General features: G+C 36.7%; 4 protein-coding genes across 4 annotated transcripts; 1 reads left to right on the top strand and 3 right to left on the bottom strand.

Moving 5' to 3' along the window:
* The first annotated feature begins 13,526 nt into the window (after nt 1–13,526).
* On the top strand, nt 13,527–17,469 carry LOC124138609 (keratin-associated protein 17-1-like). Its single transcript, XM_046505344.2, has 5 exons — nt 13,527–13,553; nt 14,024–14,116; nt 14,611–14,757; nt 16,649–16,795; nt 17,286–17,469. Exons 2-5 carry the CDS (start codon nt 14,042–14,044, stop codon nt 17,391–17,393), a joined length of 477 nt encoding a protein of 158 aa, XP_046361300.2. The 5' UTR covers nt 13,527–13,553; nt 14,024–14,041; the 3' UTR covers nt 17,394–17,469.
* A 3,194-nt stretch (nt 17,470–20,663) lies between these two features.
* LOC124128857 (glycine-rich cell wall structural protein-like) lies at nt 20,664–35,630 on the bottom strand. The gene is made up of 5 exons (XM_048397826.1): nt 35,580–35,630; nt 34,973–35,068; nt 34,299–34,445; nt 21,282–21,440; nt 20,664–20,847 (listed from the first exon to the last, which is right to left on the bottom strand). The coding sequence occupies exons 1-5, from the start codon at nt 35,622–35,624 to the stop codon at nt 20,740–20,742; spliced, it is 555 nt and encodes a 184-aa protein (XP_048253783.1). The 5' UTR covers nt 35,625–35,630; the 3' UTR covers nt 20,664–20,739.
* Nucleotides 35,631–43,868: 8,238 nt separating this feature from the next.
* On the bottom strand, nt 43,869–45,896 carry LOC124138610. Its single transcript, XM_048397827.1, has 4 exons — nt 45,822–45,896; nt 45,246–45,341; nt 44,561–44,707; nt 43,869–44,059 (listed from the first exon to the last, which is right to left on the bottom strand). Exons 1-4 carry the CDS (start codon nt 45,864–45,866, stop codon nt 43,952–43,954), a joined length of 396 nt encoding a protein of 131 aa, XP_048253784.1. The 5' UTR covers nt 45,867–45,896; the 3' UTR covers nt 43,869–43,951.
* An 8,416-nt stretch (nt 45,897–54,312) lies between these two features.
* Nucleotides 54,313–58,158, bottom strand: LOC124138611 (egg protein CP422-like). Its single transcript, XM_046505346.1, has 5 exons — nt 58,107–58,158; nt 56,419–56,511; nt 55,552–55,674; nt 55,037–55,162; nt 54,313–54,469 (listed from the first exon to the last, which is right to left on the bottom strand). The coding sequence occupies exons 2-5, from the start codon at nt 56,494–56,496 to the stop codon at nt 54,362–54,364; spliced, it is 435 nt and encodes a 144-aa protein (XP_046361302.1). The 5' UTR covers nt 56,497–56,511; nt 58,107–58,158; the 3' UTR covers nt 54,313–54,361.
* Nucleotides 58,159–60,948: the final 2,790 nt, after the last annotated feature.

Below are 60,948 nucleotides of genomic sequence, written 5' to 3'. Positions count from 1 at the left end.
TGTTTGGTTTGACTTCTTGGCGCGTGTCTGAATTCCATTAACATGTAACATATCCTAAAACTAGCTTATCAGCAAATCTCGCTGCACTGCGCGCGACAGATACTAGAGCAAGGCATGCCAGAAATACGAAACCTAAAGCTTCCGAAAGGAAGCCTTGGACATCACGTGCGTCGGTGGACCAGCGCCATCTGATTGGCCGTTAACAGTTGTACAAGGCGGAGCAAAAAGCATCGTTTTTCCGTCCATTTTACGCTTGAAAAACTCGACCCTTTTCTGGACACTTTCTAGACGCTGACCAATTAATCAATTTTAATGAATTTTTAGTCGTTTTTCCGTCCAATGACCATATACGGAAAAAAAACGACGTTTTCGTGTTTGCAGTGTGTCCGGGATTCGAACCCACACTGTCAGAGTGAGGCACCTAATCGCCAGCACACAAAGTCAGCGATCTCACCAACTCAGCCATCGAGGCTTCACCAAAATGAAAGTCCGGCAACTGGTAATCTGGATCACGTACTTTGTACACCCCTCTGACAAATGTAAATTGGCACTGCTCCCATGGCCGAATGCTATGAACACACAATGCCAGTTAGAAAGTGGTCAAATGTAACAAATGTTATATTCGGGATAACACTTTCTGAGTAAAGTACAGATTATCGAATTTTTTTGGGGTTAACTTCTTTGATAGTCATTTAGAAGTTGGAGTACTAAGTAAGGATAAGAATTTATGGATGAACAACTTCTTTATTACAATTTAAGAGCGACGTTTCGGTGTATGTTCTAACTTGCTTGATAACGGTGTTAGAACCTACACCGAAACGTCGCTCTTAAATTGTAATAAAGAAGTTGTTCATCCATAAATTCTTATCCTTACTTTTTTGGGGTTGAGTCCCGTCCGGGGTACACAAAGTACGTGATCTAGAGTACAAGATGTCGGACTTTCATTTTGTGGAAGCCTCGGTGGCTGAGTGGATTAGATCGCTGACATTGTGTGCTGGCGATCAGGTGCTTCACTCTGGCAGTGAGGATTCGAATCCCGGACGGGACCCAACCAAAAACATTTCCTGAATCTGTACTTTACTCAGAAAGTGTTATCCAAAATATGACATTTGTTACATTTGACCACTTTCTAAATGACATTGTGTGTTCATAAATGGACAGTCGTCTGTAATTACAGGCTGTCCGCACTCGCGTGCACATGAACGTCAATATCTTCGGCCACAACACCGATGGATTCGTACATCTCCAGTATGAATTATTGATCCTCGATTTACCAAATCACATCGACTCATTACAATTCTAAAAAAAGTGCACGAACTCAAAGATCCCCAGTTACAGCAAGCATGGACTCCAAGCAATATATGGTGAGGTGAGGTGAAATGGGGTTTAACGTCGCGTCCAAGTTTATTGCACTTATATAGCGACGTGCATGTACGTGTGTGTGTTTGTGTGGCTGCTTGTACTGGTCCGGACTGATGCCGATTTATAGTGCTAGCTCACTGAGATACCATGCCGCAGTTTAACATGAATACCCCACTCAGACACAGTATACTGACTCCGAGCCGACCAGTCCTTGTTTTAGCCCCTTAATGCCGAGCGCCAGACAGGGTAACAACAAGTACCATCTTTTAACGTCTTTTGGTATGACGCGGTCGGGGGGCGGACGCTCTACCACTAGACCACGGATGCGGTCAGCAATATATTGACTATATATAACTGTATATGGACTACCAACATATCCTGTTACCAGACGCATGTAACAATAAGCTTGAAATCCTCAATAATGATTTCGGCCAAACATAAAGTCCACGATCCCAAGTATGCCATAAATCATCAGCTCCGGCACCTACATTTTACTTGTGCTGACCAGGTGCTTTAAAATACATAGAGAGCACGTAGATTGTATTCAAATGTCTTAGGAAGACATATTTTCCTTACACCTAAGTTTTTCAATCAAGGTGTCACCATCACTGGTCAGGTTTTCCAGAAATGTTATGGTTGACACTCAGAGCAATTGACGAAGTATGTCTCGGTGTTTGAAAATATTATGCTCGATGCCGTTCCATACCAAAGCTTTTACATGGAGCTTTCATAATTCCCTGTCCCTTACTGCCAGTGCTACCAGCTGAGCAGGACATGTTTACCCTTACCACCAGGTGTCATAACTGATTTTTGAGGGATTCATTCATATTATTTTGATAACTGTTTTGATATTGTTGTCAGCCAGCGGAGACTCTTACGGTAAATATTCGGAACTAACTATTCTCAAGAGTTGTCGTTTTGAATTAACAATATATATTATGTATGTATGTTGACTACCAAGATACCCTGATTCCATATTCCTCTTAATTGAAATATCAAACCATCTTGAATAAGTCCCTATTCCTCCGATTTCTTCGAGATACAAAAATGTCAGTTTATATTTCATAAAGTATTTTAGGAAGAAATAATTTCGGCTTAGTTGATACCCATTTGTACTTGTAAAAGATTTGCTTTGAACATCTGTTTTCTGTCCAGTAGTTTTTCAGGATTCCTTTAACAAATCGTGCAATCGTGATGCCGAATGTGATAGTGACGGAAGCGATGCAGTGTGCGACAAAGGCAAGTGCCTCTGCCCGTCAAGCCAACATTATTCTCCATCAGCTGGAGGATGCAGAAAGTGTAAGTTGCCATTTAGTTAACTTGTCTGGGAGGGTCTCATCAGCTTGTGTAGAATGTATCTCGAGTGAGTGAGTATGGTTTGACGCTGATTTGAATAAAATTCACGCTTTATCGTGGTGCCTCAAATTTGAAATTCGAAACAGCAATTGGCGGATCCTTGCAGGGGTAGTTGACGCAACTCTGCACAGACATTTGCGGCACCTGAGATCATTGTTATACCCGAGCGCCTAATATGACACAGGTTCACAAATTCCTCTTCCGTGTGGTGGGTGTGCGTATCATATGTTATGTAAATGCGAATGTGGTTCTGTACGCGAATGTGTGTCTTTGTGTGTGTGTGTGTGTGTGTGTGTGTGTGTGTGTGTGTGTGTGTGTGTGTGTGTGTATGTGTGCGTGTGCGCGCGCGTGTGTGTGTTTGTACTAGAACGGACTAATGTCTTGTTTTTCTTCATTTCTTATGGTTATTATTACTAAAATATAAACATTACCTTAATGCCGACCGTCAAGAACAACCATATTTTAACGTTCACTTGGCATGACGCGGCTGGGGATCGAACTACCAAACTTCCACCCTCCGGACAGAGGCTCATTCACTTGACCAAGGAGACGGCTTACTCTTTCGTAGATAATATAAGGAGACGTTGCCATATTAATCATTTCTTTTTCTGAATCCAGGTAACCCCAATGGACGTACATTCAGCCCTTATCCTAGGTTTGGAATCAATGGATACAACACCAGATGGGTATTAATGATCTTTAGCATTGATGCCTGTATAGAACAGTGTCTTGAAGAAACCACATTCGTGTGTCATTCTGTAGAATACGAACACTATGGACTATCATTTACTGCGCACAAGTGTGCTTTATCCAATGTGACATATAGCGAAGTCGCAAACGATTCATTGTCACGAAACTGCTCTAGGTGGACTTTCTTGTCACGAAACTGTGAATAGAAATGGGACATAATTTCTTACCACTTTGTAACTACAAAGCAATTTTCTTTTGAATTCTGTTTTTACCCTAAACCCCACAGCCGTGAGACAGACGGGGCGTTATTCCGGAATAATATGACGTCATGATACTAAGTATTACGTCATATGCTTCCGTCAGAACTTTTCCGCGGGACCGAATTTGTTGTGGCAATTCTGATGAAACTATGCTTTTAATGGATGCGATATCCTCCTCGGTCGAATTGTCCTTGGTAATAAATAGAGGAAGCTGTTGATAGCTCTATCAGGTTTGCTGATGCTGCTTGCAGCGCGAAAGATATATGTGTCCAAGTGGAGTGAAATATTCCGCTGTTTTCAGCATACATGTGAATGTGCTCTATGTGTATGATATTAAACATATAATTATACCGTCTTGTTTGCTAATTTTATTTCCAAAATTGATCATTCTTTGCAAACACTTCCAAATCAAAACGAAACATGACATATATCATTACACCAGTTCCATATGAGAACCGAACGTCTGTGCGTGTTACAGCCAGAAGCCATGCTACCATTTCTCAGAGTGAGTATGCGTTTGAAATGCATGTAGTCGGAATCGTACAATGGACTCTAATTTCAGCAGAGATTTCTTCTGATTGTGATTGTCTTTTTTTTTTTTTTAAATCTTCCTCCACAACCATTTATGCGTAACGCATTTTATTACATACATATGCCTACGTACACATTATACATGTATATGGTAATAAATCTAAAGTGAAAAAGTCATCGATATCTAGGCCTGTACCTCCAATACACCGTACAGCGGTCTAAGTGTAATAGAGGCCTGTATGAATTCTGATCCACTGCGGCGACAGCTATAATTTGCTGTGACAAGGAAATCTAAGCCCCATTGATGGCTGTTCATATGAACAGCGAAGAGTAAAGAAAACACGTATCAGGGTTTTAAACCAGGAATACAGGAATGTGTCTACGCTTGTTTGTTTATGTACTAATATGGAGTTAACAAAACATTCCGTTCAATACGGATGTTACACAAGCGATAAAAGGACCATATACACTAAGATCGTCCCTGACTGCCCGTTCTTTCAAAACATGTTTATAAAGAATCTCTGCTGAAGGTATCTGGTTTAAGAGATGTATGCAATAAGACCTCATTAATCCGGAATGGTTCGGAATAACAACTGTTCGTATTAACGATTCATAGGTACGTATTGATTAACATCAAGTCTGTGAAATGAAAATATTTTACAGAAAAAAAACCTTGTTAAATTATCTTAATAAACAATAAAAACAGGAGCCCAGACACTCTCGTCATTTCCTGTAACTGCCGTAATCGAGACTTGCTAATTAGTATAGACTTGCATGGTCTATGTTTGATATATTTGTTTCACTGACTGCATGACTGACTAAGATGTGTTGCAGTGTCCTGTCCGATGTAAGGTTTTCGGAGGCCCATATTTGATTTGTTCGGAACGTGAGGTTTCCGGACTACCGGGGTCCGGATGTGTCCCGTTTTACAATATGTTCTCTTCTCATGTATGAGTAGTATCATATATGAATTCTTAGTAGAACATCCGTGTTAGAACGGTTCTTGATCAACCCTTACTTGTTACAATGGGATTGGGTTGTCATTCAGACTTCGTTGATGCATCTTATCTCATCCAAAATGAGTAGATCGATTCGCGTAATGCAAATCATTATTATAATTATAATCAGACTGCCGTCATATAGCTTGATTATTGCCGAGAGCAGCGTTAAAAGTATATCAAAGAAACGTTGTAGAAGATCACTGCAACAAGAGATGAGCAATTGTATCAGATAATTGGCACATCCTTTGAACAATGACAGCTGTCACATTGATTTGACGATAAACATTATCACGATGAGCTGTTACATTATTTCAACGACAGGAAAATTACGTAATTTTATTCGTCCATTCATCCACACAATTAATCTGCTCAATGTATTTTATCATGTTCTAGTGGTGTCAGACCGATGGACAGTCATTTATGAAACTTCCTAAATGGTAATAGTGTAGATAGTAAAACACGAAACAGTGTCAAATAACGAATTTCGGTACCAGTATTGCCATGTGAAATATGTTGGAAAATCCAAGATGGTGGTTTCTAACGGTATACGGTCTCATATTATGTCAGTATCCACCAACTTGGATTTTTACTGACGGTATACGGGCTCATGCGGGGTCAGTAGTTCTGCTCTCTGATTGGTCAATCTCACTTTGAGGCATAATAATGATCTGTATCACACAGTTTAGGTTTGGTGAATATCACCGTGGACTTTGGACGGCATGAATCAAACTTGTTGGGACCACAACGTATTTCGACAATTATTTATTTCAGGTGTGTGTACATAAACATGTATGTACACTTTAATTACGTGTCATAGTTGTTATGGAATAAAAGGGAGTTTGCATTCAAAATCCTTACTTTGAATAATGGCTTGTATTATGTTTTGTGACTCACTAAAAGCAGATGCATTCTGTGGACTGAAGAAAGAAACCACATTTATAGCACTGAGAATCAGGAACTCACGAAACACATTTGGTTTCGCTTCCCAGATCTAGCTGGTCGTGTAGCGGCATTTTCCGTAATCAAGTTAGAAGTCCTTAGAGGTTACAATCCATTTACACTGTAGAATGTGTGTAGACTGACAAACCGACAATTTTGGGATGGATGACTTTGAAGAAGTAATTCTGCTTCCACACATATTTTCCATGTCTAATACTCTCAAACACTCACACATACGCGGCACATATTTCATTCGACCGTTTAAGTTAATAATAATAACCTAAAGGTATCGGTTTCCTTGCCGGATTCTCGTTTGACATACGTCTCTACACAAGGTTATATATGTTCTAGGTTTTACCAAACGCATAACGAAGTTCTACTTAAAACAATACATATTTCATTAGAAATTTTCTTTTGAGACACATGAAATAAATCATGATCACTCAGAGACTTAATGAATTCAAAAGAACTGCTAAAACTTCTAACAATACAATTGATAGCTAACATTTTCATTTTCGAACACCATTTCATGGCAGTTGGAACTGTAGCATCGCGTTGCAGAATGTTTGGATTGTCTGGTCCAGACAAGATCTGACCACCCTCTGCGTCCGGCGTACAGCTGAAAGCAAACAAAATCTATATTAAACAACCTGCTACCAATTTGGATCTAATCTTTAAAGTCATTAGCATATGCAAAATGATGAACCTGATGAATGTCTTTCAGAGTGGGTTAAGCTTGTGCGTGATGTAGCCACTGGTGGAATGCACAAGCTAAAAAGGAGGAAACAATTTTTTTAAACAAACCCATTTTGTACCAGCCAGCGGTCATCAAAAGTGTGGCTGCCCCCCATCAAAAGTTTGTAGTTGTTCCAACTTGTCCTCAAATAACGTAAGCATCACTACAATAATTGTTTGAACAAAGAAATTGGTGTCGGTTACATGTCAAAAATAAGGCCAGTATGTTACTGAAGAAGAAAAATGCTAAAGGTACTGGTACTTGTAACTGGACTATTAAATCTGGAGACATGACTGTACATTCCTCTTTTCAGATGGATATCGAAGCTCGATATCAACATATGAATCCGTACATAAAGAGATATATACTATTTGGTCAAGCAGGTCAAATGCCCTGTCTCAAAGATTAACCATTATTCGTAATGCAATCAAGTGAGCGCTTTCTTTAAGATCACAGAAAGTATTGATACGAGAGGAATTAATGTTATGTGATTTCTCAAAACTCAAAGGATTTGCTTGACTGTTTGCTGAAGAAGAAAAAGTTCAAAACAACTTTCAACTTTGTACACGAGTCTTCAACACGACAAATTTAAGTAACTACTCCAAAGAGTTTGATCCATGGGACATTAATTTGCCACTAAATGTGGATACCATAGATATTGTTACATCTCTATCTTCAGGACTACTTGTCAAAAATGAAAGCTGTGATCTGAAGTTTACCGAGAAAACAATATGTGAAATACTGGACTTCCTCGTATATAACGTACATGTGAAAGTTGGGATTAAGACAGAGCTATTGAGATTCAGAGTGACAATAAACTATCGGCAATACTGTATGGCTAGAGGGGTGGCTTCAACTTTCCAATGGTCAATATTCCCTTAAAGTTATGCAATGTTCCCGCAGCTCCGGTCTTTGGTGTCTACATTTCATAACATTTCAGGAACAATTTTCTACGAAGATTTAAATGATCGTCAACTATTCTTGCTCAAAAGTTGTTTCATCAAGGTTTTATTAACAGTCAGTGTCGAAGGAAAGCTTTCAAAACGTTTTTGCTAGACATGTGGAGGACATTAACAAATTTGACACATCAGTGAGATACATGATGTTCAAAGCAATTTCCTTATTTTGACCATATTGTTTTTGCATGTGTTTGAAACGGGTGATTATGAATATTTTGTAGCTGGTATTTATAGATAGCCTTTTCTACATGTTCTATAAAACTCCCGAACAAACAGTATCAAACACACATTAATATGACATGTGTCCAAACGTGTGTACGTATAAGTGATAAAGGCATTTGACACACTACCAGCTTACCGTTAACAGATGTGAATTAAAGGTGCAACGTCTTACGCCAAGCCAAACATTTTATTTAGTGGTGAAAATTTCACATGCACATGTTGTATGACATTGCCTATTCTTACACTAACTTTACGTCACGTTCACGAGTAGATCCCTAATGTAGCAACGTGCATGCACATTTGTGTGGCTGCCTTTACAATACCCGTTTTAAAGGGCTAACTGGCTGACTGAGATGCATTTATCATGCCGCAGTTTTCACATGTATACCCCATATAAACAAATTATACTGACTCCGAGATGGCCAGGTTTTGTCTTATGCCCATTATAGCGAGCGCCAGACACGGTGACAGCAATTATTCTTTGATATATTTTGGTTTGACGCCTCCAGGGGATCAAACTATCATCATGAAGTACCCAGTGTAGACGCTCTATCCATTACACCCCTGTACGGTTTGAAAGAACATATTTGCAGCATTGACAGTTGCTTCTGGAATGCAGTGCGTTCTGGGCCTTTTAGCCTTTTTTTCAACATACGTGAATTATACATTATTTGAGTTTGAGCTACTTCCTGGAATGTTATGTAGGCCCACCAAAACGGTGCCATGACAATCCTGAAAGATGGGTAAAACATGTCGACCCTTGGTGAACGCCAGATGTTATCACTGGAACTTCATGAAAGTTAAAGATTGTAAGATTTTCAAAAGATTTGAGGATGCATAATATTTCTTTCAATGAGACTGACATTCCAACATAATATACCTTCATCTACCTGTAAGTGAGTGAGTGTGGTTTTACGCCGCTTTTAGCAATATCCCAGCAATTTCACGGCAGAATTCAGAATCCTCCACTTGTAACATATCTGTATACACCAATGCCAATGGTTAAAGTTTGTATGTCCTTAGCATAGTACGTATTTCAGCAACTACATCTGCACCTTGGGCAACAAAAACAAATATGAAATGTTTGAAACCATTTTTATTCTCAGGAAGTTCATACACGCACAAATCATGCTGTCGAGGTACAGGGATGTCAAAATATCAGTTTGCAATTACTGACAAGTCATCCTGTTCATAACGATGCTTCAAAGAGAACTATGATTCACAATTTTGCGAAGATTGATTAAGTCGTAAAATATATATAATAATTATGAAAAAAATTCAGCTATCAATAAAGTTGCATGATCACACTTGTGCATTTTTATAGTTCATATATAGTGTTATCATTATTACACAATACTGAAACATTGTCTCTATCGAAACTGTTGTTATTTATTATACACACTTTAAACCAGTAGTGTTTCTTTATTTTTTTTAAATCAGTATTTTTCAAAGCAAACAGCAAAACTTCAAATATTGCACATATGTTGGAAACAAAGTCGCGCTCAAGTAGCCGCACATAAGAGCTTTTACAGAATGACATTTAATGAGCAATAAAGCTACTCTCTGTGCTGAAAAACGAAAGTTCTCTGTGATACGTGTTATACTGAGTATTCTTTTCTGTTTATTACATTTCGCTCGAGATGATGAAGTTAATAACAACAGTTAATTGTACGGGCATACAGACGACTGTAACTGTTGCCCCCTTGCCGGGTCACACTAAAATACGGAAAGGATGGAAGTTGTTGTGACCCTGCCTGGCGCTCGACATTAAGGTGACAAAACAGTGACTGGTAAATGCATGGTATGTACATACTGAAGCTTCATCACAGGTATAGCCGAGATCTCCAATGAACATGTATTTTGCTAAAGTGGTTGTTAATCATGAGGAACTATGGTAGGAGTTCTAGTTACGAACATCGAGTTGATATTGAATATTAAGCTTAAGGCAGCAAGTGAAAAAAAAACACTTGTGTTTTCAGATAAATATAGTATTATACAACTTATTATGTAACAAAGGCATGTATCATCATAACCAGAAACCTATGATTGTGGCTTCGAATCCCGGTTCGCTCCGATTATGTTTCAAGGTTTTTCAGTACCATACCCGTGCTCGTGAGTTTCACCGAAGTGATAAACGTCAGAGACCTGTATCAGTTCGGGATTTCTTCTCACATTAAGCTGACACGCCGCGATATATAGCTGGAATACAGTTGAAAGCAGCGTTAAACACAACTCACTCACTCACTCAACAAGTGGGCAATTGTTTTTATTATGTACATATACAGGGTGAGGTGCCTTCAGGAACAGTTCATCAGTTACACAGTGAGACAGGACCTTCACACTATTTGCAGGAACATGTATCCATGTTGAGAATCACCCACGTACCCGTGTCCGTTGACGAAGACTTACCTACTAGCATGTCTATAACCCATTGCCAAGTATGTACACCCAGTGAGGAGAACTCATAATTAAAGTGGACATTTTAATTTCCATTCTACATTTGTTTTAGATAAATCAAATGAAAAAAGAGAACACGTAAGATATTCAATGTGATATTTGATAGATTTATTCGGAATACAATCAAATGACAAATCAAGTGACCGAGTTACTTAATATACAGGAACCTGGGTGCATGATCAAGCATCAGATGGCATCTACTGACACATCATCTTGTTCATGTATCCAGGCATACAGCGGAGTGAACCACAGCATTTCATGGCGTCGATGCCATTAATTTTACATTCTTCATTTCGGAGACGACACTGTGAACAAAAAATAATGAGTATGTTGTAAACTTATCATATCAATTATATTAATACTCAGCATAGGGGTAGGGATGCCGCAGGTTTGATTATAAGGAATAAGTGCAACATGAGAACAAGGACAATCATACTTGTATGGAACATATAATAAAATACAGGAAACTACACACGTTAGCTTATTTGTCCGAATTTGTATTCTTACGATTCATATTTACTGTTTTGCTCAATGTTAGCATGTCACGAACTCTCGAACACTAACGTTCCAATATATTCATATACTTATCATATACACGTAGAATATACATGTAACTGTAATACTCGTCAAGTGATAAAATTCAAGTTACTGTTTGGGGGAATATATCATACAGGAAAGGAATCCAACCGATTCCAGTTATTTTACACTTTTCCTTAAAGACAAAACCTGGTTATTTACTTACCCCAGCACCACTGCCGGCGCTTCTCTTGCATATTCTTGTGTTTCCTATGCCAGACTCACACATCAGGCCATTACAGCATGTTTTACCATTCATCACATTGCAGGTTTGTCCCTCTGTCTGGCACTGTAAAATAGAATACCTCTTACATTATGGCTCAGAACCGCAGGTCATATCAGTATGTACTAGCCTTTACCATAAACGGCAAAGTGATGATAATATTGAAGTCATGCATATCTCACCGGCAGTGAAATCAGGAACACGTGTGTGGAAGGCTCCAACAAAAGAAAAGTTTGCTTTGGATATTAGTGAAAAGTTGGGGAATCGTATTGCTGAAACCTATGATCGTGGCTCGAATTCCAAATACGTCCCGATTATGACTCTTTATTTACCAGCACCATATGCGTACGTTCTCATGACATTGTTAATCATCTATGACAAGCATCACTACAGTGATGTAGACAATAATTAATGTAACTACAATTAATACAAGCAGCTATTCAAACAACTTACTTGTTCGCCAACTAAATGAATAGCGTATGATCATCATACTATGCGTTTACATAGGCAATACGTTTACATTGAAAGAACATATTTATTCTTATTATGACATTCATGTACATACAGGTTTGTATATTGTAAGAATAAATGTTAAAATTGGTCCTGGACATCAACAGTCAGTATATGTACATACAGGTTTGTATACTGTAAGAATAAATTTTAAAATTGGTCCTGGACATCAACAGTCAGTATAAGATAATTTAGGACTTACAAAGCAATACGAATCTTGAATCAGAGCTGATGCTACGAGGGTTAGAGCAACACACACTTTGAACATCATTGTGATAGAGTAAAACTGAAAAGAAATCAATTGAAGTCACATATGTGATACAATTTAAGCCATCGAACCTTTTCATATAAACAACAGCCATACAGGTATAACTGAGCTTAACTTTCAAACATAGTAAATAAACTATTCATCTTAATAAACTTCATACTGTTTACTGTTGTGGTAATATTGATTATGCTGTTGAATTTTAAAAACATACACATGTTAATTCAGGTCTTTGGAAATGTATAACGATGCCTTAACCCATGAAACAAAACATCCAATGTTGCAGAGCACTGTAAACTGTTATGTAAACGAGTTGTGGTTCACATAACTAACTGTAGGGTTACCTGTTTAGCCGAACCAACAGGAATGGGGATACTTATTTGACTTAGCTACCATATTTATACCACTGAGACTCGACACTTACACAAAGCAAGATAAGGATGACAAATTAGTACAGCAGGTGTTTCAATTGTTATCTTGCATCCAACCGAGCCTGTCAGTCACAACCTCCGATTGGATCTGATTCCAACGTACAAAGATAAGTCATCTTCATCAGAAAGGGTTATCTTTACATATGATTATTTACTCATGTCATGTTCTCAACGTGGAAGAACGCCAGGATAATTAAATGTAACGGGGCGAATAAATAACAACGATTTTGAAAAAGACATGATACAATGTACCTCCTGGAAATATTACAGATTTTACAAGCCTAATAGTTGGTTTGAAAACTGCAGTGTGCGTTGTTCTGTTGATATTGAGCTTATAAAGGAACATTCAAGCCCCCAAACAAACATAATCTAAAGTATGTTTAGCAGTTTTAGATGGTAAAGTTAATATATACATGTACGAATATATCGAAAAGTATTCTATAGTCCACTAGAAGAGTGAGAGAGTTTAAAAAGCAGATATTATGAGGAGGAAATATCAATTCAAAGCATGTTGCGTTAGGTAGTGAAAAATATCTCTGACAGCTGTAATGTAATGATAAATTTCCAAAATGTAAACCCCGCCACCTTTAAATTTTAAAGCAACATTAGTATACATTTTGAGCATGCTTCAAAGAAAAGAGGATGCATCTTTTGAGAGCCTTTTTGTAAGGTTTTAAATTTACATATTCGTATGAATATGGAAAGGCTTTTATCGCATTTATTTTGATCAGATTCGACCAAAAAGCAAAATACACCCTCAGCTGTTTGCGATTCCTTTACCACTTTTAAAGTTCAGTGAAGTGTCAACGACACATGTGACATGTGAATCTTGATAACGTAATAACATCTACAGCTGGGCAGAGTAATGTCACACTTTGCCGTCATTAACGGTTCCAATAGATTTGTGATATGAAATGCAACACATTTTCTACGTATCATTGTATACAATTCTGGAAATTATTTCAGTTGACGGGTATAAATACATGTACTTTACTGGGCACTGTATATTCTCAATTCGATCTTACAGTTGAACAGGTATGTACATCTATGTATAACGAGTGAGTTGAACTTTACGGCGCTTTGAACAGTATTGTAGTTTTATCACAGCTTGTCAGCCTGATGGTGAAAGAAAGCCCGAATTGATGCAGGCTTAAGACGTTTGAGGAAATCCAAGTGCACATCTGTGGTTCCGACAAACCAAGTCATAATCTCTGACTTGAAGCGAGTATCATCAGATTCTGCATGGCTAAGAGACGTAAATCTGCACAACGAATTTCAGCGTGCCGTCCTCATGCCTACGCGTATCAATCGGGACTAGAATTTATCAATAGGAGAATGACATTTAAGTTATCTTTCCACATTTGTTTCAGTATCGTTTAACATAAATGGTATAATTACTGTATTTCACTGTTTGATCACAACGTACAAAGTTGTTACATACGGACGTCTACGCATTCTGCAGAAGTATTGAGATTTAAAATGTTTTGCACTCTGATTTCTTTCAGGTGTACCCGAACACGACAATGATGCTCAGAGTGTGTCTTGCTTTGTTGTTTGTGGTATCAGTACTAGCCCAAGATCCCTTTGGAGTAGGCCTAGTATGTGCTGTCATACCAGCTTATCTTCATTTATGAAACATGTAAACTATCTCTCCCTCGGGACTAATGTAATCCAAAGCTGATTTTGCAATGCGTTGGTTGCTTTAAAATTGCGTCATGTTCTGAATGACAAAAGGAAAGAAATGTATTCCATTTGCCACCATATATATTCCATGATTACAAAATATGATAGTCACAATTTCCTGATCCAATAATCCCATTGGTACTTATCGATCATGATTCATAAAAAATTAAATTTCTATTGGAATACATCACAATTCGGCAATGATACTAATTCTGCATAAATTTGCTCCATGTTTTACTGTATTTGTCGTGAAAGGTAAAAGGAGAAATATTAATAGTATGTTCACCCTAGCACTGTTTATATGTCCATAGTTTAACAGAGTTGCTGAATTATAAATAGTAGCAACAAATGTAACATATTGTTGAGTTACACGCTACAAATGCCAAACTTACTTCATCTGTTCATGCAGTGTCAGAACGAGGGGCAAACATGCAATTGGATGAATGGTAACACCTGCTGCAATGGCTTGACGTGTCAGTCGGGTTTGGGTAACATTCAAATATGCAAGAGGAACATTGGCGGCGGTATTGGTGGCGGTATTGGCGGAGGTATGGGGGTAAGTTAACGTGCCAGACATCGACTACTGCCATGGGATAAGATTTTAAATTAGAAAATGTAGCACTGAACTATATCCGTGTAAATGTAACTATACACATGTTCCCTATACCCATGATCACAAGTGGTCTGGACAGAAAGAATATTTGTGGATATTTTACATGTATTATTCTCTTTACATGTGATTGGATGAATGAATGAGAAATCCGAAGATTCTCAAAACATCAAGATTATGTAATTAAATAATCAAACAACACAATAATCAAATATATATACACACATATATACATATCAATGTCCCGCATATTTACAGGCTAAAACAGAGAGAAATATTGGTAAGGTTACCAGACGTTGTTTAGGATATGTTTAATTTGATAGAAATACTTTGAAAATTCAATAATTGTGAAATTCAACGTTATTACATCAATGTCATTGTTATCTGCACCAAGAAAGAATGCTAACATACTATGGTCTTCCATCATCTCTATTTTAACATACATTTCAACATCAAGATTATCAATTGGAGTTGAAAAGAATAAATCTCTCTCTGAAAGTAGACATTCACAGTTTAAGATGACATGGTGATAAAAATCATGAGCAAAAGAATTACATTTTGTACATTCTTTTGATATTTTGCTTCTGGATCCAATTTTTATTAAATACTGTATTTCTTCTCTCAATTCTGGATATAACAGTACAGTGCTGTATAACACATGAGGAGTAAGTGTTGTGTGAATTTTATAATATCGAGATAGGTCAGCTCTACATGAAAGTTTATATTTCCATACTTCTTCCTCGAGGGTAGTTATTTAATTTAACACAATTTTTCTCCACTTAGTCTTTGCGGGGAATTCCCCTGTGCGAACGTAATGAAATACATGATGAAGTAGGTTATATTTCTTGGCTATTGAGAGCAACACTCCACATAAACTGTGTAAATTATTGTTATGAAAGAAATAGAGTGAAGTTGATGCGCAGAAAACACTTTACAAATTGAGACATATGAGTTGTTGCAGAGACGCCCCAGCAGCTGAAGTCTACATTTATCTATATAGCAAACCATGCTCCAAAGTCCTAGATTAGCAATAGTGGGGGAACGTTTGTCAAAACCTTGTACAATCCTTGTAAAGTAACGCTGGGTGCTTTCACCTAATTCAAGATCTTTACCATGCAGAGGAGGTAGTAATTCACATCCATAAAAACTTGTTGTTAAGATCATTCTTTTCCATATCTCAATACTTGCATTCTGATGTAAGTCACTACTATTTAGACCAACAGAGAGGAGTGACGTTAGTACGCCTTGCTTTTGTGCACCTCTCTTCAATATATAATTTGAAAGAAAGATTACTTTGTAGAACAACACCCGCATATTTTACATTACCCATGTGATTATTATAATACGTCACACTATGGACGTGATAACCATGTGATTATTGGAATACTTAACAGTACGACGTTTACTAAATGTTTTACTGTATATTTCGTGAAAGGTTAAAGTAGAAATAAAGTATTATTATAATGTATGCTCATCTCAACATTCATGCTGTTATCCTAAAGCTGTTTATAATTGTTCTGTTATGATTCATATTCAAATGTTTATATACAATCGTGTCCCCCTGAATATTAATGTCATTACTTTAGTCATTTGCCAATGTGATTATTGGAATACATCACAATTCGGCAATGATACTAATTCTGCATAAATTTGCTCCATGTTTTACTGTATTTGTCGTGAAAGGTAAAAGGAGAAATATTAATGGTATGTTCACCCTAGCACTGTTTATATGTCCATAGTTTAACAGAGTTGCTGAATTATAAATAGTAGCAACAAATGTAACATATTGTTGAGTTACACGCTACAAATGCCAAACTTACTTCATCTGTTCATGCAGTGTCAGAACGAGGGGCAAACATGCAATTGGATGAATGGTAACACCTGCTGCAATGGCTTGACGTGTCAGTCGGGTTTGGGTAACATTCAAATATGCAAGAGGAACATTGGCGGCGGTATTGGTGGCGGTATTGGCGGAGGTATGGGGGTAAGTTAACGTGCCAGACATCGACTACTGCCATGGGATAAGATTTTAAATTAGAAAATGTAGAACTGAACTATATCCGTGTAAATGTAACTATACACATGTTCCCTATACCCATGATCACAAGTGGTCTGGACAGAAAGAATATTGGTGGAATATTTTACATGTATTATTCTCTTTAACTGTGATTGGATGCAAATTAGTATAATTCATGTGTCATTTCTACCTACATAACATATGTCCAAAGAAATGAGCATTGCCATTACATGCTCGACAGCATACATATACAATGCAGTTACCATTTAGTTCTGTCAGAATCATCGTTTCATGGGCTTTCCAATTCATATTCTCAAACATGATTATTTTGACTATCAGCTCATGCCTGTCGTATCACACGCAATGTGATTTGTGATACTCAGAGCAATGTGCTATTGATGTACGTAGATGATATTTTTCATGTAGAGGTGTAAATGTATTCTTCTATATTTTACAGTGTCGTCTCCGTAACGACGAATGCATGATAAACGGCATAGGTGCCATGAGATGTTGTGCATCCTTCCGCTGTATGCCTGGATACATGAACAGGATGACTTGTCAGTAGATGCACACTAATTTTTTGACATCCCTGTGCCCCGTGTGCACGGATTGCTTGACAATAAAAGTGATTTCAAATATTATATATGTGTTTGTGTTGTTCAATGTATAAATGTAGCTACTGTTAAATGAATATATATCCTGCTGAATGGACAACGTCTAAGACCTGCATCAGATCTGACTTTCCTCCCACATCAAGCTGAGACGGCATTATATCTAACTGGCCTTAAAGCAAATTTATTCTCTTAATCTCTGCAGATGAGATACATTACTCGTTATTGCAATGTAATATTGACTTTTGTTCAACGAACTCAACGAACGAATTGTAAAAACGTTTCAAAAGTTTATTGCCCCAACACAAAGGTTATTTTGGACACAATTAACTATATTTTCTAAAATAATTCTGTTTTAGCACTTGTGTTGTATTCGACAGAAAATGTGTTTGAAAGAAAGGAGAAAAAATCCACTTCACATTCTTCCGAGCAGTGTTTTGGCTATAGTTATGGAGAAAGTCGTCAGTCGTTATTTTCATTCCACAGACACCAATACGCATTCTAAGGGACGAAACATGTAAGGCTTCACTTTTGTTTTGATGTCAGCACAGATTAAAACGGCATCAAGATACCCTAGTCAGCCTTGACATAATGATTCATGAGAAGATTAAGTTGTAAAATCCAAATAATCATAATTATGAAAATATAAGCGACAACACCCTTCCATATTCATAAGAAATATCTGCCCAGAACAGAGTCGTTTGTAGGATTCCAACTGTATCATGAGAAATTCATTTAGGAAGTAATATGATCACACGTTAACTTTTGTAAGTTAATGTATAGTCTTATAATTAAAACACTGAACGATTGTTGTTAATTATAATACACACTTCTATCCAGATGTATTACACCATTAAAATCAATCAGTATTAAAATATGTAATAGATTAATGTTTTCAGCAAAAGTCAAATAGTCATCCATTGGGATTAGACATAAATGAATTATATACATATTGAGGGAGTGGTATCAGCAACATTTCATCAGTTACACAGTGAGACAGATCCTTCACACCATTTGCATGAACATGTATCCATACTGAGTATCACCCATGTGCCCATGTGCTGTGGCAAAGATTTTCCCTACTTACATGTCAAACCATTTGCCCATTATGTGAACAGAGTTAGGAGAATTCATAATTGAAATGGGCATTTTAATTTCCATTCTAAAATTGTTTGAGATGAATCAAAGGAGAAACTACAGAACACAAAATATATATTCAATGTGACAGGTGATTCGCCAAATGATGACTATAATAGAACTTTTGTTGAATACATGAATTACATAATTCGTTTTGCAGTGATATATTCTGATGACAAATTGACAAACTTTGCACTCGTTGCGCTAATAATGTAAACTTCAATCTTGTCACGTCACTCAATGAGATAAACACGAAGAATGGGATAAACAAATATCATCTGTGTATTACGTCAATGTACGTTCTTAATTGGAACTCTTACCATTGTTTTCTCTTGGTCAACAACCATTTTGCCAATATAAATGTCCCTCATCATCATATACCCCTGATGAAGCCTCGGTATAATATATATGTCGAATCTATTTGTAAAATTTAAGCCAGAATTTATTGTTCTGAGAAATTGTATTTTGTATTTAGTATTGCAACTGCGTTTTATGATGGTTATTGTTGGCAGCAATTTATTGAGGCGCTCATAAAAGGTCAAATGCTCGCTTTGCCTTTGGTGATACTCCCACCTGTGTGCGATTGTGTTGAGGTGATGCCCCACATAAAGATCTTTCTACCTGTTTCCATCGCGCCTACTCCCGGATTCAAGTCTGTACATGCGAAAGTGCCTCATCCAAGCAAGACAAAATTGCTGCGACATATTCTTTAGCATTGTAACATATATTTGACCCATTGTATGGCCTTATATGATATTAAACCTTACTTATTCGAGGAATTGGTTAATTTTACATTGATTGTGTGTGGTTATTGACTGATTTCACAATCAAGTTCTGTCTGCACCGATTTCGTGGTTAGTTTCAATTCGGGGAATGATCATGTAACAGCTATGGAGAAGTGAGGTGAGTTGAATGGGCTTGAACCTCGTGTGTTAATGTGTTTAACATGGAGACCCAACTGAGAGATAGTATACTGACTGCGAGCCGACCAGTCCTGGTGAAAGTCCATTGTAGCTAAAATGGATAGAATTATCATTAAACCGCCCTCTTTTTATCAGAAATGATCTGGCCACTTTAACTAGATAATGCCCACATATTGCTTGACGACGGGCCATTATCACTCCCGTTGTTATGCGAGGTCATATTGAATTTCAATAGTGACGTCATCTGGTTTTTTCAATGACGTTTCCATATTTGTAAAAGTGGCTTTCGTTCTTTGTTGATTGCAGAAACTGTTTCAAAACCGATATTGTTTTTTTTTATTCTTTGAACATAAATGCTATCCATTTTAGCAATAATAACGGTAACGCTATTTTTCAGGGCATTATCATTTGCAAAAGCCCTCGGTCTTTTCAACTGCATTCCTTCGCCGGGCAGTTAATGGAAGACCACGGGCTTCTGCAAATGATAATGCCCTAAAAAATAGCGTTGCCCTGATATTAATGCCGCGGGTGAGACATCCCATCTCTTAAGGTATTTTGGTTTGACGCGGCCATGGGGCAACAGTTAAGGTCGTGTGTATGCTTGCACTATTATCTGTTGTTATGAACTTCATAACCTTGAATGAAATGTGATGACCAGAATAGAACAAAATAAAGAATGTAAACTAAACACTAAGTATACCACAGGGCACTTTCGTTTTTCAGAATAGATACAAGTCTGACTGCTTTTTTATGTCGTTTTGTAATCATTTTATTCGTGGCTACGTGAGAGCTACTTTGTTTCCAACATATGTGCCAGGTTTAAATGTCTATTAATAAGTACTGACTTAAATAATTGTAATACTGCTGGTCAAACGAGCACATTGTGTTGGGGCGTTAAGCTTTTGATGTAAACATATGTTGACCTCTTTTACAGCGGTGTTCTATGAACAAAAGCCAGTATTATAATACAATAACGAGTAGAGTTCCTCACCTGCAGTGATTAAGGGAATGGATTTGGTTTAAGGTCAGTTACATAACGGCGTGTCAGCTTGGTATGGTAGGAAAGCCCGATTTGATGCAGGTCTTAGACGTTGTCCATTCAGCAGGATATATATTCATTTAACAGTAGCTACATTTATACATTCGGGAACACAAACACCGATATAAGGTTTGAAAACAGTTTTATTGTCAAACAATCCGTGCACACGGGGCACAGGGATGTCAAAATATCAGTGTGCATCTACTGACAAGTCATCCTGTTCATGTATCCAGGCATACAGCGGAGGGATGCACAGCATCTCATGGCACCTATGCCGTTAATCATGCATTCGTCGTTACGGAGACGACACTGTAAAATATAGAAGAATTCATTTACACCTCTACATGAAATGTATCATCTACGTACATCAATAGCACATTGCACTGAGTATCACAAATCACATTTCGTTTGATACGACAGGCATGAGCTGATAGTCAAAATAATCATGTTTAAAAATAGAAGAAGCATTGGAAAGCCCATGAAACGATGCTTTTGAAAGAACTATGGTAACTACATTGTACATGTATGCTATCGAGCATGTAGTGGAATTGCTAAATTTTGTTGGACGTATGTTATGTTAGTGGAAATGATACATATACTAATTTGCATCCAATCACATGTAAAGAGAGTAATACATGTTGAATATTCCACCAATATTCTTTCAGTCCAGACCACTTGTCATCATTCAAAATCTCTAATGTCTTATCCCATGGCAGAAGTCAATGTCTGGCACGTTTACTTACCCCCATACCGCCGCCAATACCGCCGCCAATACCGCCACCAATACCGCCGCCAATGTTCCTCTTGCATATTTGAATGTTACCCAAACCTGACTGACACGTCAAGCCATTGCAGCAGGTGTTACCATTCATCCAATTGCATGTTTGCCCCTCGTTCTGACACTGCATGAACAGATGAAGTAAGTTTTGCATTTGTAGCGTGTAACTCAACAATATGTCACATTCGTTGCTACTATTTATAATTCAGCAACTCTGTTAAACTATGGACATATTAACAGTGCTAGGATAAACATTCTATTAATATTTCTCCTTTTACCTTTCACGACAAATACAGCAAATCATGGGGCATATTTATGCAGAATAAGTATCATTGCCGAATTGTGATGTATGCCAATAATCACATGGGCAAATGACAAAAGTAATGACATTAATATTCAGGGGACATGATTGTAAATAAACATTTGAATATGATTTATAACAGAACAAGGGATTGCTGGATCACGATATTGGACTATCTTATTTATGAACCATGGAGCATAAGACGTGATGTGGTATATGACTTTCGGTTCCTTTTGTCTTTTAAAACATGAAGGAAATTTAAAAGAATCAACTGATTGCAAAAGCAGCTTTTGATCACATATGTCCTCACGGAGAGATAGTATACATGTATCATAAATGAAGATTAAGTTATATGACAGCACTTACCCCAAACCCTGCTGCAAAGAGGTCTAGACCCAGTACTGATACCACAAACAGCAAAGCAAGACACACTTTGAACATCATTGTAATGATAGGGTACACCTGGAAGCAAACAGAAGGCGATACATTTGAAATCCTAATACTTCTGAAGAATGCTCAGTACTTCATATGTACAACTTTAGTATGGTGTGAACATAGAGGTACTTGTAGTAATTGCACCAATTACTGAAAGACAATGTGAAGATACACAACATATTATCCTCATGATGAACAGTAATGATATATATTGGAACAGGGGTGGTTGTCCCAGTCGCCTAAGGCGCCGCAATTGTGCAGAGTTTGATTCTCTGAGCCGTGCAGAATCGGATTATCGTGGCTTCAAATCACAGATTATGACTTGGTTTTTTTGCACCATGCCCGTGCCTTTGGTTTTCATCAAAGTTGTAAACGTCTAAAGCCTGCATCCCTGCGAGCTTTTATTCACCATTAGGCTGACCCGCCGTGATAAAACTATTTTACTGTACAAAGCGCCGTAAAGTTCAACTCACTCGTTATACATAGATGTACATACCTGTTCAACTGTAAGATCGAATTGAGAACATACTGTGCCCAACAAGTACATGTATTTATACCCGTTGATAGAAAACATTTCCTGAACTGCATATACAGTTATACGCAGAAAATGTGTTGCATTTCATATCACAGATCAGTTGGAACAGTTAATGATCTGACGGCAACATGTGACGTTACTTTGATCAGCTGTAGATGTTGATATGTTATCAAGATTCACATGGCATGTGTCGTTGACGCTTCACTTAGCTTTGCTCTTTGGTCGAATCTGATTGAATATTCACCAAATACATGTTCGTACATTCTTTTCTCATCTTCCGATTATTTTGCAAATGGTCTGTATTATATTTTTTTCAAAGCAATATAGTAATATACCTGTGTTCAAAAAATAAAATCGACAAAAGCCTTTCCATGTTCATACGAATTATCTGTCAAAATATGAGTTGACTAAACGATTCCTACTATGTCGTGAGCATGTGTAAATGAAACGCAATCAAATAGTGATGATACCAGGACTGGTGTTGGCGAAAAGGCAAGTGTATCCTGCCCAACAAAGTGGCACCAGTCACAAAGTTATGCCTCTTGTTGACTGAATCAATAGTCCCCAAATTCACGGTAGTATTCTCATCCTGAAAACTCTGAAGGTTCATCAGATGCCCGTATTTGACGTCGATCGACTCTCACCCTCATTCTTAGGGTATCCTTGTCTGTCTGATGTATCTGATGCATCCAACACATTGTATGGCATAGATCAATATATTTTTGGGAAGTACAATTCATATTTTCACTGAATGTTTTTCTGTCTTTGAATGTAAATGAAATAATTTGAACAACATGAGGGAAAGTACCACAATTAGGTCTGTTACACTTTTGTACTGTTTTACATTATTGTTTTCCTCGTAAGAAGTAAGGCCTAGTAAGAATCCTTTCAAGACGACGGCTCTGTCTTTTACCTTTATAGGTTTATTTATTTGTTTTAGTTCTTTACACTTGTTTAAAGAAAACAGTGTCTCTCGATCATTTCAAAATATTTCCGGGTTTGGGTTATTAAAGATTGTAACAAAAGGGAGAACACTCCCTTTTGGTATATCTTACGCTTTAAGAACAATCACAACGGTTTTGTGATCTAGCCTTGTTTGTGACATCTTCTACTATTTTTCGAGTGTAATGTCTCTCTGAAAGGAAATACCTCAGTTCACTAAGTCAAAATGGCGCAGATTCTACTTACGAAATGAGTAAGGGACACTGTTTTTTGGAATGGGGGTGGGGGTGGGGGTGATTGTCAACCTTATTGTTTGATATTGTAACTATTACATCAAGAAAAGAAAGACTTTCATCGTTCATCTCTAAAGTAAAAGTAAAACTTGGATGGAGCGTCTGTAAAATATCGATCAAACACTGTAAATCTTCTCCACTCTGATAACACACAATGAATCAATCATCTAAAAATATTTTTCATTTATTATGAAATCCCTGTCCAAATGCAAATTCATCAATTTTCTTTATGACATGTTGAATTAACATCCAGGGTTGATTTGTGATGGGTATCATTCCAACTTTTAAAAACAATAATTGTGGTCATTATGGTTGAAGGTCAGATATATTTCAAGATCTATAAGAAAAGCTTGCTGAGAAATGTAAGTTCTCCTTGCATGAATCTAATATCTCACATAAAATCTCTCACAAGATGCATCCTCTTTTGTTTGAAGCATCCTCAAAATGTATTCTTTTGGAGCTTTAAAATTAAACGGTTTCGTGTTAACTTCTTGTAAACGTACCTTAACACAAGTAATGCAGCTATCGAAGAGTTTCCACTACCAAATGCAAGATACTTTGCATTGATATTGTTCCTCCTTATAAATCCACGTTTTAAACTCACTCACTCACTCTTCTATATTCTTATAGTGGACTAAAGAAAACTTTTCGATATTGACGTTCATGTATGTTTTAACTTTGCTGAGACGGTCGGCTAGCCTCATGGTTAAAGCGTTCGCTCGTCACGCCAAAAGACCCGGGTTCGATTCCCGACATAGGTACAATGTGTGAAACCCATTTCTACTGTCCCCCGCCGTGATACTGCTGGAATATTGCTACAAGCGGCGTAAAACCATACTCACTCACTCATTTTAACTTTGCTACCTAAAACTGCCAAATGAACTATAGATCATGCTGCTTTGGGGACATAAATGTCCCTGTATAAGCTAAATATCAACGGAAGAAAACAAATTGTATTTTGCAATCTAGTATAAGGCCGCTTATAAAATCTGAAAATATTTCCAACAGGTACATTCTGTGATGTCTTTTCAAATCGTTATGTATTCGCTCTGTTCCATTTAATTGCCTTGGCTGCCTTCCTCGTTCAGTGTATGACAGGACTAAATGATCATATGTAAAGATAGCTATTTGTGATGAAGATGATTTATCTGTGTAGGTAGGAATCAGATCCTACCGGAGGTTGTGACTGACAGACTGACATCGGATCCAAGATAACAATTGCAACACCTGCTCTGCTCATTTATCATCATTATCTTGCTTTGCGTAAGTGTGGAGTCTCAGTGGTATAAATATGTCAGCTGAGTCAAATAGGCATCTCATTCCTGTTTGTCCGGCTGAACAGGTAACATTATATTTATTGTGAACCCGTTTACACAACAGTTTACAGTACTCCACAAAAATGCATATATTGTTTCACGGGTTAAGTAATTTCCCATATATTTCCCAAGACTTGAGGTAATATGTTGTTTTTCACAAATGTTATAACATACTTAATCTACATGTCTTAAATCTACTTAATCTAGTATGATTTAAACTTAGAATGTCTATGAAGGTTTATATATAGATTATGTGCTTGAAATTTAAACCCAATATAATTTGAATGTGTGACATTGCATCACAGATGACTACAATGAATTTCTTTTCAGTTTTACTCAATCACAATGATGCTGAAAGTGTGCGTTGGTCTAATCCTCGTAGCATCCGCTCTAATTCAAGATTCGCATGGCTTTGTAAGTCTTAAATAATTCCATACTGACTGTTTAATCCACGAACAGTTTAACCATTTATTCTTATTAGAATTCAATGTCTGAAACATCACTATCATTAGTAATGTCGAGTAGGATGGGTTGGAAGCCGCTTGGAGTTATGTAGTTACGGTGTAGTTACGGTGTATATTACAGCTTGTCTGCTTGATGTGTGACGAAGGTACGATTGCATACCCAAGAAATATACCATTTTGTTGAGAACCTACGTGCACGGGTATGGTGTTGATTAACAAAGAGTCATAAGTGTCGGGATGTATCTGGAATTCCACGATCATAGGTTTGTGGCATGGCTAAGGGACTCAATTCTGCACAGCGAATTGCGGCTTCTCAACATAGCAGGACCACCGTGACCCCTGCTTTCTATTAACAAGTAATAAACCGTTTCGTTTAATAGCGCTTTCCATAATCGTGTTTACAGGGTTTTTGGCTTTCGGTTTAAATTACGTTTATACATTTTGCTGTTGTGATGGGCATGACATATTATCATATGACGTCTTTTTTTAGGCTTATTCACACTAACACGACATATGGTTTGGGGCCATAATATAAGAGGTATTCTATTTTACAGTGCCAGACAGAGGGACAAACTTGCAATGTGATGAATGGTAAAACATGCTGTAATGGCCTGATGTGTGAGTCTGGCATAGGAAACACAAGAATATGCAAGAGAAGCGCCGGCAGTGGTGCTGGGGTAAGTGAATAACAAGAATCTAACGATTACAACTGTACGCAACCCGTAAGAAGCAAGTATTGTCTTTTAGGTGTTGGGAGAAAACCGGAATCCGTATAATGTCCCAGTCTTACCTGAATTTTCATTGTACGAGTATGGTACATTCCTCCAGACTGTAACTTGAATTATATCTCTTGACGACATATGTCAGTCTGTACTGATATGGAAGGAAATGGAAATGACCAGTTGGCTTGGACATATAATGGTAGGAAATATGTGCAAAGGAACACATTTATTGGGATTTAAAGGAAAACACAACAATCCACGTAATGCCTTAACTTTGATTACAAAACAAATTACTTACAAAGTAGATATTGAATAGGATCACATTTTAAGCAGATTTAAAGAGAAAGCCTTTTACACTACAAAGCAACTCAAACCATCTCTTCTTCAAATTGTAACCAGGCACAGTTCTTAATGTTTTGGTCATCATTGCATACACAATTTAAGGATGTGAATATTCAGCAAGTCTGAATTTTATATATAATATATATTGAGAAATACTATGAAATAATGACTTGGTCAGCTGCATTATGTAATATTGAGGATATAAAACTCAACTAGTATCGATATATACTGCTTTAAAATGAACCAGATATCGTTTTGTTACATTACTGTTTATATAGGTATGTACACGATGTAAACAGAAATCGGAAATAAAATAAAATAAAATAAAATACAAACAACACTGTAAGTAGTATTCTTTAAGAAAGAAATAATGTGTGATTAATATGAAGAATTAAAACGTTTTCGTTACATTAGTTAATGTTCATTCACAAATCATTGTCCATATTTGATCTTATGTGTATGCATTGCTTTTAGTCAGCATAATGCCAATCATGCCAAATTGATATGATTAGTTTATAACACATTCATGTTTCTATTTGACAGTGTCGTCTCCGAAATGAAGAATGCAAAATAAATGGTATCGAAGCCATGAAATGCTGTGGTTCACTCCGCTGTATGCCTGGATACATGAACAAGATGATGTGTCAGTAGATGTCATCTCATGCTTGATCCCGTATTGATTCCTGCATATTAATCGATTGATTTGATTTGTCATTTGATTGTATTCCGAATAAAACTTTCAAATATCAAACTGAACATATCCATGTGTTCTTTCGTCTATCTTTAGATTTATCTTAAACACATTTAGAATGGAAATTAAAATGTCTATTCGCATTATGAGGTCTCTGAGCGCTGTGTACTTACTGGGCAATGGTTTAGACATGTTAGTAGGGAATGTGTGCGTCGCAAAACAATTGCAAGGTAGCATGGGTGATTCTCAATATGGGTACATGATCTTGCAAATAATGTGAAGGTCCTGTCTCAATGTGTAACTGAAAAAATATTACTATAGCACTGACAAACTTAGAAACATAATCGGGGCGAACCGGGATTCAAATCACTGGTTTCTCGCATGGCAAATGGATGCATCTTAGAAGACGGGGCGAGCCGTGTCGACAAATCAGTATAGTCATCGGCGCGTACACATGCTGTAGCAAATGTTGGTTCAAACGAGATGATTCATGTATTACTGTGATCGAGTTTGCATTGCAGGGAAAGTTAGTATTGGTATGTACACGAAGGTCTTGGGTGGTGTGAGATGGTGGGGTGTGGGGTGGGGTGGGGTAGGGCTGGGTGGGAAAGGGTTGGGTTGGGTTGGGTTGGGTTGGGGTGGGGTTATCACTGAGGGAACTATAAAAGCAAGTCTGTAAGTAAGTTTGGTTAAGCAAATTTTATCAGTATTCAGTTTATCAATGACAATGACCGTGACAATGATTTATTACACGCATTCTAATTCTTTGTACATATGAAAGTGAAAACAGTATGTATGCATAAAATGACATGACAACAAAAAGACTAAAATTGTACAGAACGTAGTAATCATTTAAGAGACAGATTATTGATCGCATAAAAGATCTAAGAGCCCTGTTGTTGTTTTAAAACGTGGCAATATATATCACCGGTCAGAAGGTAGAAATACATAGTTACTCTTTGTTTTTAATGGTCGGGGTCAGCCACAATTTTCTATGATTTTTTAAAACATGCTTTTCGTGTTAACTGACAAGAGTTGAAACATTATCTGGGCATTCCTGGTGTTCGAATCAAGAACAACAAAAACAACATATTGTTAGACAATATAAAAAGCAGTCAACAAAAGACAGCAAAATAACTAGATTCATATAACATATTTGTTTAAAACTAGTGTGTTACCATAAAAAATATATCGCGGTACATTATGACATAGGCATAGACATGACATAGACATTATGAAAATAGGCAATAGATCAGCAGCAGCCGAAGTTAGGCCACCACACAAGGGCCGATGGTGGGCTTACGATAACCCGGCTAACTGCACGGTGCCCTAGTAGGATTTTCACCATCTCTTTAGCTGCTGGCGATGGTATGCAAATTAGCCATCAATTAAAATTCACAAAGTTACTACGTTTAACATTGTAGTAGGAATATTGACATGCTTTGTATTATGTGGACTTACATATGCTAATCAAGAACAATTATCCATGTGAATAACGAGAATAGGCAATGCGACATCGCCGTAACATAATTATCCTCTTCAAATCTGGACTGACAGGAAATGTAACTGATAGTTGGTTTGATTTGATATAATTTATTTACACCCACTTGGGTGTCCCACTGCTTTTGCAGTAGATCTTTATTGTAACATCTAATTACAGGCTTAATATCCTTGTGTGGGATCAGAAGTGGTGGCCTAGATTTATTGAGGGCTACTTTAGCTGCAGTATCAGCCATTGTGTTACCAGTGATTTCAACATGGCTGGGTAACCAACAAAAGATGATGTCGTATTGGCCAGTAGCAAGTTCATAATTTCGATTAAAAGTTGATGTTTATTAATAGTCTGGAGGAACGAAAGAGAATCGGACAATATTATAAACTGCTTACATTTTGACTGTTTTGTGGTATATTTTTGTTATAAATGTTTGTTTCTGCTGTGAAAATGGAACAGCTATCAGGTAACCCGGATGGGAGAGTCCTGATTCCAATGACAGTGGCGGAAATCAACTGTAAATCTACATGTAAATATTTTTAAGGGACCGTATACTCGCAGATTTCGGAGGTGGTCATGCAGACTCTTAAGGACTGTGTAATTTGTAAGCACTTTTAGTGAAAATGAAATCGAAGTAATTTTCAATGGCAGGAACATATTAAAAGTAAAACACAACAAGTGCTGTCGTGGACGGAGTTGAACCACAGACAACATCAAGGAGTGGATCTTTCCAGAGTATTTATTTAAAATAACTCCTCTTAGAATTATCTGACCTTGTGCATGGTAGACTTAGTCGATCGAAAGGTGTGGGATGGGGCAGTTTCTAGAAGGAGGCTGGATGTGAGAAGTATTCTTATATGAGAAGTGGGCGATTGGATGCCTTTTCGAGCGGACTTGAGTAATGTTTACATTTACTTGTAAAGTCGTGTCTGGACACCTTTTTTATAAACACCGAATTCCCACTAGTCTCCAACAGTATTCTGGATTCAAGAACGGAGATTTGTTCCAAGACATTCGACAATTGAAAATTCTGAACATTCGTCATTGCGCTAACATCAATCAAACGTTATTTGTTGCTTCTGTCACCTATTGCATCCATTGGCTTGACTTGTTTTATTGTAAACCTAACTCTGTGTGCTTCAAAATACTTTACTGATATTCATTGATCGTGGGTGCTCATATACTGATTTGACAATTTATTTATGTAAGCGCATATTTCTGGGTTAACCTTAGCGTTTCATGTTGGAATTCACGTCGACGTAACATATATGCCCTCCTCGAAACATAGACGTATACACGAGAGCTAAACGCTGCTCCACATGTACACTTCTGATCAGTTTTTGTAGTTTCGAATTTTAATATAGCTCTTGGTAAAGGTAATGTTTCAATCGTCTTCATAGACAACGGTATAAAGATCTATTTCGAAACGTCGCCTTTACAGTAATTAAAGAAGTTGTTGTCCATAAATTGTGTCATCCGTCAAATTCTAAGTAATGCCCATCAAACAATTTGAGGGCAGAATTTTTTACGTCTTTTCTGACCCTGCTCCATAAATGTTAAGCTAAAAGAATTAGACTTATCGTTATGCAAAGATTTGTAAAGTTTAATTACAGTTAATTGGCCTAAATAGGAACCATATATATAGTGATGTCATGAGTTCATTTTCCTTACTATCATATAGAGTGTATTAAGTAAATGACTCGGTTTTAGAAAAGGCGTCTATATATGCTTATCCTCATATTATGAAGATGACATGCAATTAATGCCTTGTCATGCCTTTTATGAACTCGAGATAAGATCACTCACTCATGTCATCGGAAGATCGTCTGTGTATGTGTAGTTGAATGTGTATTTATTTGTAATTGGGTTTGAGCACACTACGTATTTGTTTTTTTAATTTCTTAACACCGCATTTAGCAATATTTCAGCTATATATTATATACTACCCAGCTGTATATTAGAGTTCCTGTCGGGCCCGTCACATTGATGGAATATTCCTGAGCGTGGAGCTAAACAACAAACGTAACAGTTTTTGTAACATGTAGGTCCTCATTTAGTGTCATTACTTCGATTTATGACCAGCGAGACAGTGAGAGAGAGAAAATGATTTTAGTAGTGATAGCCCTAACTGGCGTACCTAATTATCATAAATGATCGCGATAAGTTTGAATGAAACCATATCGTGGTGACTGTCCGGAATCAGATTAGATATGTCACACGTGGCATGTTAATTGCTCCTCGTCTTGGATTGTGTAACGTATGAAAGGGCTGCTTCCAGTTAACAAAATACCGTCATTCCAGTTTCCTTCGGTTGATCAGGTATCTGTATGTTTGTGTAATGTATGAAGCATCTCTGTTTGTTACAGAAATATATATGCTCATCGCCAATAGACACGCGAATACCATACATGTTTGTTTACATGTGAAGACTTACTCATATTCAAGAGATATTATATTGGTTAAATGCACAAACGAATGTACTGGTATATTGTATGTATTGATGCTCATGATACTGCTTTTTAAGGGTAGCAAATACAACCTGAGATTTCCGTAACGTATGAATGTCTTTTGCATGGAATCAACCCTGTTTGGCTCACTGGAAATGTGAATTTTTGATGCTACCGTAGTATTGTAAATATTGACATAAACGTTATCGGATATGTACATGTGACTGATAAATGTCCTTTTTTAGTTCTTAAGCTACAAGTTTAGGATATGATGAGGTAGATAACTATGGCTAAAAGGAAAAAGACAGCGATGATTTATCACACTTCACAAGAAAAGTCCAACTGTGAGCAAGGTCGTGATCCAAAATACTTTCTTTTTCAGTTTGGAGTGAGTGAATTAAAATTCACCCTGGCCATATGTTAGCCATAGTGTGACAAGCACAAGTTATTCAATAATACTAATTAAAAACCTTTCAGCCATGCAATCAAATGTCCATATTCAAATATCAGAATAGCACTTCATGACAGCCTATCACCACACTCCCTGTTGCTTTAAGGCCATACAATGCTAAAATGTTAAAAAGGACAATGACTCTGTATCATAAATATGAACACATCTGATAACTTTCAAAACAATTTTTAAATTTCAGATCATTTCATAAATTATGTAGATTTCCTTACTATACCTCGTTATTTAATAATTTCTCCTCTGAAGTACTAAAATCAAAGGTAACTCAATGATCATATAATTATATACATTGCCGATTTGGTTTGAAAGTTGAACGTCAGTTTTTGACATAGCTAGGGAAACATCAATTTTAAGTTCCTGCAATTTATGACTGTTGAATGGATGTTTTATTTTCCTTATTGTAGTGTTGATTTTGTTTAGGTCCGACTGTGGTCGGTGAAATTCCTCGAATACTTAATCATAAAATCATGAAATATATGTTGCAATGCTAAAGAACATGTCGCTGCAATTTTGGACTGCTTTGATGCTTGAATCCAGGAGTAGGAGTGATGAAAACAGGTAGAAAAGTCTATATATGGGGTACCACCTTAACACAATCGCACACAGGTGGGGGTATCACCAAAGGAAAAGAGAGCATTACTATTCGCCTTTTATGAGCGCCTCAATAAATTGCTGTCAATAATAACCATCATAAATTGCAGTTGCAATACCAAATACAAAATACAATTTTCACTGTTTCAGAACAATAGCTTTTGGCTTAAATTTTACAAATAGATTCGACATATATATTATACCGAGGCTTCATCAGGGGTATATGATGATGAGGGATGTTTATATTGGCAAAATGGTTGTTTAACAAGAGAAAACAATGGTAAGAGTTCAAATTAGGAACGTACACTGACGTAATACACATATGATATTTGTTAATCCAATCTCAATATGTATATAATTCATTAATGTCTAAAACATCCCCAAAGCATGACTAGAAAGACTTTTGTAGAAAACATGAATTTATTATATATTTTTTTAATACTGACTGATTTTGATTGTGTAATACATCTTGATAAAAGTGTGTCTTTTAATTTACAACAACCTCGACGAAGACAATCGTTCAGTTTTGCATAATAATAAGACCATACATTAACTGTACAAATGTTGACGTGTGTTCATATTACTTTCTAACTGAAATCTCATAATATAGTTGGATTCATAAAATCGCCTCTGTTCTTGGCGGAGATTGCTTATGAATACAAGGAAGGGTGTTGCGCTTTTATTTTCATAATTACGATGTAAGGGTTTTACAACTTAATCTCCTCATAAATGTCAAGGCTGACTAGGGTATCTTGATGCCGTTTTAATGTATGTTGGTATCAAAACGAAACTGACACCTTACATGTTTCGTCTCTTGGAATGCGTATTGGTGACTGTGAATTGAAAATAACAACTGACGACTTTCATTGCTTGGGAGAATTTGAAGTGGATTTTTTCACCTTTCCTTCAAACGCATTTTCTGTGCAATACAACACAAGTGCTAAAACAGAAATATTTTAGAAGATATTTAGTTAGTTGTGTCCAAAATAACCTTTTTGTTGGGCAATAAGCTTTTGATGTATAAATATGTTGAACTGTTTTACAATATAGTTCGTTGAACAAAAGTCAGTATTACAATGCAATAATGAGTAACATATCTCATCTTCAGTGATTAAGAGAAAGAACTTGCTATAAGGCAGTTACATATAACGCCGTGTCAGCATGATATGGAGGAAAGTCCGATCATGTCCACTAAGCATGATATATATTCAGTCAGCAGCAACTGCAATATACATTGGGCAACAAAAACAAATGTAAAATGTTTGAAATCACTTTTATTGTCAAGCAATTAGTGCGCACATATCAAGCTATCGAGGGATGTCAAAGTATCAGTTTACATCTACTGACAAGTCATCCTGTTCATGTATCCAGGCATACAGCGGAGGGATGCACAGCATCTCATGGCACTGATGCCGTTAATCTTGCATTCGTCGTTACGCAGGCGACACTGTAAAATATAGAAGAATACATTTACACATCCACGTGAAATGTATCATCTGCGTGCACCAACAATAATATTGCCCTGAGTATCACAAATCACATTTCGTGTGATACGACAGGCATTAGCTGATAGTCAAAATAATCATGTTTGAGAATATGAATTGGAAAGCCCATGAATAGATGCTTCTGAAATAACTATAGTAACTGCATTGTACATGTATGATATCGAGCATGTGCTGGCAATGCTCATTTCTTTTGACGTATGTTATGTAGGTGGAAATGACACATATACTAATTTTCATCCAATCACATGTAAAGAGAGTAATACATGTTGAATATTCCACCAATATTCTTTCAGCCCAGACCACTTGTCATCATTCAAAATCCTTGTTTAAAGGGAACATTTGTATAGTTACATTTACATGGATATAGTACAGTGCTACATTTCCTAATTTAATGTCTTATCCCATGGCAGAAGTCAATGTCTGGCACGGTTACTTACCCCCATACCGCCGCCAATACCGCCACCACTACCGCCGCCAATGTTCCTCTTGCACATTTGAATGTTACCCAAACCGGACTGACACGTCAAGCCATTGCAGCAGGTGTTACCATTCATCCAATTACATGTTTGCCCCTCGTTCTGACACTGCATGAACAGATGAAGTAAGTTTGTAGCGTGTAACTCAACAATATGTCACATTTGTTGCTACTATTTATAATTCAGCAACTCTGTTAAACTATGGACATATAAACAGTGCTAGGATATACATTCTATTAATATTTCTCCTTTTACATTTCACGAAAAATACAGTAAAACATGGGGCAGAATTAGTATCATTGCTGCATTGTGATGCATGCCAATTATCAAATGGGCAAATGACTAAAGTAATGACATTAATATACAGGGGGACACGATTGTAAATAAACATTTGAATATGATTTATAACAGAACACGTGATAGCTGGATCACGATATTAGACTATCTTATTTATGGACCATGGAGCATAAGACGGGATGTGGTATATGACTTTCGGTTCCTTTTGTCTTTTAAAACATGAAGGAAATTTAAAAGTATCAACTGATTGCAAAAGCAGCTTTTGATCACATATTTCCCCACGGAGAGATAGTATACATGTTTCATAAATGAAGATTAAGTGATATGACAGCACTTACACCAAACCCTGCCGCAAAGAGATCTTGACCCAGTACTGATACCACAAACAGCAAAGCAAGACACACTTTGAACATCATTGTAATAAAAGGGTACACCTGGAAGCAAACAGAAGGCGATGCATTTGAAATCCTAATACTTCTGAAGAATGCTCGTTACTTCATATGTACAACTTAAGTATGGTGTGAACACAGAGGTACTTGTAGTAATTACACCATTTATGTTAAACAATACTGAAAAACAATGTGAAGATACACAAAATATTATCCTCATGATGAATAGTAATGCTATATATTGGAACTATATGAATAGTAATGATATATATTGGAACTAAGTATGGTTGTTTCTGTCGTCTAAGACGCCGCACTTGTACAGTGCTGCTTCTCTTAGCCGTGCAGAATATGTTTATCGTGGCTTCAAATCACAGATTATGACTTGGTTTCTCAGCACCATGCCCGTGCCCTTGGTTTTCATCAAAGCTGTAAACATCTAAAGCCTGCATCCCTGCGAGCTTTCCTTCACCATTAGGCTGACACGCTGTGATAAAACTATTTTACTGTACAAAGCGCCGTAAAGTTCAACTCACTCGTTATGCATACATGTACATACCTGTTCAACTGTAAGATCGAATTGAGAATATACAGTGCCCAGCATTATATGTATTTATACCCGTTGATAGAGAACATTTCCTGAACTGTATATACAATAATACGCAGGAAATGTGTTTCATTTCATATCACAGATCAGTTGGAACAGTTAATGATCTGACGGCAACATGTGACGTTACTTTGATCAGCTGTAGATGCTGATATGTTATCAAGATTCACATGGCATGTGTCGTTGACGCTTCATTGTGCTTGAAGGGTGGTAAGGGAATCAGAAAAAATGAGGGTGTGTTTTTCTCTTTGGTCGAATCTGATTGAATATTCACCACATACATGTATGTACAGTATTTTTCGCATCTTCCGATTATTTTGCAAGTGGTCTGTGTTATATATTTTTTTCAATATACGTGTGTTCAAAAATTAAAATCGACAAAAGTCTTTCCATGTTCATAAGACTTATCTGCCAAAATATGAGTCGACTTTATCGTGAGCATGTGTTAATGAAACGCTGTCAAATAGTTATGATAGCAGGTGTTGGCGAAAAGGTAAGCGTATCCTGCCCCACAAGTGCCACCAGTCACAAAGTTTTGCCTCTTGTTAACTGAATCAGTAGTCACCAAAATCACGGTAGTATTCCCATCCTGAATATTCTGAAGTTTCATCAGATGCCCGTATTTGTCGTCGATGGACTCTCACTCTGTCATTCTGTCCAATGTATTTGGCTTCGCATCCGACACATTGTATGGCATAGATCAATTTTTGGGAAATACAATTCATATTTTCACAGAAAAAGAACGGTTTCCCGTCTTTGAATGTAAAAGAAATACATTCAACAACATGAGGGAAAGTACCACAATTACATGTAGGTCTGTGACACTTTTGTACTGTTTTACATTATTGTTTTCCTCGTAAGAAAGAAGCGCTAGTAAGAATCCTTTCAAGACGACTGCTCTGTCTTTTACCTTTAATAAGTTTATTTATTTGTTTTAGTTCTTTACACTTGTTTAAAGAAAACAGTGTCTCCCGAACATTTCAAAGTATTTCCGGGTTTGGGTTATTAAAGGTTGTAACAAAAGGGAGAACACTCCCGTTTTGAATATCTTACTCTTTAAGAAGATCACAATGGTCTTGTGATTTAGCCTTGTTTGTGACATCTTCTACTATTTTTCCAGTGTAGTTTCTTTCTAAAAGGAATTACCTCAGTTCATTGAGTCTATATCGCGCAGGTTCTACGTGCTAATGAGTAAGGGACACTGTTTTTTTCGAATGAGAGGGTGAAAGGAATTGTAATTGCAGTATTGTTTAGAATCGGTTGGTATGTAATATACATCTGCGTTAATCTTATTGTTTGATATTGTAACTATAACATCAAGAAAAGAAAGACTTTGATCGTTCATCTCTAACGTAAAAGGACATGTGAAGATTCCGGGGTAGAATAGGTCTTCAGCCACCCATGCTTGCCGTAAAAGGTGACTTATGCTTGTCGTAAAAGGCGACTAACGGGATCGGGTGGTTAGGCTCGCTGACCTCTTTGATGCATGTCATCGATCCAAAGTGCGTGGATCGATGCTCGTGATATTAGTCACTTGATTATTTACAGAACGCCGTCATATAGCTGGAATATTGCTGAGTGCGGCGTTAAACAACCAACCAACCAACCAATCTAAAGTAAAAGTAAAATTTGGATGGAGCGTCTGTAAAATATCTATCAATCACTGTAACTCTTCTTTACTCTGATAACATAGAGCAAAATAATCATCTAAAATATTTTGCATTTGTTTTGAAATCCCTGTGCAAATGCACACGTATAATTCAGTTTTTTTAATATTACATGTTGATTAAACACCCATGGTTGATTTGTGATGGGTATCATTCCAACTTTAAAAAAAACAATAACTGTGGTCACTGTGGTTGATGGTCAGATGTATTTCAAGATCACGCTTTTTTACGTTTTCGTAATATCTACAAGAAAAGCTTGCAAAGAAATGTAAGTTCTCCTTGCATGAATCTAATATCTCACAAAAAAGCTCTCCAACGATGCATCTTCTTTTGTTTTAAGCATGCTCAAAATGTATTCTATTGGAGCTTTAAAATTAAACGTCGGGTTTACTTCTTGTAAACGTACCATAACACTAGTACTGCAGAGTTTTCACTTTCAAATGCAAGATGCTTTGCATTGATATTGTTGCTCCTTATAAATCCACGTTTTAAACTCACTCTTCTATATTCTTATAGTGGACTTAAGAGTACTTTTCGATATGACCGTTCGTGTATGTTTTAACTTGACTGGGCAGTCGGCTAGCTTCGTGGTAAAAGCGTTCGCTCGTCACGCCAAAAGAGTCAGGTTCGATTCCTGACATGTATATAATGTGTGAAACGTATTTCGAGTATCCCCCGCCGTGATATTGCTGGAATATTGCTAAAAGCGGCGTAAAACCATACTCACTCACTCACTTTAACTTTTCTAGCTAAAACTTCCAAATGTACTATAGATCATGCTGGTTTGGGGACTTAAATGTCCCTGTATACGCTAAATATCAACAGAAGGAAACAAACTGTAGTTTTGCAATCCAGTATAAGGCCGCTTGTAAAACCTTAAAATATTTCCAACAGGTACATTCTGTGACGTCGTTTCAAATCGTTATTGATTCGCTCTGTTCCATTTAATTGTCCTTGCTCGTTAAGAGCATGACAGGAGTAAATGATCACATGTAAAGATAACCATTTGTGAGGAAGATTATTTATCCTATGCAGGTAGGAATCGGATCCAATCAGAGGTTGTGACTGACAGACTGACATTGGATCCAAGATAACAATTGCAACACCTGCTCTGCTAATTTATCATCTTTATCTTGCTTTGGTTAAGTGTGGAATCTCAGTGGTATAAATATGTCAGCTGAGTTAAATAGGCATTTCATTCCAATTTGCTTGGCTGAAGAGGTAACATTATATTCTTTAATGTGAATCACAACTCGCTAACTCAACAGTTTAGAGTGATCTACCAAAATGGTTATAGTGATTCATGGGTTAAGTCATTTATTATATATGTAGTTTTTCACAAATGTTATAACAGACTTAATCTACATTAACAGTATAATTTAAACTTAGAATGTTTATGAAGGTTTATGTATAGATTATGTTTTTTGAAAATTAAACCCAATATAATTTGTGTGTGGTATTTTTTTATGAACGGTTGGATAGTTGACTTCAATTAATTTCTTTTCAGTTTTACTCTATCACAATGATGCTGAAAGTGTGCGTTGCTCTAATCCTTGTAGCATCCGCTCTGATTCAAGATTCGCATGGATTTGTAAGTCTCAAATAATATCAAACTGACTGTTTGAGTTTAAACATTTATTCTTATTAAAATTAGTAGTGTCGAGTAACATGGGTTGAAAGCCGCTTGGAAGAATATTTTAGTTACAGTGTGTATTACAGCATGTCTGCTTGATGCATGAGGTTGGTACAATTGCATATGCAAGACATTTACCTACGTGCACGGGTTGGTGTTGATAAACGAAGAGTCATAATTGATCTGGAACTCGAACCCACGATCATAGGTTTGTGGCATGAATAAGGAACTCAATTCTGCACAGCGATTTGCGGCTTCTTACATAGCAGGACCATGCCTGACCCCTGCTTTTCCTTAGCAAGTAATGAAACGTTTTGTTTAATAGAGCTTTCCATAATCGTGTTTACAGGGTGTTTGGCTTTATTTAAATTACGTTTATACTTTCTTTGCTGTTTTGATGGGCATGGCATATTATCGTATGACGTCTATTTTGAGGCTAATTCACACTAACACGACATATGGTTTGGGACCACAATATAAGAGGTATTCTATTTTACAGTGCCAGACAGAGGGACAAACCTGCAATGTGATGAATGGTAAAACATGCTGTAATGGCCTGATGTGTGAGTCTGGCATAGGAAACACAAGAATATGCAAGAGAAGTGCCGGCAGTGGTGCTGGGGTAAGGGAATAACACGAATCTGAAATTGAACCCAACCCGTAAGAAGCAAGTATTGTCTTTTAGGTGTTGAGAGAAAACCGGAATCCGTATTATATCCCCAGTCTTACTTGAAGTTTCATTGTACCAGTATGGTACATTCCTCCAGACTGTAACTTGAATTATATCTCTTGACGAGATATGTCAGTCTGTAATGATATGGAAGGAAATGGAAATGATCTGTTGGCTTGGATATATAATGGTAGGAAATATGTACAAAGGAAAATATTTATTGGGATTTAAAGGAAAACACAACAATCCACTTAATGCCTTAACTTGTGATGTGAATATTCAGCATGTCTGAATTTTATATATAATATATAATGAGAAATACTATGAAATAGTGACTTGGTCTGCTGCATTATGTAATATTGAGGATATAAAACTCAAATAGTATCGATATATACTGCTTTAAAATGAACCAGATGTCGTTTTGTTACATTACTGTTTATACAAACAACACTGTAAGTAGTATTCTTTAAAAAAAGTAATGTGTGATTAATATGAAGAATTAAAACGTTTTGGTTACTTTAGTTAAATTTTCATTCACAAATCATTGTCCATATTTGGCCTTATGTGCATGCATTGCTTTATGTCAGCATAATGCCAATAACGCCAAATTGACATGATTAGTTTATAACACATTCATGTTCTCTATTTGACAGTGTCGCCTCCGAAATGAAGAGTGCAAAATAAATGGTATCGAAGCCATGAAATGCTGTGGCTCACTCCGCTGTATGCCTGGATACATGAACAAGATGATGTGTCAGTAGATGGCATCTGATGCTTCATCACGAACCCACGTTCCTGCATATCGACCAACTCGGTCATTTGATTTGTCATTTGATTGTATTCCGAATAAATCTATCAAATATCAAATTGAACATATCTCATGTGTTCTTTCTTCTCTCATTAGATTGATCTAAATTGACTAAATGACTGAGGCAACTATAAAAGCAAGTCTGTAAGCAAGTTTGGTTGAGCAACTTCTATCAGTATTCACTTTTTCAATGACAATGACCGTGACAATGATTTATTACACGCAATCTAATTCTTTGTACAAAACAAAAAGACTAAAATAGTTCAGAACTTAGTAGTCATTTAAGAGACGGATTCTTGATCGGATGAAAGAGCTAATAGCCCTGCATTTTTTAAAAACGTGACAATAAATATCGCCGGTCAGAAGGTAGAAATACATAGTTACTCTTTGTTTATAATGGTCGGGGTCAGCTACAATTTTCAATGATTTTTTAAAACATGCTTTTCGTGTAAATTATCTAAACTATCAAATGGCACACCAGCTATTTTATCCGCTGCTAAATCAATCTGGTCCAGCGTGATTGGTTTTGAACAGAAGGAGTCCATACCAGCACTGAGGAGAAAACGTTAATTAAAACACTTTCAACAAAACAACGATAAAAAGAGACAATAAACTCTCGATAACTCTACGAAATGTTAATTTACGCATTAAATGAAATGTTTGTTGATATTTCTGTAAACGGCATCAGTGTGGATATGTACGGCGTGTCCGGTTTGTGTTGTAGATAATCTTTAGCAATAATAATGCATGTGTTACTTTGGTTATATCCGCGATCACTGGTATGGTACTGACAAGAGTTGAAACATTATCTGGGCATTTCTGGTGTCAACAAAAGACAGCAATATAACTAGATTTATATCACATATTTGTTTAAAACTAGTATGTTACCATAAAAAGATATCGCAGTACGTAACAAGACATTATGAAAATAGGCTGTAGATCAACAGCAGCCGAAGTTGGGCCTACACACATGGGCCGATGGTTGGCTTACGATAACCCGGCTAACTGCACGGTGCCCCAGTAGGATTTTCACCATCTCTTCAGCTGCTGGCGATGGTATGCAATTTAGCCTTCGGTTGATCAGGCATCTGTATGTTTGTTTGATGTATGAAGCATCTCTGTTTGTTAAAGAAATATATATGCTCACCGCCAATAGACACGCGAATACCATACATGTATGTTTACATGACTTGTGACGACTTACTCATATTCAAGAGATATTAGATTGGTTAAATGCACAAACGAATGTACTGGTATATTATGTGTATTGATGCTCATTAACTCATCACGTGTGACGTTATAGATCCTTGACGCGAGATGCACCATTTGTCTCGAGTAGGATTGGAGTAATTTTGTAGATTTTTGTGAAACAGGATTAATGTAATTGTATTGGAAGTAACATGACTCTTGACATCAGAACATGTCAAATATTATTCTGTATACGGACTTTTTAGATTATTTTCCGTATACTCCATTCCTACAATTATATGTTGAACGTGTGCATTGCCGTAGTCTTTATCGCGTCAGCTCTTGTTCAAGATGCGCATGGGCATGGTTTTGTAAGTCAAACATCAATTTATATTTACTGTAAAAAAATAAGGAATTGTGTCCATGTGTGTATCCTTGGTTCATCTGTCAACATAGTGATTTCCATTTAACTTTCTTTTGAGTGTGGTTCCGAAATAACCCCGATCATCAGTATGGAGTATGATTTTCCATATCATCTCTATGTTTATTGCTCATTATGTAATTGCACAGTGCCAGACAGAAGGGCAATGAACATGAACGGTGTAACATGCTGTAATGGTCTCATGTGGGAGTCGGATACAGGAAACACAAGAATATGCAAGAGAAAGGCCGGAGGTGGTATTTCGGAAAGCGAATTACAAGAATACTGTCAACAATAAACACCCGTTGAATCATGAGGATACTGCATTTAAAAGGTAGCAAATACAACCTGAGATTTCCGTAACGTGTGAATATCTTTTACATGGAAACGGCCCTGTTTGACTCACTGGAAATGTGATTTTTTTATGCTACCGTAGTATTGTAAATATTGACATAAACGTTATCGGATATGTACATGTGACTGATAAATGTCCTTTTTTTATTTCTTAAGCTATAAGTTTAGGATATGATGAGGTAGATAACTATGGCTAAAAGGAAAAAGACAGCGATGATTTATTACACTTCACAAGAAAAGTATAACTGTGAGCAAGGTCGTGATCCAAAATACTTTCTTTTTCAGTTTGGAGTGAGTGAATTAAAAGTCACCCTGTCAATATGTTATTTAATAATACTATTTAAAAACCTGTCAGCCATGCAATCACATGTCCATGTTCAAATATCAGAATAACACTTCATGACAGCCTATCACCACACTCCCTGTTGCTTTAAGGCCATAAAATGCTAAAATGTTAAAAAGGACAATATGAACACATCTGATAACTTTCAAAACAATTTTAAAATTTCAGATCATTTCATAAATTAAGTAGATTTCCTTACTATACCTCGTTATTTAATAATTTCTCCTCTGAAGTACTAAAATCAAAGGTAACTCAATGATCATATAATTATATACATTGCCGATTTGGTTTGAAAGTTGAACGTCAGTTTGTGACATAGCTAGGGAAACATCAATTTTAAGTTCCTGCAATTTATGACTGTTGAATGGATGTTTTATTTTCCTTATTGTAGTGTTGATTTTGATTAGGTCCGACTGTGGTCGGTGAAATTCCTCGAATACTTAATCATGAAAGGCAATACAATAGATCAAATATATGTTGCAATGCTAAAAACACGTAATGCGTAAAATCGCCTCTGTTCTTGGCGGAGATTTCTTATGAATATGGAAGGGTGTTGCGCTTTTATTTTCATAATTACGATGCTATGGATTTTACAACTTAATCTTCTCATAAATGTCAAGGCTGGCTAGGGTATCTTGATGCCGTTTTAATGTGTGTTGGTATCAAAACGAAACTGATACCTTACATGTTTCGTCTCTTGGAATGCGTTTTGGTGACTGTGAATTGAAAATAACAACTGACGACTGTCAATAACTATAACCCAAACATTAATTTGGAGAATTTGAAGTGGATTTTTTCTCCTTTCCTTCAAACGCATTTTCTGTCCAATAGAACACAAGTGCTAAAACAGAATTATTTTATAAGATATTTAGTTCATTGTGTCCAAATTACCTTTTTGTTGGGGCAATAAGCTTTTGATGTATATATGTTGAACTGTTTTACAATAAAGTTCGTTGAACAAAAGTCAATATTACAATGCAATAATGAGTAACATATCTCATCTGCAGTGATTAAGAGAATGAATTTGCTTTTAGGCCAGTTACATATAATTCTGTGTCAGCTTGATATGGGAGGAAAGTCCGATCATGTCCCCTAAGCATGATATATATTCAGTCAGCAGCAACTGCAATATACATTGGGCAACAAAAACAAATGTAAAATGTTTGAAATCACTTTTATTGTCAAGCAATTTGTGCACACACATCAAGCTATAGAGAGATGTCAAAGTATCAGTTTACATCTACTGACAAGTCATCCTGTTCATGTATCCAGGCATACAGCGAAGGGATGCACAACATCTCATGGCACTGATGCCGTTAATCTTGCATTCGTCGTTACGGAGGCGACACTGTAAAATAGAGACGAATGCATTTACACATCCACATGAAATTATCATCTGCGTACACCAATAGCAATATTGCACCAAGTATTACAAAACATATTTTGTGTGATACGACAGGCATTAGCTGATAGTCAAAATAATCATGTTTAAGAATTTGAATTGGAAAGCCCATGAAACGATGCTTCTGAAAGAACTCTATTGTAACTGCATTGTACATGTAAGCTGTCGAGCATGTAATGGCAATGCTCATTTCTTTGGACATATGTTATGTAGGTGGAAATGGCACATGAATTATACTAATTTGCCACCAATCACATGTAAAGAGAGTAATACATGTAAAATATTCCACCAATATTCTTTCAGTCCGGACCACTTGTCATCATTCAAAATCCTTGTTTAAAGGGAACATTTATTCAGTTACATTTACATGGATATAGAAAAGAGCTACATTTCCTAATTTAATATTTTATCCCATGGCAGTAGGCGATGTCTGGCACGGTCACTTACCCCCATACCGCCGCCAATACCGCCACCAATACCGCCGCCAATGTTCCTCTTGCATATTTGAATGTTACCCAAACCCGACTGACACGTCAAGCCATTGCAGCAGGTGTTACCATTCATCCAATTGCATGTTTGCCCCTCGTTCTGACACTGCATGAACAAAATGAAGTAGGTTTTGCATTTGTAGCGTGTAACCCAACAATATGTTACATTTGTTGCTATTATTTATAATTCAGCAACACTGTTTATCTATGGACATATAAAACAGTCGTAGGATAAACATGCCAATAATATTTCTCCTTTTACATTTCACGAAAAATACAGTAAAACATGGGGCATATTCATGCAGAATTAGAATCATTGCCGTATTGTGATGTATGCCAATAATCACATGGGCAAATGACTAAAGTAATGGCATTAATATACAGGGGGACACGATTGTAAATAAACATTTGAAAATGATTTATAACAGAACAAGGGATTGCTGGATCACGATATTAGACTATATTGTTTATGGACCATGGAGCATAAGACGTGATGTGGTATATGATTTTCGGTTCCTTTTGTCTTTTAAAACATGAAGGAAATTTAAAAGAATCAACTGATTGCAAAAGCAGCTTTTGATCACATATATAGTGATAGTATTCATGTATCATAAATGAAGATTAAGTGATATGACAGCACTTACTCCAAACCCTGCCGCAAAGAGGTCTTGACCCAGTACAGATACCACAAAGAGCAAAGCAAGACACACTTTGAACATCATTGTAATGATAGGGTACACCTGGAAGCAAACAGAAGGTGATGCATATGAAATCCTAATACTTCTAAACAATGCTCAGTACTTCATATGTACAACTTTAGTATTGTGTGAACACAGATGTACTTGTAGTAATGACACCATTATGTTAAACAATACTGAAAAACAATGTGAAGATACACAAAATATTATCCTCATGATGAATTGTAATGATATATATTGGAACTAAGTATGGTTGTTTCTGTCGTCTGAGACGCCGCAATTGTGCAGAGTTGCTTCTCTTAGCCGTGCAGAATATGTTTATCGTGGCTTCAAATCACAGATTATGACTTGGTTTCTTAGCACCATGCCCGTGCCCTTGGTTTTCATCAAAGTTGTTAACGTCTAAAGCCTGCATCCCTGCGAGCTTTCCTTCACGATTAAGCTGACAAGCTGTGATAAAACTAGTTTACTGTTCCTAGCGCCGTAAAGTTCAACTCACTCGTTATGCATACATGTACATACCTGTTCAACTGTAAGATCGAATTGAGAATATACAGTGCCCAGCATTACATGTATTTATACCCGTTGATCGATAACATTTCCCGAACTGCATATTCAATAATACGCAGAAAATGTGTTGCATTTAATATCAGAGATCTGTTGGAACAGTTAATGATCTGACGGCGATCTGACATGTGACGTTACTTTGATCAGCTGTAGATGCTGATATGTTATCAAGATTCACATGGCATGTGTCGTTGATGCTTCATTGTGCTTGAAGTGTGGTAAAGGAATAACAAAAAAATGAGGGTGTGTTTTGCTCTTTGGTCGAATCTGATTGAATATTCACCACATACATGTATGTACAGTATTTTTCTCATCTTCCGATTATTTTGCAAGTGGTCTGTGTTATATATTTTTCAATATACGTGTGTTCAAAAATTAAAATCGACAAAAGCCTTTCCATGTTCATGAGACTTATCTGCCAAAATATGAGTCGACTTTACGATTCCGACTATATCGTGAGCATGTGTTAATGAAACGCTGTCAAATAGTGATGATAGCAGGTGTTGGCGAAAAGGTAAGCGTATCCTGCCCCACAAGTGGCACCAGTCACAAAGTTATGCCTCTTGTTGACTGAATCAATAGTCCCCACAATCACGGTAGTATTCTCATCCTGAATATTCTGAAGTTTCATCAGATGCCCGTATTTGTAGTCGATGGATTCTCCCTCCCATTCTGTCCAATGTATTTGGATTCGCATCCGACACATTGTATGGCATAGATCAATTTTGGGGAAGTACAATTCATATTTTCACTGAAACAGAACGGTTTTCCGTCTTTGAATGTTAAAGAAATACATTCAACAACATGAGGGAAAGTAATTAGGTCTGTTACACTTTTGTACTGTTTTACATTATTGTTTTCCTCGTAAGAAAGAAGCCCTAGTAAGAATCCTTTCAAGACGACTGCTCTGTTTTTTACCATTTATAAGTTTATTTATTTGTTTCAGTTCTTTACACGTGTTTAACGAAAACAGTGTCTCCCGAACATTTCAAAATATTTCCGGGTTGGGGGATTAAAGGTTGTAACAAAAGGGAGAACACTCCCGTTTTGAATATCTTACTCTTTAAGAAGATCACAACGGTTTTGTGATTTAGCCTTGTTTGTGACATCTTCTACTATTGTCCAGTGTAGTTTCTTTCTGAAAGGAATTACCCCAGTTTATTGAGTCTATATCGCGCAGATTCTACGTGCTGATGAATAAGGGACACTGAATGAGAAGGTGAAAGGAATTGCAGTATTGTTTGGACTCGGTTGGTTTGTAATGTGCATCTCTGTCAATCTTATTGTTCGATATTGTAACTATTACATCAAGAAAAGAAAGACTTTCATCGTTCATCTCTGAAGTAAAAGTAAAACGTGGATGGAGCGTCTGTAAAATATCTATCAAACACTGTAAATCTTCTCCATTCTGATTGCACCGAAAAACACAATCATCTAAAACTATTTTCCATTTGTTATGAAATCACTGTCCAAATGCAAATTCATCAGTTTCTTTTTAGATTACATCTTGATTAAACATCCATGGTTGATTTGTGATGGGTTTCGTTCCAACTTTTAAAAACAATAAATGTGGTCACTATGGTTGAACGTCAGATATATTTCAAGATCACGCTTTTAACGTTTTTGTAATGTCTACAAGAAAAGCTTGCTGGGAAATGTAAGTTCTCCTTGCATGAATTTAATCCCTCACATTAAAAACTCTCAAAAGATGCATCCTCTTTTGTTTGAAGCATGCTCAAAATATATTCTATTGGAGCTTTAAAATTAAACGGTGTCGGGTTTACTTCTTGGGAACGTACCATACCACTAGTACGGAGAGTTTTCACTACCAAATGCAAGATGCTTTGCATCGATATTGTTCCATCCACGTTTTAAACTCACTCACTCTTCTATATTCCTATAGTGGACTTTTTCGATATTGACGTTCGTGTTTGTTTTAACTTTGCTGGGGCGGTAGGCTTGCCTCGTGGTAAAAAACGTTCGCTCGCCACGCCAAAATACTCGGGTTCGATTCCCGACATGTCTACAATGTGTGAAACGTTTTTCGAGTGTCTCCCCGCCGTGATATTGCTGGAACATTGCTAAAAGTGGCGTAAAACCATACTCACTCACTCACTCACTTTAACTGTGCTAGCTAAAACTTCCAAATTTACTATAGATCATGCTGCTTCTGGGACTTAAATGTCCCTGTCTACACTAAATATCAACAGAAGAAAACAAATTGTAGTTTTGCAATCCAGTATAAACCCGCTTGTAAAATCTGAAAATATTTCCAGCAGGTACATTCTGTGATGTCTTTTCAAATCGTTATGTATTCGCTCTGTTCCATTTAATTGTCCTTGCTCGTTAAGAGCATGACAGATGTAAATGATCACATTTAAAGATAACTATTTGTAATGAAGATTATTTATCCTATGTAGGTAGGAATCAGATCCTATCGGAGGTTGTGACTGACAGACTGACATCGGATCCAAGATAACAATTGCAACACCTGCTCTGCTAATTTATCATCCTTATCTTGCTTTGCGTAAGTGTGGAGTCTCAGTGGTATAAATATGTCAGCTAAGTCAAAAAGGCATCTCATTCAAATTTGCCCGGCTGAACAGGTAACATTATATTTATTAATGTGAAACACAACTCGTTAACACAACAGTTTAGAGTGCTCCACCAAAATGGATGGGTTAAGTCATTTGCTATATATTTCCCAAGACTTGAGGTAATATGTTGTTTTTCATCAACAGTATGATTTAAACTTAGAATGTTTATGAAAGTTTATGTATAGATTATGTGTTTTGAGAATTAAACCCAATATAATTTGTGTGTGTGATGTTGTTTATTTTATGAACTGTTGGATAGTTTACATTGCATCACAGATGACTTCAATGAATTTCTTTCCAGTTTTACTCTATCACAATGATGCTGAAAGTGCGCGTTGCTCTAATCCTCGTAGCATCCGCTCTAATTCAAGATTCGCATGGATTTGTAAGTCTTAAATAATATCAAACTGACTGTTAAGTCCAGCGGCAGTTTAAACATTTATTCTTATTAGAATTCAATGTCTGAAACATCACTTTCATTAGTAATGTCGAGTAGGCTGGGTTGGAAGCCGCTTGGAGAATATTGTAGTTACAGTGTATATTACAGCTTGTCTGCTTGATGTGTGACGAAGGTACGATCCAAGAAATATACCTTTTTGAGAACCTACGTGCACGGGTATGGTGTTGATAAACAAAGAGTCATAAGTGCCGGGGCGTATCTGGAACTCGAACCCACGATCATAGGTTTCTGGCATGTATAAGGAATTCAATTCTGCACAGCGATTTGCGGCTTCTTTCATAGCAGGACCATGCCCGATCCCTGCTTTTCATTAGCAAGTAATGAAACGTTTTGTTTAATAGAGCTTTCCATAATCGTGTTTACAATTTATTTTTTGCTTTCGGATTAAATTGTGTTTATTTTTTCTCTGCTCTTAAGATGGGCATCACCTTGATATTATCATATGACGTCTATTTTAAAGGCTTAAACATACTAATACGACATACACATGTATGGTTTGGGGCCATTAAATAAGATGTATGTATTTTACAGTGCCAGACAGAGGGACAAACCTGCAATGTGATGAATGGTAAAACATGTTGTAATGGCCTGATGTGTGAGTCTGGCATAGGAAACACAAGAATATGCAAGAGAAGTGCCGGCAGTGGTGCTGGGGTAAGTGAATAACAAGAATCTAACGATTACAATTGTACCCAACCCGTAAGAAGCAGGTATTGTCTTTTAGATCCTGGGAGAAACCCGAAATCCGTATAATGTCCCAGTCTTACCTGAATGTTCATTGTACCAGTATGGTACATTCCTCCAGACTGTAACTTGAATTATATCTCTTCAGTAAAGGAAATGTGAGGAAATGGAAATGACCAGTTGGTTTGGACACATAATGGTAGAAAATCTGTATAAAGGAAAATATTATATTGGGATTTAAAGGAAAACACAACAATCAACTTAATGCCTAAACCTTGATTATAAAAAACAAATTAATTACAGGCAAAGTAGATATTGAATAAAATCACATTTTAAGCAGATTTAAAGAGAAAGCCTTAAACACTACAAAGCAACTCAAATCATCTAGATCTCTTATTCAAATTGTAAAAATGTAAATATTCAGCATGTCTGAATTTTAGATATAATATATAATGAGAAATAACATGAGATATTGACATGGCCCGCTGCTTTATGTAATATTGAGGATATAAAATCTCAAATAGTATCGATATATACTGCTTTAAAATGAACCAGATATCGTTTTGTTACATGTACTGTTTATATAGGTATGTACACGATGTAAACAGAAATCGGAAATAAAAAAAAATAAAAAAATACAAAGAACACTGAAAGTAGTATTCTTTAAGAAAACTCAAATAGTATTAATAGACATGGTATATACTGCTTTAAAATGAACCAGGTATTGCTTTGTTACATGTATTGTTTATATAGTTATGTACACGATGTATACAGAAATTGGAAATAAAATTACTTAGAAAAACACAAACACAACACTGTGAAAAGTATTCTTTAAGAAAAAATCATGTGTGATTTATATGAAGGATTAAAACGTCTTCAATACTTTCATCCTCCTCACCACTTGGCAAGCAAAGTACTGAATTTAAAATTTGATATGATTAGTTTATAACACATTCATCATGTTTCTATTTGACAGTGTCGTTTCCGAAATGAAGAATGCAAAATTAATGGCATCGACGCCATGAAATGCTGTGGTTCACTCCGCTGTATGCCTGGATACATGAACAAGATGATGTGTCAGTAGATGGCATCTGATGCTTCATCACGAACCCACGTTCCTGCATATCGACCAACTCGGTCATTTGATTTGTCATTTGATTGTATTCCGAATAAATCTATCAAATATCAAATTGAACATATCTCATGTGTTACCTCCTCTCTCATTAGATTTATCTAAATTTAGAATGGAAATTAAAATGATATGCCTTGAAACCCTGTCCCTCACCTCACCTCATGAGACCAAACCTCACTCACTCACTCCAAAAAATCCTTTATAATACCTGAAGTAAAACAACAACACTGTCTGTCTGTTTTGTTAGTCCGTTGTTTAAGGCCGCACTAATAGATATTACAGGTATAGCGCATGCATATAATCGAGACTGTGATTGACATGAGCTGTGACCCACGTCGTCGGATTAAGATGACAAGTAATCATGATCACAAAGATCTTCTGATCCCATTTGTCGCATCTTACGGTCGCGACATATTTGAACATAGAGATGAGTCACGACAGCATCTAGCAGAAACACATATTCAACATACATAGAAGGAATATTTGTTATAAAATGAATTTTTATTTCGAGTTTACAAGTGTCCGTTTGGGACGTTAGGGCGGCCCTGATAAGGACCTAAAAAGGAAAAATCCGCAGCATTTACAGATGACAGTCACAACAGAGATCAAATGCCCGGAATACAGCCATGCCCGCACACAAAATATTGTGCTTGTCAGCGAAACACTTCATTTCAATATCCCCACAGTACATACACGTGTAGTGCGCCGAATGAGGCACTGAGTCCATCTTTGTTGACGGCGCCGCTTTAAAACAGGTCCTACACAGCACTGTTTCCACTAGTCGCTGTAGGTTGGGATGAAGAGGCGGAGGATGAGGCTGCCGTTGAGGAAGTTGTGGAGATAGTTGTTGAGGTAGTTGCGGGGTTGGTTGTGGAGGTTGAAGGGGATTTGACGGTGTCGGTGTCGGTGTTGGCGTCGAGACTGACAAAGGTTGTATCCCATGAAGAGCGTCCATCAAACTCGAGTCCATTAGGGATGAGGGTGAAGATGAAACGTCCATGAAGTCCATGATTCTCAGTGTGGAGAACCAATAACGAATAAGGTTTATATAACTGGTATGCATCTATTGTTTATGACGCACTCACATGCTGCTGAAGTATTTCATTTCTCTTGATAGGCGATACCCTTTGTCATGGAGCATAGCACAGTCGGTGTTCTTTGTGTTTCGGATGTATGTATATATCACACGTTATACAACAATAAGTCACACATCACATCTACCTGACACACCCACAGTTGCTGCGACAGTGTAACACACCAAGATCAGTGAAGATATATGTTGACTTTAAATTAATTACACAATGATGATGATGATGATGATAAAGTTATAGATAAAGATGTATATGTGTACTTATGTATACTAACGATTGAGTGTGTGAGTTGGATTTAACACTGCTTTGAGCAAATATTCCAGTTTTATCATGGTTTTTCAGACTGATGTGGAGGAAAGCCCAATTTTTAAGAAGAAGATGAATATTAAAATGTGGATGTTGACGAATCCACCCTAGCGGAAGTCCATTAGTTCGGACCCCGTTAATCCGACTTTCTGGACAGTTACTGTCCGAAACGGTACCGTCTGGATAAACTGGATTTCACTCGTTTCGAAAATACCACCTGTAAATCATGCATATCATATACATGTACGCATCATTTATGTACGATCATTCATGATCAAGCTAAGAACATAACACATCTAGATCTGGATATATGTATAACGAAACACGTGTCATATGTCATATACATATGGATACTAATTGGACACTAATTGTTAGACCCGTGGAGATTCCGGGGTAGAAAGGGTCTTCAGCAACCCATACTTGCCGTAAAAAGCGAGTATGCTTGTCGTAAAAGGCGACTAACAGGGTCGGGTGGTCAGGCTCGCTGACTTGGTTGATACATGTCATCGATCCAAATTGCGTGGATTGATGTTCATGATGTCAGTCAGTGGATTGTCTGGTCCAGACTCGATTATTTTACAGACCGCCGTCATATAGCTGGATTATTGCTGAGTACGGCGTTTAACAACAAACAAACAAACAAATTAATTGTTAATGATGCGGCTCAATACATAAAGATAAATATAAATGCAAATGTCAGCATTGAAATAATCCACACTGTAATATTCCTTGCAATGTCATCCGGATTAAGAACGGGGATGTATTGAAGTTAGTAGAATCCCATTACATGGACACACTAACGACCTTCATTTTAGTTTGTATCTAACAGACTAGAATTCAAGTTGTAAACATAAAACATCAGATTACAATGTCACGGAAAAAGTACGATTACTTTAATTTCCGTAATTTTCTAATACGATATAATGATATTTTATTGCATCATCTTAATATCTCATGTATAAAAATGTATATAATGTAAGTTTAAACAATGCTGACAATATTAAGAACATGTATTCATTTGCCGAGAGTTTTCTATAGCTTAAGGTGCTACAGAGCTTGGGATTAATTAATGCCTATTCATCAGCCGCCCTTGGGCAACTGTTCACAGCTTGACCGTTCCAGTGTCAAGTACATGTTTACCTAGGAGTGACACAAACACATAATTGTAACGGCTTTGACGCGAGTGTGTGCCTTTATGGACCTTTGTCTTTGTACTTCAACTGATCACATTAAAAAATAAGAAAGACGACTTTGCAGAACATGGTCTATTGTAATTTGGCTATGTGACATAAAAGGTTCAATCCTGTGCAAAATGTAGATTAATAATGTTTCACCCAGTTATTTACTGTGTTTAAAGTGATAAAAATAAACGTTCAATTACAGTTAAACGCCCTCAGTGCGAAAACCTCGCCTTTCTTCTGGGAACATACTAATATATGTACGTATGTTAAAATGGACATTATGTCACAGAGAAAAGTGCCAACATTCACGAAAGATGTAACAGTGATAGCTCACTGAAACACTCAGAGAGACGGGTCTTAGATGTAACCTAAATTTCGGAGTTGGATATTAGGTCGCGTAGTGTAACGTCTAACTGTGATCGATATCCAACATGGGTACAATAAATGAAGCCATTGGCTGTTATCTCACGTTCTGATAGTGCTTCAATAATGCTGAAACGGCGTAGAATATATCTCACTTTTACTTCCGTCCCACTGAATCCTGACATGGTTAAAGAAGAGAACTCTTTATGGCAAACTGCAGTTCCTTCAAACATCTGCTTCGCATCTACCCGCCTTAACCACAGACCGATTGCGTCATCAGTGTTCTTGTAGTTTTCAATCTGTTTAAATCCTTTATCCTTTGAGAGTGACTGATTCAGCGTTTATGCGAACGGTGTGAAACATATGCAATAATTTCATTTTAAAGATCACTTGGTTGTCTAGTTTATTTACAGGCCCTTTACGCCAAATGAAACGTGTTTCGGCGGATAATCAAGACTGGTTATTCTCTTGCATTGACGTCTTATATTTCGATGCATATTATTCTCACAGATGGGCTATATATGAATGCACATGTGTGTAAGCCTTTGAGATAAGTTCACAGGCAAACATAAAACCGTAAATCGTTATTATTATAAAACCAAATGACCATTCAATCAAAACAAACATACTCGCTTTGGTCATTTCCTTTATTAGCTAAACACATCTGGTACAACTGTGTCGTTACTGACACACCAGCTGGTAATATTGGTTGTAAACGCACATCATGTTATTACAGCATCTCATCTCCTGGGCTCCTGTCTTCCAGCACTCTTGACCATATGATCGACACTGAAATATACAAGGATATGTCATTAGGAAGCCAAATTATGTTATATTATTACTGATATTTATTTTGTTTATTTTTACAACATTTATAATGCAAAAAGTGAAATAACTTTTTTTTGCAAGAATGAAACCCTCGAATTAACGTATCTGCATTATTTCATAATTCAAAAACTACGAGTAGATTTCATATAATTATCCACACATGAGTGACATCAGGTAAAGCATTTTAGAAATAAAGAGTGATTAAGTTGAATATATTTATTTCTTATCTATGTAATTTCAAACTTCAAATATCCTTTTTCCTCGCATACGTCGCGGACTACAACGTTGAGTCGTATTCATATCAGTGTACAGAGCGGATACAAATGTCAACCTTTTGTCATAAACTTTAGCACATCTGGTTAAAGGCAACAAGGATGTTACTATTTTAAAATGTGTAATCTAATATCCTTCAGTTAGCTTACACACTACTGTTACCTCAATACTTCTATATAAACTTATCATATTTGTAGCAATGAAATTATTATCAGCAAAAAGGAGCTATTCTTGACAACCAGTCCGATGTCCTACCATATTGTTTCCTCCATTCATGTTTCTCTGACATGTGCGAATGTTTCCGACAGAAGACTGACAGGAGAATCCTGTGCAACAACTTCTAGTTCCTGCCAAGTTGCAAGTCTGACCTTGATTCAGACACTGAAATGGTAAAGACATGAATGGCAATACTTCTCGTCGATCAAATGATATTGCAGTATAATCAATATGGAGTATTATTGAATTATCGCGATAACCGTTATCAACAGTATATAACAAGTCTGTAGGTTTTCCGAAGTAACATGGTTTAGTTGTATGTTTCAGTGTACCACCAAGTGGTACACTTTCATTTCAATACAAATGTAAACGGTATGTTTTAAACTTGGCAAATCCATTTAAGGAAACGCCGATGCTACATTTTGTTTCAACTAAACATTCTTTCAATAGGCTTACACACCATTGTTAATCCGATAGTTAATCCGACTTTTTATCATTATTAATAGGAAGATCGTTATGTTCAAGTAGGTTGGACAACCAGTGAGAGGTCTTACCAGATTTCCTCCATTGATGTTTCTCTGACATGTTCGCATGTTCCCCATAGAATTCTGACAGGAGAAACCTGTACAACAACTTCTACCTCCAGCCAAGTTGCAAGTTTGACCTTGATTCAGACACTGAAATGATAGGTTTTATTAACGTTCTTCGTTCTAAACATATGAGTGAGTTTAAAGTCACATCGGGACTTTGTCAGCCATATTGTGACAAGAACAAAGTATATATTAGCGATAAATAAATTTAGACAACACAAAATCCTGTTCCCTTGGGGAATCTGGGTTCATACAGATCTCCAGCCACCAATACTGGTTATAAGAGGTGACCAAATGAATCAAATTGTCAGGCTCGGCTACTTGGGGTTGGGGTTGAGTGAAATCGTACCCTACGTCGCTTTTATCAGTCAGTGACTGGTCCAGGTTCGATTATCGTGATATAGCTGGAATTCCGCTGTATGTCGCGTTTATTAACAAACAACAGCAATATGTCAAGGCTGGAAACAGGAATTATGCTTACCGTATTCGACGTAATAAGCGCCCATGGCGATATTTGCTAATATATTGGCTAGTGAACAATTCCAATTAGCACCCCTTCCGATTGATCAATGTACACAAGACGTATATATTTTTGTATAGTACGTGTGTTATATGCATCCTTAATTATAGGAAATTAAATTCTGGAAAAATATATCTGTCGTATATAAACATTTCAGGCTGTCAGCATAAACCACGAAGTGTACGATCTTTCAACTCTGTAATTTTTCATTAAATAATATTCTGATAAGAGCCCCATATTTCTCAGTTTAAGAGCGCCCTGGGCACTTATTACATGTATGTCGAATACGGTAAAAGAATTGAATAACTTACGAATCCCATGCCGTTGCCATTTTGAGCAAAGGTTGACCCCACGAGGGCTGCGAGGGTAACACAGACAGATGCATACATAGCTGTAGAATAATACTGAAAAGTAGATTAAGCATGTTAGGTAGTATGTGTTATGTATGAGAAGGGTGTGCTTTAGTGAATGATTTGGATTAAGGTCACTGTGAAGAGCGTAGACATATATTTCTTTGGTAATGCCAACGAGTATGGGTATGGTGTTGACAAACCAAGGTTACAATCGGGATTAGACCCGATATCTTTACAGAGCAACTCAGTGAATTGTAGCGCTTTATACCGCTGGGCCTCTAATTTTAACAATCTGCATACGACATTACATGTATGAGCAATGCTAAAGCGTCCATATATGTGACAAAACGTATTGATTCGAAACATTGAGTAAAACTGACAAATAGCTTCTAAGTGCATATTTAATCAATTGAAACGATAACCAATTGTTTATTCAATCATATATTTTATTTTTGCTTGAATTTTTCGTTTCTACGTTTTTGGTCATTTTATGTAACAGAGATACAAGATTGAGGTGAGGTGAAATTGGGTTTAACGTCGCGTCCAATATTATTGCACTTATATAGCGACGTGATACAAGATTGAGTTGTTCCTTATGGAACATTGATGTCACGAAACTGGACATTTGTATCTAAATGATGACATTGATAATAAGCACCAGATGACTGCGTAGGGTGAGTATGATGAATAATTTCAGATGCTTCGAACCGTATTTCAGTAATTCATGTTTTTTAGCTTTCTGAAGATAGAAAGCCCACAACACGAACTGAAAACAATCCGTGCAGATGTTGTTGACGTTTACCACTTCGGTGAAGTCAACGTGCACGGGTATGGTGCTGACAAACCTGGGAACATAATCCGGGCGGACGGGGATTCGAACCCACAATCATAGGTGTCTGGCGCACCGAAGGATTTCCGAACAGAGAATTGCTTAGACGACTGGGGCACACGTGCCCCGTGGTGTTTAACGCGATTGTACGTGCATGAAAAGGTGTTTATGAATCACTATTAAAATCAATAATGATGTTTATCGCTAACAAGATCGACTTATCTTGAAAAATGTACTTTGCAATTTTTGTCGCTACTGTTAGTAATTTTCCTTATAGGTGGAATAGCTTGTTTTCAATTTAAAGTATTAGTACACACGCAGCTATCTTCGTTAATTAATCAACGCGAAAGTTAGGGATTCTAGTTCAAGTAGCGAGGGCCAAAGCGGGAATGCGGAGATCCCGGCCGCGTCATACCAAAAGTCGTTAAAAGATGGTACTTGTTGTTACCCTGTCTGGCGCTCGGCATTAAGGGGCTAAAACAAGGACTGGTCGGCTCGGAGTCAGTATACTGTGTCTGAGTGGGGTATTCATGTTAAACTGCGGCATGGTATCTCAGTGAGCTAACACTATAAATCGGCATCAGTCCGGACTAGTACAAGCAGCTACACAAACACACACACGTCGCTACATAAGTGCAATATTATTGGACGCGACGTTAAACCCCATTTCACCTCACCTCACCTCATTCTCTGAACCGCTGCCAACGCTCTTTCGAAGGAATGCCTATAGTGCTGTCAAAGATCATTTCGGGGACTGGTACCCACTACCATCGACCCCGAATCCCCCGCAATGACCTCAAATCAAGAATATACTTACTGACTGTTAAATGCAACAGCGCCTGTATGTCATGTACATGTGTGAATACTTGTCTGAAGGTAACGCCTATATTTATACTGAAACCGTTTTGTACTGATGAAACGTTAACGCTTATCTGTGACACGTGTTGCCTTTCAAACTGACATTATCTTCATCAACCATCAATTAGACGCAATTACCTTGTCACATTTGTCAATCAGTCAGTTTTACCGTTTCATAATGTAATTGTCTTTCTAAAAGAAATTCGTGTATCACATGCTTGTAATGTACTGCAGCCATATCCGTGTACAGCTCAATGTAATGTATGCTTTATGTAACTTTATGTAGTTTCAGGTTTGTTCTTTTTAATTGTCATGATGAAAATCGTAACATATGTTCACATGCGTGATGTTTTTTGTACGGACTGAGTGAATTGGTTTTAACGCCGCTTTGAACAGTATTCCAGTTATGTCAGCTTACTGTGGGAGGAAAGCTCGAAGTGATGCGGGTCTTAGACAATTACCCCTTTGGTGAAACCAACGAGTAATTGTCGGAAGCAAAACATGGAGTTAGTAATAATATTGTTATTGTGTGTACGGTTGTTGTGTTAAGCGTTTGTAACAAATACAGTACACATCGCACTCGGCTGACACAAATATAACTCCGTTGTTGATTCTCCATGTTTCACCAGCGCCTCATACTATCAGCAACGATACAGGAGACTGTAGCACTTCTTCCAATACTATGAACCTTGTTTCACATATCTTTAACAACGGCCAACTTATATTTTATCACTTAACATAGGTTTTTTATCTTGGTTTTCATATTCTGCCAAACTACAATTCTCTCAGTCTCTCAGTGCATTTTGACGCTTGATACAAGTGATGCGAGTGTTAACTAAATGCTGTGCAGTTTTAAGTTAATATTTTGATTCATATTATTAATTTAGCCATAGAATTGAACATGACTTTTTCTTCGGACAGCTTCGTGTGGGTTACCCTATAAACATACATTTTTTCAATCTATTATTTATTGCACAAATCACTGCCGGCGGTGGTACAAGCTTTAAGAGCATATATTTGCAACAATTACGAAACATTCGAAGACAAGATTGCAGTATCGGTTACGTTTTACATTTAACGAAACCCTGGTGTCATAACTATGTATTAGTAATTCATAAACACATGATATAGTCGGCATTGTTTTGAGTATGGACATTTTGTTGTCGTTTTTGTTCTCATAGTAAAATATACTATTGTAAGTAATTGTAACATGGTTTTTTTAACATGGACATATTTATAGCTGTTTCTTGTATTTATACAGGTTAGGCCAAAATAATTAGATGGGATATATTTTGATCTAGAATTTCAAAAGGTGTTACATTTGAAAAGTCCTTTCTTAACTTTACCATTACAACGGCCAGTCTCTACAGGAAGATGGTGATTAAATGTCTAATTATGATAGCAATTTCGAAATACGTGACACATTAAATATCTCAGCGCTGGTCTGATGATAGAAACTTTTGAAACACAGGACACATTAAATATCTCAGCGCTAGTCTGATGATAGCAACTTTTGAAATACATGACACACTATATATTTCAGCCCTAGTCTGATGATAGCAACTTTTGAAATACATGACACATTAAATATCTCAGCCCTACTCTGATGATAGCAACTTTTAAAATGCATGACACATTAAATATATCTGCCCCAGTCTGATGACAGCAATTTTGGAAATATATGAAACATTTAATGCTTTAGCCATGTCACATTCACATGTGCTTGTGTTCTGTCATTAGTTTTGATTTCATATAACGTCCTACCACTCTGTACATACTTGTACAACTTTTTAGTTTCTTTAAGTTTGGATCATTGATCTGTAGAGACAATATATACTGATTCCTGTGATCACTACTGGATTGATGTGGAAAGGGTTTATCGATCGTCACGATCAAGATCATTGCACTTAATATCTACATATCTATATCTATAGCTATATATATATATATATATATATATATATATATATATATATATATATATATATACACACAAGATGTATATAATTATCCATCAGAATATCAATTTGTCGCATTAAAATATAATAATAAAGAGAATGTGAAGCGCTTGTAAAATATAAGTCAAGTAAAAATGCATCACATTATCATTTAAAGTTTAAGAGAGAGAGAATAAAAATAGTTTATTAATATAATTATAATATATACAAATTCAAAGTATAAGTTTTTGTTTGTTGTTTCACGCCGCACTCAGCAATATTCAAGCTATATGACGGCGGTCTGTAAATAATCGAGTCTGGACCAGACAATCCAGTGACTGACAACATGAGCATCTATCCACGCAATTGGGATCGATGCCATGCATCAACCAAGTCAGCGAGCCTGACCATAAGTAAAGAATACAAGGCGCAGCCATAGGGCTTATGAGACAGGGCGAAAACATATAAAACATATACAGTTATAATTTATGAAAAGTATGAAGCTGTGACAATTTCAGCACTGCATAAGTATTGTTAAAGACAATTCATATATAAGATAATAATCGTTTATACATTACTAAGAGGGTCTTAGATAAATGCTACTGTAAATCGTCCGATTTCAATATAAAACATAACTTATGCATATCATCAAGGGTATAAAAACTCTGGGAAACATTTGAAGCTTCATAAAATAATTCATCTCTTAAATCTTCATAAAAAGGACAACATATTAGTAAGCGCTTTTCATCTTCAATAGATTTTAAGATTTAAAAAACATTTATCATTTAATAATTCAATATGTGTAGTAATAAATCAATATTCAGGTCGTTTTCCCAATTTTATTTTTTTTACCACGAGTTGGTA

This window comes from Haliotis rufescens, unplaced genomic scaffold (genome assembly GCF_023055435.1).
Source record: "Haliotis rufescens isolate VD_foot unplaced genomic scaffold, xgHalRufe1.0.p SCAF_17, whole genome shotgun sequence".
NCBI classification, from domain to species: domain Eukaryota; kingdom Metazoa; phylum Mollusca; class Gastropoda; order Lepetellida; family Haliotidae; genus Haliotis; species Haliotis rufescens.
This window is presented reverse-complemented; position numbering and strand designations above follow the sequence as displayed.

What these genes read in the sequence shown, in the direction of transcription:
- LOC124138609 (XM_046505344.2), top strand. Translation starts at nt 14,042, where the DNA reads ATGATGCTCAGAGTGTGTCTTGCTTTGTTGTTTGTGGTATCAGTACTA. An exon ending in ATCCCTTTGGAGTAGGCCTA is followed by an intron (nt 14,117 to 14,610) that starts GTATGTGCTGTC and finishes CTGTTCATGCAG; the next exon opens with TGTCAGAACGAGGGGCAAAC. An exon ending in GTATTGGCGGAGGTATGGGG is followed by an intron (nt 16,796 to 17,285) that starts GTAAGTTAACGT and finishes TATATTTTACAG; the next exon opens with TGTCGTCTCCGTAACGACGA.
- LOC124128857 (XM_048397826.1), bottom strand. Translation starts at nt 35,624, where the DNA reads ATGCTGGGCACTGTATATTCTCAATTCGATCTTACAGTTGAACAG. An exon ending in GTATTGGCGGCGGTATGGGG is followed by an intron (nt 21,441 to 34,298) that starts GTAAGTAACCGT and finishes CTGTTCATGCAG; the next exon opens with TGTCAGAACGAGGGGCAAAC. An exon ending in GTATTGGCGGCGGTATGGGG is followed by an intron (nt 20,848 to 21,281) that starts GTAAGTAAACGT and finishes TATATTTTACAG; the next exon opens with TGTCGTCTCCGTAACGACGA.
- LOC124138610 (XM_048397827.1), bottom strand. Translation starts at nt 45,866, where the DNA reads ATGCTGGGCACTGTATATTCTCAATTCGATCTTACAGTTGAACAG. An exon ending in TCGATCTTACAGTTGAACAG is followed by an intron (nt 45,342 to 45,821) that starts GTATGTACATGT and finishes GTTTGCTTCCAG; the next exon opens with GTGTACCCTATCATTACAAT. An exon ending in GTATTGGCGGCGGTATGGGG is followed by an intron (nt 44,060 to 44,560) that starts GTAAGTGACCGT and finishes TCTATTTTACAG; the next exon opens with TGTCGCCTCCGTAACGACGA.
- LOC124138611 (XM_046505346.1), bottom strand. Translation starts at nt 56,496, where the DNA reads ATGTATGCATCTGTCTGTGTTACCCTCGCAGCCCTCGTGGGGTCAACC. An exon ending in ACATCAATGGAGGAAATCTG is followed by an intron (nt 55,163 to 55,551) that starts GTAAGACCTCTC and finishes TTACCATTTCAG; the next exon opens with TGTCTGAATCAAGGTCAGAC. An exon ending in TGAATGGAGGAAACAATATG is followed by an intron (nt 54,470 to 55,036) that starts GTAGGACATCGG and finishes TGTATATTTCAG; the next exon opens with TGTCGATCATATGGTCAAGA.